Here is a 72089-nt window from a genome sequence, read left to right as displayed (position 1 = left end):
CGGCTCTTCAGACAGCTCTAATACTTCCCGCATGTCCTTAATAAGCCCATCTACGCGACCAGAAAGAGAAACAGAGCGATCATGTTGATCCTCCTCTTCGGACTCAGAAATTTCATCAACCGAATCTGTTGGTGAATCCGAAGCCTCTGATGAGCTCTGCGAGGGAGACAACGCCACCATAGTCTTGCGGCGCTTTTTACCTCGTGGCATTGGGTGTGATCTAGCTGACACCCACTGTCCCAGGAGACTAGAGAGACTATCAATGGAGCGAGTGAGCGCCTCCACCTTAACATCACTGAGCGTTGAACTTGATGTAGTAGAAGGCCTGAGTGTATCAGAGGCGTGCGACTGAACCTGAAACGGATCAGGAGACCGATCCGCACTCCCAGGCCCCTGATCCGACATGCCACCCACACCAGATGCCAGGATGTAAAACAAGGATGGCAAAAAAGTGTGAAAGCTGCACAGCCTGTTTTCAAAACTCACGCCCCCCGCCTTATTCAAACAAAAAATGAGGGCAGAAAACTTCCTACCTTTATGAAGGCAGGAAGCAAGTCAATAAAAGCAAGAAAACGGGTGCCAATACAGGGAGCTTCCTGCCTCAATGAAGGCAGGAAGCAAAAACGAAAAAGCGTGCGCAAATAAAAAATAAAAATACAAATTACTGGCCTCCGTCTCTGCTCCCCAGTCAAGGCAGCGTCTGAAATAGACAAGAAACACACAGGCAGTACACTTGCCGTAGCCGTCAAAGATACTCTTTAGACCAAAGAGCACTTACCCGGCTGAACGCCACAGGGATCCTCAGGGATGTGTGGCGCCATGGCCCTTTGCTCCCCCCTATGGCGGAGCACGCAGGGACCCTCTCTGATGTGTGGTGTGCGCCTCCGCCAGGGAGCGCCCTGTATCCCCCGGGGCCGGCAGGCATAAGTGGAAACCTCCTCAAGGGGTACACAGAGCTGCCAGGGGAGGGTCAGGGGTCTCAGCAGCGACGAGACCCCCAGAGACCTCTAGACCACGGGGGGTCCAGGACTCGCTGGATATAAAATAACAACTCTTCTGAGGAGCTGCCGAAGCAGCGACTATCCTCTGAGACCTCAGATAAAAAGACTGATGAACATGAGAGCAGGAGGAGCCTATATACTGGAGGGGCCGGTCGTCTTTTCCAATCTGAGGTGACTATCCTATGGGGCTCCGCCTACCCACGAAGTAGAGAATCTGTGTCTCCCTTCCTTCCCTTCTGCTGCTGAAAATGGTGGCGACGGGGAAAATGGCTGGGTCTTATAGGGCAAGGACATGTGACATACACTGCCAATGACACATGCCCTTGCTTGTGTGAAAAAAAGCAGTTCGCTCTGTGTGTGCGCTGCTGATAGGCTGAGAGATTGCACCTCCCCACTGTAAATGCGGTAAAGAGAAAAAAAAATGGAGATCTTCATTATTTCTGCAGAGATCCATCCCCTGCCCCCCCCCGCCCCGCTGTACACTCAAACTGCGTATTAACATTCATTTTCAGCATTACTGAGAAAAAATCCAGTTATGATTTTGGTGCACGATCAGTTATCGAACATAGCCTCGAACAGCCAATTTTTTTTCAAATCGTTCGTGTTCGCCGAACGGCTCGAACACCGCCCAAAACAGCTAGAATTTGAGATTGGCGAACAGTTCGATTCGAACACTGCTCATCTCTAGTCTGGACCACAGTTGACTCTTTGTGATAACTTTTGTAATGAATTGATCGCAGCAGTAAGGTTATGTTCACACATTATGTTTTTTTTGCGTCACAAATCTGTAGCAAAACCTGATCTCTGGAAGGAAAGAAGCTGCGTCAAAAACACAGGTTTTGCTGCAGTTTTTGATGCGTTTTTTTGTGCGTTTTTTTTTTTTTATGCAGAATTGTGTCTCTTGTTCATGCTTTATCACTTTTATGCATGTACATGAAGTTCAGTGAAAAAAAAAATCTCTTTCTGGTTTTGGCATAACAGTGAGGGAGGTGAATTGTTCAGGAATAGTTTAACTAACAAACTCAATGCACTGCCAGTGACTATGACACTATTTATTTTCACACTAAGGCCTGCCATTCAGTTGCTCAGGGTATTGTTCAATAATAATAATAATTTTTTTATTTTTTTTTATAGCGCCAACATATTCCGCAGCACTTTACAACTTTAGGGGGGACTTATACAGACGATGCAGAATAAGCATATCTCATATCGAAAGGAGTGAGGGCCCTGCTCGCAAGCTTACAGTCTATGAGGAAATGGGGGAGACACAAAAGGTAAAATGTACATATATTGTATAATACAGCCTTGATATTCTAAATAGGATAAATAATAATACATGGACTGGTGGCCAGCCAGTATGTATACAGTCCTGACCGAGGCTATTAAGTGCATGGATGGTATGATCCTGAAATTGAAGATTTTAATATAGGCCAAAACTGGGACGGACAGATAGTGTGTTGATGCGATACGCCAGTCTAAAGAAATGGGTTTTTAGGGTCCGCTTGAAACTGTGGGTATTGGGAATTAATCGAACTGTCTTGGGTAGTGCATTCCAAAGAATTGGCGCAGCACGCGAGAAATCTTGGAGACAGGAGTGGGAAGTTCGGATTATGGAGGATTTTAGTTTTAAGTCATTGGCAGAACGGAGGGCACATGTAGGGTGGTAGACTGAGACAAGGGAGGAGATGTAGGGGGGTACTGAAGCATGGAGCGCTTTGTGGGTAAGCGTGATAAGTTTAAATTGAACTCTATATTGGAGTTGCAATAGTCGAGACGAGAATGAATAAGAGCCACAGTAAGAGTTTTTGCTGCGTCAAAGGAGAGAAAAGTCCTGATTCTTGAGATGTTTTTGAGGTGTAGATGACACGAGCGAGTGATTTGATGTGAGGAGTGAAGGAAAGATCTGAAACAAAAATGACCCCAAGACAGCGGGCTTGTTGCTGGGGAGCAATGATGGAGCCACAAACGGAAATGGCAATATCGGGCACAGGTAGGTTAGTGGAGGGAGGAAATACAAGTAGCTCAGCTTTTCACAGATTCAGTTTTAGACAGAGGGAGGACATAATGTTAGACACAGCAGAAAGAAAATCACTGGTCTTTTGTAGTAATGCAGGGGTGATGTCCGGAGCAGAGGTGTATAATTGGGTGTCATCAGCATAGAGATGGTACTGAAAACCGAATCTGCTGATTGTTTTTCCAATAGGAGCGGTGTATAAGGAGAAAAGAAAGGGGCCTAGGACTGATCCTTGAGGAATCCCGACAGTAAGGGGAAGGAGAGAAGAGGAGGAGCCGGCAAAAGACACAGAGAAGGAGCGGTCAGAGAGATAGGAGGAGAACCAGGAGAGAACAGTGTCCTTGAGGCCAATAGTGTGGAGCATAGTGAGGAGGAGCTGGTGATCCACAGTGTCAAATGGTGCAGAGAGATCCAGGAGAATCAGCAGGGAGTAGTGACCATTAGATTTAGCTGTTGGTAGATCATTAGAGACTTTAGTGAGGTCAGTTTCAGTAGAATGTAAAGAGTGGAAACCAGATTGTAAAGGGTCAAGAAGAGAGTTGTCTGAGAGATTAGACGGGAATAGACCAGGCGTTCCAGGAGTTTAGACATAAAGGGAAGATTGGAAACAGGTCTGTAGTTAGCCATGCAGTTCTGGTCAAGGGATGGTTTTTTAAGTAATGGATGTATGCTGGCATGTTTAAAAGAAGAGGGAAAGATACCAGATGAGAGGGAGAGGTTGAAAATTTTAGTTAGGTGAGTAGTGACAGCTGGAGAAAGGGACTGAAGGAGATGTGAGGGAATAGGGTCACTGGTGCAGGTGGTAGGGCGAGAAGATGCAAGGAGCCTGATCACTTCATCTTCCGTGACTGGTTCGAAGTCAGAAAGTGAGCAAGATACAATGTGTGGGGAGAGCATGCATAAAGTGTGGGGAATGGGAGAAAATTTCCTGTCGGATATGGTCAATTTTTTTTTTTAAATAATTGGCCAGATCGTCAGCGCTGAGGTCGTTGATCGGGGCCTGTGCTGTTTGATTGAGGAGAGAGTGAAACGTGTCAAAGAGGCGTTTAGGATTATTGGAAAGTGAGATGATGAGGTTGCTAAAGTAGCTTTGTTTGGAGAGGTGAAGGGCAGAGTTATATGTTTTCAGCATAAATTTATAATGGAGGAAATCTTCGAGTAGATTAGATTTTCTCCACAGCCGTTCAGCGCACCTTGTTCAATTTCACACCTACCTAGGCCACAGGTATTGTTCAATCTCACACGTAGCTCAGCCAGTGTTTATAATGTACACATCACTATTTTAATTAAACACTCCTTATACAAACAACCATGTCAGTGATCAAGACAAGATGGTAAAATCACAAAAATAAATGAGTATCACATACAGCTTATTTTCGCAAAAAACGCAGCAAAACCTGATAGCTATGTTCACACATCATGTTTTTTTCAGCGTTCTTCACTACCCATTATGCTGAAAAAACGCTGAAATAAATGACATGTCCTATTTTCCAAAAAAGGCTGCAAGGCACAAAATACGCAACAACAAAAAAAAACATGATAGGTGAACAGAAAATTCTGGTTTGTCATAGACTTTGCTAGTACTGCAAAAGGCAGCTGAAAATTTTCATAAAAATCTGCAGCAAAAAACGCTGAAAAAACCACAGTGTGAATATAGCCTAAGTTGTTCCGAGTACTGATTTCTATTACACTCAATGTCTCTTCATAGTGGAAAGTTCATCACTGCTCATGTTACATTTATACAATTCAAACAGTTGGAGATCTGCTGTATACATCACATAAGAGACACTGAGAATGCTGTACAATTCACTCAGGAGTCACTGAGACTGCTGTATGCATCACATAAAAGACACCGAGACTGGTGCATATACATTACATAGGAGACAGTGGGGCTGGTGTATATACATTACATAGGAGACACTGGGACTGGTGTATATATTACATAGGAGACAGTGGGGCTGGTGCATACATCATGTAGGAGACAGTGGGGCTGGTGCATACATCATATAGGAGACAGTGGGGCTGATGCATACATTTTATAGGAGACAGTTGGGCTGATGCATACATCATATAGGAGACAGTGGGGCTGATGCATATATTTTATAGGAGGAAGTGGAGCTGGCGCATACTTCATATAGGAGACAGTGGGACTAGTGCATACATCACAAAGGAGATGCTGCGGCTGCTGACATCATCAGATAGTCAGGTCCGAGTGGCGTGGCCAGCATCAGGACATATTCCTTCACTGCATGCACAGCTGTGTTCAGTAGTGAATCCTGCATGACCCAGCATACACAGCATGGGCACGTCTCTTCAGAAGCTGTGACTCACGCGCCTTTAGTCTGCCGAACAGGAGCCGCTCCACGTCCCTCGCTCCCCTGCCTGAGTTGAGTAGCTGAACAAGCCGGCCTGTCCTGATCTTCTATGGGCTGGCAGTGCTATGGTTAGGCTCCACCCCATGAGCGCCCTGATTGGTCCACACTGGACCCTGAGTCCTAGTGAATTCTGAGCTGCTGCAGCAGAGATTGTGCTTAGAGTCAGACTGTGCCTGGCCCAGACCAATCATCATAAGGCTCATATATGTGAGTGCTGCTGGAGCCAATTTAGTTTTTCTTTTTTATGAATTGCAGCATATACTGTTACTGTGGGAGTGGGGTGGTTGTGAGGGGAATAGGGGGAGCTGATTTGGGGTAGTGGGGGTGAGGGGCACTGGGGGCCTTGTGTACTGAGATTATGTGCAATCTCATGTCATAGCTGCTGTCTGCGAGGTGGAGATAGGGAGGTAGGGGGCTTATTATATTTACAGCTTGGGTCTTATAATAAGCCCCTGCCTGATAGTATAACAAGCCCGTGTACAGTAACTATGGCATGAGCTGCACTGTGTCTAAAGGGGTTGTCCGTTCTAAATCTACAAGTCTGCCGTGACTCTATGTGGCTACAGACATGTGACTTCTTACACTGACCACACTGTGAGGTTTCCCATTGCCTGTATCGGCGAGTATGCAATTTACATGCACTTGGCCACATTCCAACTGCATGGCCTCATGCAACACAAGTGTATTGAGCGAGACTGGAAACAGTGTAGGTGGAATGTGGCCAGGCGTATGTGTAGCACCCCGAGGGTTCGGTTGCTACAGGGATATTGCACCTCAACCAGAGGTGTGATATTCCACTCCCAGGTAAGGATGGAGTGTGGACCAGGGCTCAGTTAGCTGCATACATACACACACTCACCCCATTTCCGGGGGACAGCTCGACGGTGCTCCCATTTATGCAGGCACAACTGACCATGTCCCTGGCTGGAGTGGGGAGGGGGGAGAGAACCCAGTGGTGTAGGAGCAGTAGGGGACAGTTTCTGGAGCATAGGAAGGAGCTCATTGGGTGCAGGTCACCTGAGCTCACACACAGAGAAGCAGATAAAAGGTGGGGGCCATCTTAGGATGGAGTTCAGTCAGTCAGAGCAGAAGGGAGAGAGAGCTGACAGGGAGCTGCAGCTCAGGCTGAGCTCTGCTCAGAAGGCAGGCCTAGAGAAGAGGCTGGGGCCAGAGAGGAGAAGTGAAGGAGGAGAAGGAAGGAAAGAGGAGAGACAGAGGAGCTGAAAGGCTCCAGAAACAAGAAGGCAGAAGGGACCCTAAGAACCCACGAGATATCGGGTGAAGGGTCAGGCAGAATAAGGGTACCGGATTCCCAAGTTGGTGGAGGTAAATCATCCCTCAGCCAAAGACCGGAGGTCGTGATCATCTATTGGTGCGACCCCCCGCCAAACCTGCTAGGAAGGCACCATATAGGATAGCTGGAAACGGGGCCCACGTTTGCCCGCATAGATCCGCGGCAGCTGGACAGAAATTTGGTCACTGGTGGGGCACGAGAGGCCAGAGGAAGGACAGAAGGGGGTCCTGTGCCATACTCCTGAATTGCCTGGGGGTTGACCGAGCCCCTCACCTGGTGGATGCAGCACGGCTTGGGCAGTGACATGGATAACAACTGTGAGTGAAAGACCCTGGACTGCATCACTGACTCTGTGTGATTAATGCTGCGTCTTCACCATCACCCCCAGCATCCACCTACATTGCCCTGAGGCTACACTCTTCCCGTGGGGAGTTATCCTGCCCCTGTGCTGCACACCAACACCAGCCTCAGCGGTCTGCCTTGCAGCGGCGGTTATCTCTGACCGCAATCCACGGGTGGCGTAGTCGGACATTTACAAATCTATAAATAGACTGCCACAACATTTGGTCTGACCACCCTGAGCCACGGGACCGGGTTGCCACTACTACCCCCCCATCACCGCGCAGAAGCCCGGTTCCGAGTGCCCCACGGCCCAGGGGGCGAGTCATATGCAAATCGCATACTTGAGGTCACATGACAACCCACTCCCCGCACTGGAGAGTCCTGACAGTGTGCTGTGTGCGCAATGTGAGGATTCACAAGTCTGCGGTCATATAGTCACTGCAGACTTGTAGCTTAACACTAGACAATCCCTTTAATTGTTTCATAATGAGCAGCTTATTATTTGTATAAAGTTATTAAAGGGGTTGTGTGGGCTTGGGATAAAAGTCTGCATTCACTCTATGTGACTGCAGACTGGTAAATCATGACAGAGTGCGGTGCAACTACTGTCATGAGTCCCCAGCATCACTTATGTGATTGGGAGGTCATGTGACCACACGTTTGCTATTTGCACATGTCAACTAGATATGTTTGGCTTCTCTCAATAGAAGAGAATTGAGACAAGCAGAAAGAGTGTAGTCAACATATGCAGATAGCAAACGTGGTCACATGGCCGGCCAATCACATAAGTGATGCTGGGGACTCATGGGCAATTATTACTGTAGATGTATACTGTAACTGCGCCCCTGCACTGACTGAAAACTGGCTTTAAGGCCTCTTTCACACGTCAGTATCTCCGGTACAAGTGATGACACTTTCCACACATACCGGAGACACTGACACATGTACACACATTCAAATTAATGGGTCTGTGCACGTCAGTGTGTTTCCACAGACCATGTGTCCATGTGCAAAACACACTCACATGTTCGTTCTTTGCACACTGCACGGGCCGGAAAACATCCCATACTGATAACATCCGTGTGTCATCCATGTGACACGTACCGGTGCCTGGGAATCATTGTAAAGTTAGCGCTGTTCCCAAGCGTCGGGTGCTGAACACTGCCCTCACGATGGTTCCCTGCCAGCGCTGCGATCAGCACGAGCAGAGGATAATGTTGACAGTGGTATCTAGCCCTCTCTGTGTCCAGCAAGTGTAAAAGAATAAAATAAAAAATATCCTTATACTCACCTATCCGAAGTTGTAAAAATCCAGTGTCCAACGCTGTAATCCATCTAGACAGGCGACCGCACACACCAAGGAACAGAGCAGAATAACTCGCTGAACCGAGCGAGCGGGACTCTGACCTGCCCTGAGCTCACTGAGTGACAGCGCAGGTCAGGGGTCCGCTCGCTGCAGCAAATCATTCTGTTCTGCTCCTCGGCGTATATAGTCGCCTGTCGGTCAGATGGATTACAGCGTGAGACAGGTGAGTAAAAGGATTTTTTTATTTTATTCTTATTTTAACACTTGTTGGACACAGCGGCGACACAATACAACTCTCAACATTGTCCTCTGCTGGTGCTGATTGCAGCGCAAGCACGGGACAATGATGAGTGATGCCTCCAGCACCCCATGCTTGGGAACAGCACTAACTGTACCGCTAATTCCCAAGCATCGGTACGTGTGATCCTGATGCGGCACACGGGCAGCACATGGTTGCCACACGTATTCCACACAGGTACACACTGACTCGCATATTTCCAGTACTGATTTTTCCAATACCGGTAAAACTTAAAAAGATGAGAGAGGCCTGTAATTGACATCATAGGTAGACCTCAACTATGAGAGACAAAATGAGAAAACAAATCCTGAAAATCACATTGTCTGCTTTGGAAAGATTTTTTTTTCAAATTTTGATGGAAAGTAAGTATTTGGTAAATTACAAACAAGCAAGATTTCTGGCTCTCACAGACCTGTAACTTCTTCTTTAAGAGGCTCCTCTGTCCTCCACTCATTACCTGTAGTACTGGCACCTGTTTGAAGTCACCAGAAACAAAATTGCAGCCCTGCACCAGGCTGGGAAGACTGAATCTTCAATAGGCTAGCAGCTTGGTGTGAAGAAATCAACTGTAGGAGCAATAATTAGAAAATGGAAGACATACAAGACTACTGATAAACTCCCTCGATCTGGGGCTCCACACAAGATCTCACCCCGTGGGGTCAAAATGATCTCAAGAACGGTGAGCAAAAATCCCAGAACCATACGGGAGGACCTAGAGAATGACCTGCAGAGAGCTGGGACCATTGTTACAGAGGCTACCATCAGTAACACACTACGCCGCTAGAGACTCAGATCATGCAGTGCCAGACGTGACCCCTGCTTAAGCCATTACATGTCCGGGCATGTCAGAAGTTTGCTTTGAGAGCATTTGGATGATCCAGAAGAGTACTGGTAGAATGTCATATGGTCAGAAGAAATGAAAGATGAACTGTTTGGTAGAAACACAACTCCTCGTGTTTGGAGGAGAAAGAATTCTGAGTTGCATCCAAAGAACACCATACCTACTGTGAAGCATGAGGGTGGCAACATCATGCTTTGGGGCTGTTTCTCTGCCAAGGGACCAGGACGACTGATCCGTGTACATGAAAGAATGAATGGGGCCATGTATTATGAGATTTTGAGTGCAAACCTCCTTCCATCAGCAAGGGCATTGAAGATGAAACGTGGCTGGGTCTTTCAGCATGACAATGATCCCAAGTACACCGCCAGGGCAACGAAGGAGTGGCTTCGTAAGAAGCATTTCAAGGTCTTGGAGTGGCCTAGCCAGTCTCCAGATCTAAACCCTATAGAAAACCTTTGGAGGCAGTTAAATGTCCGTGTTGCCCAGCGACTGCCCCAAAACATCACTGCTCTAGAGGAGATCTGCATGCAGGAATGGGCCAACATACAAGCAACAGTGTGTGCTAACTTTGTGAAGACTTACAGAAAACATTTGACCTCTGTCATTGCCAACAAAGGATATATAACAAAGTATTGAGATGAACTTTTGTTATTGACCAAATACTTATTTTCCAACAAAATTTGAAAAAAAAATATTTCCAAATCAGACAATGTGATTTTCAGGATTTGTTTTCTCATTTTGTCTCTCATAGTTGAGGTCTACCTATGATGTCAATTACAGGCCTCTCTCATCTTTTTAGGTGAGAGAACTTGCACAATTGGTGGCTAACAATACTTTTTTTCCCCACTGTTTCATTCACCGTGGTACGCGGAACAGGAGACCCCTGGCTGCAGCCGCAAATAGTCGTCATATAAGCGGAAGCAAGAGTCGGCTGCAGCCGGGGGAATTACGTGCTGGCTGTGCGTGGTCAGCGATATTGTCACAAGCAGTATTGACAACATGACGTAATTACAAAATTCATTAGGGGCCCCGGGGGGATACATTGGGGGTTTAATTTGTAGTAGTGCACAACCCATTTAAACACTGCTTCGCTGATTAGTCACACCCGGTCGGCCGCATACATATTCTAGAATACCCGATGCGTTAGAATCGGGCCACCATCTATTATATATATATATATATATATATATATATATATATATATATATATATATGTTCATTACATATTATCTGCTCACTTATAGAAGATGCCTGGTCAGGTACAGTAGTGGTCGGGCTACATAGGGGCGGTCGACGTGGAGTGGGGGCGCCATACCAAAACCTAGGTTGCCAACCTCCGCTGTCAGGAAGAGAATTGTGAAGGGCAAAACTCATCCCCATCTCCCCTCATTTCTGCTCTTTTTTTAAATCACTGTTTTCTGTGCAAATGTGTGCATTTCTGTCTTCATGTATTGGGGTTTTAAATTAACTAATTAATGAAATAATTTTTTAAAGTCTTTTTTTGTTATGGTTTACAAGAATAAGGGCCCCATAGGTTGATTGCTTTGGTTGTTGATTGAGGGGGCTATGTGGAGGCTCATACTGTATATAGGGGATGTCAGAATACTTAATTGTGCTCAATATTAAGTCATACAATTAACATAAAAAAATCATTATAATTAATATTGAGCAAAATTTATTTCAGCCTATTCTTTCAGCCTCCACAACAGTCACTGTTTCTCATGTGGCCGTTTGGGAAAATTAATCCCCCACCCCTACCCTATTATGTATAGTGCTGTGTTATGTATAGTGCTGTACATAAGGGAAAAATTTGCATGGTGCGCTATGCAGGTCACTATCTCTGTCATTTTCCATCTACATATGTGCACCAGAGCACCTGTGTGTTACATGACCTATCACATGATCTGTCAAAGGGGATCATGTGGTATGTTACGTGACACATTGGGTACCTGGGGGGGCCCACACCTTCTAAACTGCCTGGGGCCCTGGCTACTCTTAATCCACCCCTGCACCATCTACACCCCAGATTGGCAGCTTCCTGTGTACACTGTGCATTGTCAGCAAGTTGCCTAAGGCTGTGTGCCCACGATGCGTTTTTAATGCGTTTCCGCAGAGTTTTTGCAGCTGCGGAAACGCATTAAAAATGCATGGTAGAAGGGCAGCAATGTTCCCCAATGAAAATCCGCATGTGCTGTGCACATGCTGCGGAAATTTCCGCTGCGGATTATCATTGCGGAAAAAAACGCAGCACTACCAATTATTTTGCGGAAGTGCTGCATCTTCGTCGCCATTGACTTGCATTAGACCGCATGGATTACGCATCACTGTATATGTAGATGCGTAATGCAACCGTTCTAATGTGCGGATGGTACCCGGGTGCAGATGAGAGGAGAGTCTCCTCCACACCCAGGTACCATTAAAAAATCTGTAAAAAAAAGAATAAAATAAAAAATAAATGTATACTTACCTTCTGACGGCCCGCGCACCGCTCCTACTTGCTTCCCGGCACTTTGCAGTGAATTGAAGGACCTGCGCTGACGTCAGAGTCATGTGACGGGTCACGCGACGCTGACGTCGGCAGGTCTTTCAATTTGCCGGCAAGGGAGAACGGAGTGAGCGGGACACCGGGGGCCATCGGAGGGTAAGTATATATTTATTTTTACCACTCTCTCGGGTCACACTATATAAATCCATGCAGTTTGCATGGATTTATATAGTGTGACCTAGTTGTCACAAGCACTTTCCAAGTGATGCTAATCGCTTGGAAAGCGCTTGTCAATCCACATGCGGAAATGTCAGTGAATAACGCTCCATTTCCGCATGTCCCTGGCAGGAAAACGCATGTACAATCCGCATGTACAATCCGCATGCGTTTTTTTCTGCCAGGGAGATGCAGAAACGCTCAGGAAAAAATCCTGAGCATTTCTGCATTGTGGGCACATAGCCTATCAGTGGTGGGGATGGGATTACACAGATTAGCCTGACTGGCCTGCACCAGACCTTCTCATGCAGTGATAATCTACTGCTGAGATTTTTACCATCAGTGTGTCGTCAGTGTTTTTCACACATGAATAAATTACAAAGCTTCTCCTATCCTTTGCAATGTTTAAGGCCACGTGTACACTGAGTATTTGGTCAGTTTTTTACCTCAGTATTTGTAAGTCAAAACCAGGAGTGGAACAATCAGAGGAAAAGTATAATAGAAACACGTCACCACTTCTGCATTTATCACCCACTCCTGGTTTTGGCTTACACATACTGAGGTAAAAAACTCACAAAATATGCAACGTGTGTATGTGGCCTAATACCTATACCATAAGCAGTGGCTTACCACCAATGGCGGCAGACCATGCCACTGCTATGGGGCCCCGAAGCAGGGGGGAACGAGGAGGATAGGTGAGTATTGGGGGGGAGGGAGGTTGCGGCGGCGGAGGAGCGGGTTGCGGCGGTGGAGGAGCGGGCACAAGCAGTAGCCGGCTGCTGCAGCTACCACGTTTGCCCGCTGTTAAAGGGACATGAATACTCCCTCTTCTCCACTCCCATGGGCGTGGAGAAGAGGGAATATTCATTCTCTTTAGTAGTGGGCACGGAGGAGCATTGAGCCGTTGCTCCTGCTGTCAGAGCCCGCTCCTAAACAGAATGCATATTCGTGCTTCCCCACGCCCATAGTCCCGGCATGGAGAGGCATGAATGTGCGGGCTGCAGCAGCTCACCTCGGCATCTGAGAGCGCATGCTGCTCAGATGCTGACATGAGCTGCTCACAGATTGGATGCAGTGCTGGAGCAGAGGTGAGGAAGGAAGGTGAGTAGAAGTGTTCATTTTTTTTTGTGTGTAAAGTGATTGGGACACACATACCAGGATTGGGGGATGAGGGAGCCACACATACCAGTATTGGGGGATTAGGGAGCCACACATACCAGGATTTGGGGATTAGGGGGCCACTCATACCAGGATTGGGGGATGAGGGGGCCACGCATACCAGGATTGGGGAATGAGGAGGCCACGCATACCAGGATTGGGGAATGAGGAGGCCACACATACCAGGATTGGTGGATGAGGGGGCCATGCATACCAGGATTGGGTGATGAGGGGTGCCATATGTACCAGGATTGGGGTATGAGGGGTGCCATACATAACAGGATGGGAAAATTTACCAGTAGCTGCTGCATTTCCCACCCTAGTTAATACATTTTTCCAATTTTTTGTGGTAAAATTAGGGGCCTCGGCTTATACTCGGGCCCGCTTATTTAAAACATACGGTATTTTTAAATCAGTGAGTACGTGGTGCCCATAATACTGCAGTACTGTGGGGTGCATTATACTATATGGGGGCTGCATTTTACCCTATGGGGTGTGTAATATACTGTATGAAGGACTATGGGGAGTGCATCATATTCTATGGAGGACCATGGGAAGTTCATTATACTATATGGAGGATTATGGGGGGCGCATTATACTATATGGATGATTATGGGGGGCGCATTATACTATATAGAGGATTATGGGTGGCGTATTATACCATATGGAAGGCTATGTGGGACCATTATAATATTTTGAGGGCTTTGTGGTAAGCCATTATACTGTATGAAAGCAATTATACGGTGTGAAGGTTTGTGTGCTGTCCATCATACTGTTTGAAGGGCTATTGCGGGCCATTATACTGTATGGAGGGCTGTGTGGGGGTCACAGTTGGGGGATCATACTGTGTTAGGGTCACCATACTTTGCCTTGGGAGTTGAAGTGGGGTACGTCATTACACTGTGCATGTGGAGGCTAATGTGGAGGAATGCACCATGGGGGTATCATGCTGTGTTTGGGGGGCACTTTTATTGGCATCATACTTTATGAGGCAATGAAAGAGGAATCTAGGGCTTCAGTAGGAGGAAAATTACTATGTAAAGGTTGGAAAGTTGTGAGATCTGCTCTCCTGTGACACAGACAAATATTTTGCCCCTGAGCATAGGGGTGCCATCTGTGTGCTGTACGTGTTGTTCATGAACCCATAGACTTGTATTGACCCATTTCATCTGTGCAGGCGGAAAAGAAGAATATGTCTCCTTGAGGTTTGCTTGGACACATTGGCATGTGAATAGCACCACAGAATATGAACAAGTATGTGTTGCATCCGTGAAAAAAAAGAGGAGGACAGAACATATACATGCAACATGGACATCTGATTGAGGCCTTAAAGTGAGTGTCAGTAAAAAAATGACTGTTCAACCCAAGCACAGGCGCTCAGTGTACCATTACCGTGGCCAAACGGCTGATGCACCTTTCTACCTACTTGCTTTTCATCAGTATCTGCCGTTCTATGGCTCTTGTAAAGGAAAAGCTGACTAGGAGGAGAGATAGAAAACAAGTAGGGGGGAAGGTGCTGGAGCCATATAACCAGCTACTTACAAAAATAGAACGCTCCATAGATTATACTTGCAGGTACAATGCAAAGCAATGGTTTTATGAAACTGATGATCAGAGAACAGACACATTTTAAATTCATAGGACACCAAGCAATGTATCAGTTTCCCAGCAGAACTTTCAGTTATCACTGCTGTCTGTCTGCAACTGAAATTGAGTTATGTGGATCAACAGGAGCTGGAAAGTAGTAATTAGCTAACAGTGAATTGGATTGTGGCGTTTCTTGTGTCTAAGAAGAATCTCAGCATGTGAAGTGCCTCATATTTATCAGAGGAAGAGTGTTTTCTATGAAGCCCCGCATTACAAGACAGGGCTACAAAGATATAACTACTGATATATGTAGTCCTCGCTTGGCATCTGGATTTAGAGAATCAGAAGATATATAGTTAAGGAGAAAACATTTCATGAAATATAAATGATCCTATACATTGAATGACTGTCATTCCTAATACTCGTGAAAACAAATATTTCACAAGTGACCGGCTGCCAGGGCATATTACAATTATTTTGTGATAATCTTTGTTAAGAAATCTCTCGATAAAAGAATGGAGCATTATGGATAAGCCATTAAGTCACTTCAACAAAGGGTCCACCAGGAATATACTGCTTAAGTGTACTACATTTAAGCAATGCTCTACCTGCTGTTATGAATGATACATGAAACACTTTACTTGGTATCATGGGGTTTGTATTGATGAGCTGCCAGTATGACTTTCATTGGCTGTGCATGCACACCATCAAATCACTGTGCACTGCCATTTCTTATCTTAAGACATATTTCTAGAAGTTCTCAGGAGTTTTGGGGGGGGGGGGGGGGAATTGTAAAAATAAAAACTCAAATAGACCGTACATTTTTGAAATGGCTGTATGAAGCATTTTATTGTTTTGTATATATAAGCAACAGTTCACTTATGTGCCTGCAAATGTAGTTGAAAAAAAATAACTAAATTTTAGCAATGAAAAACAGTCATCCCATTATAGTTAATGCCATGTGATATAACTGAAATGTTAACTTTATCCTGCGAGTCATTACCATTACAGCTTAGGGTTTACTAAAAAACAAAAATGTAAATTATTTTTCCCAACTTCACAAGAGCCAGTTTTTTTTCTGTCGACAATGCTCCGTGAGAGCTTAGTTTTTAAAGAAGTTGTCTGACCATGAAATCCAAATTTTTTTTAAGCTAATCTGTGCTGCACTGTAATATACAACACCCCTATAAATTCTGTTTTCTGTTTCTGCCTTTCGGTCTTCCTGAATTTCACTTCATTCCCTGAACCCACTTTGTTTACCTGCGGCTCTACCAAATTTGACAGCTCCCTGTGCTGTATTATCTAACCTCAGTCTATAGTGATGTGTATACATATATACCACACAACACACTTCAGGGGCTGCAGAACCTCAGTCTATAGTGATGTGTGTATGGATGGATGAGGGAGGGATGGATGCACACAGCACATTATACTCACCTATGTATAAGCCTTTTCATTCCTTTTCCTCCAATCAGCAGAGTCATTCCCCTGCTGCCTGACAGGGGGGAGGGACTGCAGAAACTGGGGTGGTGTCTGTTGTGACATAACCAATTAGTCTCTGCCAAACAGGAAAACTCTAGTTGGGGTATAAGCAGCTCCTCCAGAATCAGAAGAGAGCTGCTCACATGACTAGGTGTGGTACCTTGGACACCATGCAGAATGCTGACAGAGAGTATATTACAAACTGTCAGCAGCCTAGATACACATACTGAAAGCCTGGACAACCCCTTTAAGGAATATTACTTTTTTGGGGATCTAAGGAGTAAAGTTTCTCCTTGTGGAGAGTGACATGTCTGGTATACCAATGTGAGGAGGCTTATAAGCTTTGCAATGCTCCTCTGGGAAATTGCAATATGCAAATTGTCTCTGTAGAGAGGAAGAGTACATGAACTCCAGCATTAACTATTGGAAGTGGCAATCCTAAGGGTATGTGCCCACGTAGCGTTTTACAAGCGTATATGCTGCGGAATTTCCGCAGCATAAACGCTTGGGAAACGCTTGGTAATCCGTCCCCCATGGTTCCCAATGACAAGCCGCAATGTCAATGCCCATGTTGCGAATTTTTCAAAATTCCGCAGCATGTCCATTAATTTTGCGGACATGCAGCGTAATCGCCGCCATTGACTTGCATTGAAACGCATAATATCCGTGTCAGTACATTTGTACACACGGATATTATGCATTTCTATGTGCGGATGGTACCCAAGTCTGGAGGAGAGGAGACTCTCATCCAGACCTGGGTACCATAGAAACTGTAAAAAAAAAGAATTTAAAATAAAAAATAAAGTTTATACTCACCTTCCGTTTTCCTCACGGTGTTTTCTCTGCTCCGTCCAGTGTCTTGCACTGCTCGCGCTGTTGTGAAGGACCTGCCATGACGTCACTGAGTCATGTGCCCCATCACATGGCTCAATGATGTCACCGCAGGTCCTTCACACCACAGCGAGCAGTGCAACACACCGGACGCAGCAGAGATAACACCGGGAGGACAACGGAAGGCGAGTATAAACTTTATTTTTTTATTTTTTACCATTCTTATTCTTTTTTTTTTTAAACTAACTTGGTCACACTACTATAAATCCATGCCGGTTGCATGGATTTATATAGTGTGAACAAGTTGTCAAGCACTTTTCCAAGTGATGCTAAAATCTCTTGGAAAAGTGCTTGATAACCCGCATGCAGAAATGCATGCAAAGACGCTTTACAAACGCTTCTACCTGGCGGAAAAAACGCATGTAAAATCCGCATGCGTTTTTCCTGCCAGGGAGAAGCGTAAAAAATATGCAGCATTTCTGCATCGTGGGCACATAGCCTAAAAGCCGCTATCGACCCTTTAATCCCTTTCTGACGTGAGGCATAATAATACGTCCCTCTGCCCTGGGCTTTATGGACCAGGTACGTATTATTACGTCTCAGCGATCATGCCCGCACAGAGACTGTGTGGACGTGATCGCCGCCAGGTGTCAGCCGATTCTGACAGCTTACACCCAGCACTCAGTGCCAGGAGCAGTGCAATCGCAGCATTTGGTATTGCTGCATTCGGAACGACCTGACCTATAAAACTGTCCCACTACTTAACCCCTTTAGTGAACACCGTAAAAAAAATAAAATATGCAAAAAACAATGCTTTATCATCATATCGCCGAACAAAAAGTGGAATAAAACGTGATAAAAAAACTAATGTAAATAAAAATGGTACAATCATCTCATCTATAAAATAGTTTTTATTGTGTAAAAGCGCAAAAACGTACAAAAACTATATAAATGTAGTATCGCTGTAAATGTACTAAAGAATAAAGCTGCCTTATCAATTTTACCACACGCGGAACGGCATTAAAAGAAAAAAAAAAAACAATTCCTGAATTGTTGGTTTTTGTTTATTCTGCCTCCCAAAATTGGAATAGAAAGCATTCAAAAAATGTGTCTCGTGCCCGAAAATGGTACCAATAAAAAACGTCAACTTGTACTGCAAAAAACAAGCCCTTATATGACTTTGACGGCTGAAATATGGAAAAATTACAGCTCTCAAAATATGGCGATGCAAAAAATAGTCTTTGCAGAAAAAAAAAATTTTTTTAGTGTGTACCAGCTGCCAAACATAAAAATCCGATATAAATCTGGTATTGCTGTATTCGCACCAACCCGAAGAATAATCTTCTTATACCATCTAATCACTTATCCCGCACGAGGAACAGCGTAAAAAATAAATAACACCAATTCTTCACCAGCTGCTGATTTGTTCATTCTCTCTCCCAAAGATTGCAGTATGGCTCGGCTCACATTTATCCCGCGCTCTGCGCTGAGCGCTTACACCGGGGTTTCCATGTAAATCTCTGAAATACCTGATTTAGATGGATCCCCACGGAAGATTCCCTGTAATGAGGCAGATTGAGGCACCGTGGATATCGTCTGGCCTGTGATCCCACGGTGTCCGTCTTTTCATTAGGCATGCATAAAAGTGACGTCGGCCACAGTTTTGTGAACCTCTGAAAAAAAAGGACACCGCTAAACAGAGGACAGATGGGGTCCAGAGTAAGGTCGGTTTCACACGTCCTGATATTTCCTGTCCCAGAAAACCCAGTACCGGAGATATCAGTGTCCGTGTCCACCGGTGCCGCATAAGTGTGGCAACAGTGTGCCGCATCAGGAGCACACGTACCGGCGCCTGGGAATTAGAGGAACAGTCAGTGCTGTTCCCAAGCGCCGGGTGCCGAACACTGCCCTCATCATTGTCCCCTGCCGACGCTGCGATCAGCACAAGTAAGGGACAATGTTGAGAGCAGTATTCTGCTCTTGCTGTGTCCTTGTGTAAAAATAATAATAAAATAAAAAAATCCTCATACTCACCTATCCGAAGATGTCCCCCACTGTAACCCATCTCACTGCTCACATCAAGGAGTCGGGGAGAATGACTCGCTCCAGCGGGACCTGGGGTTGCACTCAGCGAGTGGTGTCCTGTTACTCACTGAGCTCAGAGCAGCTCCAAGGCTCGCTCACTGGAGTGAGTCATTCTCCCCAGCTCCTCTGCGTGAGCGGTCAGGTGGATTAAAATGGGACATCTTTTGACAGGTGAGTATAAGGATTTTTGTATTTTATTCTAATGGGTCTGCCTGTGTATGTGTCTCTGGTACGTGTGGAAACTATCACCACACGTACCAGACACACTGACATGTGAAAGAGGCCTAACCCTGCTGCCTCATTATAGTGAATTGAACCCTCGGGGGTTTCATCTGAATTGCATCACTCAGAGATTTAAATAGAAACACCAATATCAGTGCTCAGCATAGAGCACAGGATAAATGGGAACATTTTACATAACATATTGGATTACAATGGAAGCTTTGACTTAATGCACAAAAAAAGCAAGTCCACACTCAGGTCAGTCATCCGTTAACGGAAAAATAGGGGGCTTCCACGTTACTAGTAGCACAAAGGCTCTGGAAAAGCGAAATGGCCCTTGTCCCCCAAAAGAAAGTCAGCAAATTCTGTGCTCCCAAATACAAATGCCCACCTCCCTTTTGAGCCCCACAGTGTGCCTAAACCGCAGTTAGCATCCACAAGTTTGAAATTTCTGTAACGATGAGAGCCTGCCTAATTTACGGGTGCACGTTTCCAGAAGCACAAGCTGGGCATAATGTACTGGTCACTATAATGGCAGTTTGCAATTTTCACTCAGCAACATCCACTGCTGCTTATTTCTGGAAAACACCCATGTAGTTAAAATCCTCACAACACTTGTAGATAAATTCCCGAAGGGGTATAATTTCCAAAATGGGGTCACTGGAGGGGGAGGGGAATTCCGCTCTTCTTGCACTTAGGAGCTGTGTATATGGAGTCTGCATACTATTCTAGGAAAATCTGCACGCCAGGAGGTAAATAGCGCTCCGTCCCTTCATAGTCTCGCCGTGTGACTAAGCAATACTGCACAGCCACATATAGGGTATTTCTACATTTAGCAAAAATTGTAACAAATTTTGGTGTCATTTTTACCCATTTCCCAGTGTGGAAAATGTAAAATCTGGGGGTAAAACAAAACTTTGGTGGTAAAAATGTAATTATTCTTTCTTCACCACCGAATGGTGTAAAATTCTGTGAGGCACATGCTCACTGCACCCCTAGATGAATTCATTGAGAGGTGTAGTTTGTAAAATGGGGTCTCTTGTGAAGGGGGGCAGGCGTTCTGCAGTTCTGGCATCTTAGGAGCTCTGCCAATGTGACATGGTACCGTCAAAACAGCCCAGCAAAATATGAACTCCAATATGGCGCTTTTTCCATTCTGAGTTTTGCACTGTGCCTCAAAAGTAGTTTTTGACCACATATTGGGGTATCTGCGTGCTCAGGAGAATTTGCACAACAAGTTTTAGGGTCCACTTTCTCCTGTTACCCTTGTGAAAATTTTTTTTTGGGCTAAAATAACAATTTCTGTGGAAAAAAAAGTGATTTTTTTTTTTATTTTAACAAGTCAACATTATAATTTTCTGTGAAGCACCTGGGGGGGAGGTTCAAGGTGCTCACCACACATCTACATGAATTCGTTGGAGGGTCTAGTTTCCAAAAAGGTGGCACTTGTTGGGCATTTCCACTGTTTAGGCATAACAGGGGCTCTGCAAACGCAACATGACGACAGCAGATCATTCCATCAAAGTCTGTATTCCAGTATTCCAAAATATAACTCCTTTCCTTCCAAGCCCTGACATGCACCCAAACAATAGTTTTCTCCCACATATGGGATATCAGCATACTCAGGAGAAATTGCACAACAACTTTTGGGGTCCAATTCCTGCTGTTACCCTTATGAAAATAAAAAAAATTGGGGCTAAAAGATCATTTTTGTGAAAAAAAGACGTAGTTACTTACCGGCAACGGGATTTCTCGGAACCCATGACGGCACCACGGAGAGAGGGGATCCGCCCTTCAAGGACAGGAAACCTACAGATAAAAAGGGCGGCACCTCTCTCCCGCATCAGTTGGTTTACAGAGCACCGAGATGACCGCCAGGTTAGTAACACAAATTTTTACATTTCTATTTATATATATATTATATATATATTTTTTTTTCTTTTTTTTTTAAAAAGGAGCTTGCCAGACACACCCTGTGACTAAACAAAGGCAACAAACAAATGTGCGCACCCATGTGTGAAGGGAGGGAATGACGGCACCACGGAGAGATTGCAGAGAAGTGAAGATTAGGGAGGGACCACCGCTTCCAGAACCCTTCTGCCAAAGGTAAGGTCTGAAGACTAGGTTAGATCTAGCCGGTAGTGTTTAAAGAATGTGGAAGGAGAAGACCAGGTCGCCGCTCTACATATCTGTTCGATAGAAGCCCCAGCCTTCTCCGCCCAGGAGGCTGCCACTGCCCTAGTTGAGTGAGCCTTTAGGCCCGCAGGCGCGGTTTCCCCGCTTCAGGAGTAAGCCAGGGAGATAGCGTCCCTTATCCACCTTGCCAGGGTGCTCTTGGAAGCCTTCCGTCCCTTCCGAGATCCCTGGAAGCACACAAAGAGAGACCTATCCTTCCTACACTCTCGTGTGGCCTCTAAGTATTGTATAATGCACCTCCTGACATCTAAGGTGTGAAGGGCCTCTTCCCCCTTGTTTTTTGGGTCTGAACAAAAGGAAGGGAGGGTGACCTCCTGTGACCTGTGGAAGAGGGAACCCACCTTAGGAAGGTACGCTGGGTCAGTCCTAACTGTCACCCTATCTTCTAGGATTTGCGTGAAGGGGGGCCCTGCTGATAAGGCTTGTATGTCACTAATCCGACGTGCCGATGTGAGGGCTACTAGAAGGGACGTCTTAAGGGACAGGATTTTAAGAGACGCGTCCGCAAGAGGTTCAAAGGGACACCTGGTCAGAGCCGAAAGCACAAGATTTAAGTCCCAAGGAGGAGCATTCCGGGAGCGGATGGGCCTGGACCTATGGGATGCCCTGATGAACCTGGAGACCCATCTATCCCCCGCCAGGTCACAGTTATATAGAGCTCCCAGCGCCGCCACCTGAACCTTCAGAGTGCTTGTGGCCAACCCCTGCTCCAACCCCTTTTGAAGAAACTCCAAGATAGCAGTAATGGGGGCCTCCCCCACTACTTCCGACCCCGTGAAAGAAAGAAATCTTCTCCAGGTTTTATCGTAGAGTTTGGTAGTTACGGGTTTCCTACTCTGCAGTAAGGTGGAGATTAAATTGGGGGAGAACCCTCTATCCCTCAAGAGCGCCCTCTCAAACTCCAAGCTGTCAGGTGCAGGTTTGCTACCTGTGGGTGAAGGACTGGTCCCTGGGACAGCAGATTCGGAACTTCCGGAAGGACCCAGGGGTCGGAGGTGGACATTATCCTTAGCCAGGAAAACCAAGGCCTCCTTGGCCAGAAGGGGGCGATCAGGATCATGTTTGCCTCGTCTTCCCTGATCTTCCTCAGAACTGCCGGAATGAGAGCAATCGGAGGAAAGGCATACGCTAGCTGGTGGTTCCATGGGATCGAAAAGGCATCTAGCGCTGCTGGGTTCCCCCTGGGGTCGATCGAGCTGGACGTGTCCACTTTCTTGTTTTGCCAGTTGGCGAATAGGTCTATGGAGGGGTGCCCCCAAACCCTTGTGATTTTGTCGAACACTAGCTGGTTCAGCTCCCACTCGCCCGGTCTCAGCTGGGTCCTGCTCAGGAAGTCCACCGTGACATTCTCTGCTCCTTTTATGTGGAGTGCCGATAGAGATTCTAGATTGTTCTCTGCTACCTGGAGGATGGAACTTGACACCCGTAGAAGAGAATGGGACCGGGTACCCCCCTGGTGATTCAGGTATGCTACCACTACCCTGTTGTCGGAAAACACTCTCACGTGGTGCCCTATTAGCATGTCTAGAAATTCTAAGAGGCCATACTTCACCGCTAGAAGTTCCTTCATGTTGAAGGATACCCCTTCCAAATCCTTCGACCAGACCCCCTGAGCCACTTGGTCGTTTAGATGAGCCCCCCACCCCCTGGGGATTGCATCCGTCATTAGCATTTGAGATACTGGTATTGTCCATGGGACGCCTCTGCCTAGGTTGTCCCCCTCTGTCCACCATGTCAGGGAAAGCAAAGTTTTTGATGATAAGGTCAGCCGACCTTCTAAGTGCCCTCTTAGTGACCTTTCCGCCCCCAAGATCTCCCATTGTAAGCCCCTGGTGTGTAACTGAGCCCAGCGGACCCCCCGGGATGCAGGCAGTCATGGAGCCTAGGAGGGACATTACTCCCCTCAGTGTCATATCGGGATGGTTCTTCACGTAGGACACTCGGGCCATCATGCTATGGATTTTCTCTGCCAGGAGACGGCATTCCTGACTCCTTGAATCTAACAGGATACCCAAGTACTCTTGCACTTGATCTGGTTCCAGCCTGGATTTTTTCAGATTCAGCAGCCAGCCTAAACTCGTCAAGGAACCCATGACTTTTGCTAGATGATCCTTGCAATGACTGAACGAGTTGCCTATAATAAGTAGATCGTCCAGGTACGGGACTATTAGGATGTTCCTCTCCCTCAGATGGGCCATAACCTCTGCCACCACCTTTGTGAAGACACTTGGGGCTATTGCTAACCCGAAGGGGAGTGCCGTATATTGGTAGTGCCTTATTGTGCCCCTTATCGGTATCGCTACTCTCAGGAATTTTTGGTAGTCTCTGTGTATGGTGACATGATAATATGCGTCTTTCAGATCCAGGACAGCCATAAAACAGCCTGGGAACAACAATTTCACAGATGTTTTTATTGACTCCATCTTGAACGAATGAACTTTCAGAACTCTGTTCAATTTCTTTAGATTTACAATAGTCCTGAATGTTCCATCCGGTTTCTTCCTGAGGAATAGAGGGGAGTAGAATCCATCGCCTACCTCCTGAGCTGGGACTTCCCGAAGCACTGCCTTGTCCACTAGGCCTAGAACCTCTTGTTCTAGAGCCAACTGCTCTACCCCTGAAGACCTCACGGGGGTTACTATGAAATTTGGACGGGGAGTGGAGAGGAACTGGAATCTTAGCCCCGATTTTATCAGGTCTAAAATCCAGCGCACGTTTGATATTTTTTCCCAGGCTGGGAGGAAATGGAGAAGCCTCCCCCCCACCTGGGGCTGCCTTTCATTGGGCGGGTTTCCTATTGTCACCAGGGGGCCTGTTAAGCATAAACCCCTTGGCTTTTCTCTGCTTCTTGTCCTCCCACCTGTCCTGTTCTTTGGGGGGGGGTCTCCTTCGCATGAATTTCCTACTCCGAAAAGATCTCCTAAAAGAAGTACCGGAGAGGACTGGGAAGCGTTTTTTGTTATCCCCGGCCTTTTCCAGGATATCATCCAGAGTAGACCCGAATAAGAATCCCCCCTCAGACGGGATGGAGCACAGCCTAGACTTCGTTTGGAGGTCGCCTGGCCAGCATTTGAGCCAGAGGGCCCGCCTAGCTGCGTTTGAAAAACTCCCAGCCCTAGCTGCCAGCCTGACAGTCGGCTGAGGAGTCAGCCAGAAAAGCCGCTGCCCCCTTCATCACTGGGATGGAGTCTATTATATCATCCCTTGAGGCTTTATCCTTCAACTGCGCTTCTAGTTGGTCTAGCCAGACCATCAAAGATCTGGCCGTGCATGTGGCTGCCACCACGGATTTTAACCCCCCCCCCCCACCTGCCGCCTCCCAAGCTCCTTTCAAAAAGGAGTCAGCTTTCTTATCCATAGGGTCTTTCAGCACCCCCATGTCCTCAAATGGCAGGGAAAACTTTCTAGAGGCCCTGGCTATCGTGACGTCAATTTTAGGCGCCTTCCCCCAGAAGGAGCACACAGGGTCCTCAAAGGGGTATTTTCTTTTGGGTGCCAACAACCCTTTCCTCTCTGGTTTTCTCCATTCCCTCTTAATCAGAGAATGTACTTGATCATTAAGAGGGAAGGATCTCTTTTTCTTCTGTCCTAGGCCACTAAACATTATGTCCTGGATAGACTTTTTAGGGTGAGGATCCACGAACCCCATAGTAGACCTAACTGCCTTAATCAAGGTATCGGTTCCATCTATAGGGAAACTACGACCCCCGTCCCCTGAAGACGATGAATCGGAGACTACTCCCTCCTCGTCTGAACCACTGGACTCCGGCACCGGGGATACGAGTCTAGTTTTCCCTTGTCCCCCCCCCCCCCCTTCTGCAGGGACTTAAAGGTGTCCTCCACCTGAGATTTAATCAGGGATCTGAGTTCGGTGGCAAACTTAGGGGTCTCCTCACAGATAGTTTGCTAGATGCATGAGTTGCACAGTCTTTTGCCATGCAGTGGGCAGATCCGCCGCGCAAAGTGCGCAAGCCCTGTGCTTGGACTTGCCCGTACTCTTCCTTCCCTGAGAAGAAAAGAGAGGGGGTCTCAAGTTACAAGTGAGCTTTCACGAAGATCACTTACCAACCCGTAGTAAGATGGAATACCGGATTTGAAGAGGAACCCGATCCAGTAGCTGGGTCCTTCATCGAGGCTGACGCCGCGCTGGAGTCCTTGCCACGTAGCGAAGACCTGTCAGAATGCAAGCTTCCTCCGTCACCTTGCCGTGAAGGGCCGCTGGAGGATCCTTTTATACGCTTCTTCTGAGGCGATGGTGAGTGGGGCTGCAGGGACTGCACCTCCTGGGGCTCCTGCTCGCTCATAGCTGTAGAGTGCCAGAGAATGCCAGGAAGCACTCCCCTGTGCTTCCCTGGCCATTTAAACTCTATAGGGGTCCGCCCCCCTTCTGGCCTGGCAGCTGCGCTATCAGGTGTGTGTCCCCCCCCCCCGCTAGGCCACCGCTGTGTACCATTAGGGAGGGGAGCACCCCCCCCCCCCGTGCGGTCAGTTTCCCACCGCTCCCAGAGGGTCCCGTGGCCGCGTCACTACCGGCGTGCGCGACCCGTGTCACTTCCGGCGCACGCGCCCTTCGCGTCAGAGGGGAGCGCCGGCGTGCTTCGCGAAGCCCAGGCAAGCCTCCGACCCGGGCCCCGGGGCTTCAGGCCTACTCACTAACCCGAGCCCCCGAAGCCCCGCCATACTCACCACCTGGGCCTCGACGCCATCGGGGACCGCAGCGATCCAGTTCCTTGATGTGTTGCGTCTCCCTGCAACGCTAGAGGCCCGCTGACCCCAGCGGTGGCGCTACAGGACACCGCAACAGCCGAGGCAGGGAACCCCCACTGCCTGAACCGGTCTGGCCGGGCCTGGTAAGTTCTCATTTTCTTCTTTCTTCATTCCTTTTCAGGAACTTTCATCCATAGGTCTGTCAAGGACAGGAAACCAACTGATGCGGGAGAGAGGTGCCGCCCTTTTTATCTGTAGTTTTCCTGTTCTTGAAGGGTGGATCTCCTCTCTCTGTGGTGCCGTCATGAGGAAAGAGAAAAAGTGATTTTTTTTGATGGCTCTACGTTATAATCTTTTGTGAAACACTTGGGGGTTCAAAGTGCTCACCATACATATAGATAAGTCCCCTGAGGGATTTAATTTCCAAAATGGGGTCACTCATTGGGGGGGTTCCACTATTTAGGCACATAAGTGTTCTCCAAATTCGAAATGGCGTCTGCTAATTATTCAAGCAGATTTTACATTCAAAAATTGCGCTCCTTCACTTCAGAGCCATGCTGTGCACCCAAACAGTGGTTTTCCCCCAAATATGGTATATTGGCATGCTCAGGAGAAATTGCACAACAAATCTTTGGGTCCATTTTTTACTGTTAGACTTGCGAAAATAAAAAAAATGGGTCTAAAGTAAAATTTTTGTGAAAAAAAAGTTAAATGTTCATTGTTTCCTTCCACATTCCAAAAATTCCTGTGAAGCACCTGAAGGGTTAATAAACTTCTTGAATTTGGTTTTGAGCACATTGAGGGGTGCAGTTTTTAGAATGGTGTCACGTTTGGGTATTTTCTGTCATAAAGGCACCCCAAAGTCACTTCAAATGTGATGTGGTCCCTAAATAAAATTGTTTTGTAAATTGTGTTGGAAAAATGAGAAATCGCTGGTCAACTTTTAATCCGTAGAATTTCCTATCACAAAAAAATTTTGGTTCCAAAATTGTGCTGATGTAAAGTAGACATGTGGGAAATGTTAATTTATTAACTATTTTGTGTGACATATCTCTCTGATTTAAGGGCATGAAAATTCAAGGTTTGAAAATTGTGTAAATAAAAATTTTCACCAAATTTTGGATTTTTTCACAAATAAACGCAAGTGATATCATATATGTAACCACTATCATGAAGTACAATATATGTCATGAAAAAAACAAATCTCAATCAGTGGGATGCGTTGAAGCGTTCCTGAGTTATTACCTCTTAAAGGTAACACTGGTCAGTATTGTAAAGATTGGCCTGGTCATTAACATGCAAACAGCCTTCTGGGGTAGAGGGGTTAACGAGCCTTGCTATATCATTTAGGATAAAAGCCAAACCAGAATCTCAATTTGCAAACATGGTATTTCGGGGTATTGCCCCTCTTCCGTGCAAAGTATGAGATCTGATTTGGCTAGGAGAGAGGCTTCTTAGTGGGTAGAAGAAACGTTACCCCTTAGTTCACAGTAAGAAGCCTCTCATACAGCCAAATCCGATCCTATACTTTGCACTGATGAGGGGCAAAAACCAGAAACAGCGTGTCTACAAATTGAGATTCTGGTTTGGCTTTTATTCAAAGTCATATGGCAAGGCTTGTTAAAGGGTCGATATTGACTTTTAGGATTGCTACTTCCAATAGGTGGCTCTAGAGTTCCTAGTCCTCTTGCGCTCTGAAGATGCAATTTGTATATTACTTTTTTGTATCTTTTTAGGAGGGGCCTAGAAAAAGTTTATTTTATGGCTTTGACTATGCAGGATAAATTTAATAAGAATTTTATTGTACGGGTTGTTATGGGTGCAGGGATTCCAATTATATATTTTTCTTCTAAGTATTTTCCCCAATAATACAGAATATTTTTTTCCTTCTACAATGTTGATATTTTTGGGGTTTTCCTTTTTAACCTGTTAAGGACTGAGCCACTTTGTAGGTTGATGACCGGGCCTCATTTTATAAATCTGACCAGTGTCACTTTATGAGGTAACTCTGGAATGCTTTTTTCGTTAGGAAGTTAGAAGGGTTAAAAAGTTGACCAGCGATTTCTCATTTTTCCAACACAATTTACAAAACAATTTTATTTAGGGACCACATCACATTTGAAGTGACTTTGAGGGGCCTTTATGACAGAAAATACCCAAACGTGACACCATTCTAAAAATTGCAACTCAAGGTGCTCAAAACCACATTCAAGAAGTTTATTAACCCTTCAGGTGCTTCACAGGAATTAAGGCAATGTGGAAGGAAAAAAATTAACATTTTACTTTATCCCCAATTTTTTTAATTTCACAAGGGTAACTGAAGAAAATGGACCCAAAAATTGTTGTGCAATTTCTCTTGAGTATGCAGATACCCTATATGTTGGGGAAAACTACAGTTTGGGCGCACGGCAGGGCTCGGAAGGAGCACAGTTTGACTTTTTGAACACCAAAATGGCTGGAATCAAGAGGTGATGCCATGTCGCATTTAAAGAGTCCCTGATGTTCCTAAACAGTGGAATCCCCCCACAAGTGACCTCATTTTGGAAACTAGACCCCTCCCTCTGCTTGCCTCCTAAATGTTGCGATCGCTCTAGCGCAGGAGCTCGGCCACTAGCAGGACTGAGTTCCTGCTGTGATCGGGCGAGAGATGTGGATATTTCAGTACCTCCTGCGTGATCATGCTGAAATTGGTCAGTTAAATTGACTGACCCATCAAAGTGCCCTGAATGCAGGGACCGATGACATGATAATATTGCAAGCCCACATTGTAAAAACACTTTGGTGTCATGAACACTACTAAATACCCGTGATCATAGCATTGTGATAGCTATTCAGATGAAGGCCATCTATGTAGTAAATGTGCAGGTTGTTATGGGTGCAATTATGTTTTTTTTTTTTTTTTTTATAATTCTTTCCACCCATAATATAGGGGTTTGTATAACCAGACCTGTACATCTGCCTCGTCCAAATGAAAAGCAGTGTTTTGCTACCTAATCTGAGAGCAGTATGATATAGAGTCAAATACCCTGATTTCAGCAATGTATCACTTATTAGGCTGATTGCTATAGTTTTGACAAAAGTCAATGTTTTACTAGCAGGAGATAACAACTAGAGGATTAGTGAACATGCTGTCATGCAGAACTACATATTCATGAACTCTGTACAACCACGTCCTCACTACTGATTGACAGCTTTCTGCTTATGCACAGTGTACAAAGATAGCCGTCAAATGTAGGCGAGGTTATACAGAGCTCAGCATTCAGAGAACTGCTAGATTTGCCGCAGATAAAACCATAGTTTTTATAAAACTACAGCAAATACCCCAGTAAGTGACACATCACTGCAATCAGAGGTTTTTCTTCTACATCATGCTCCTTTCAGATCTCCCAGATAAGGTAGCAAAATAATGCTGAAATTTTCTTTAAATTAACCATTAAAGTAGTATTTACGTTTGGAAGTTATGCCTATCAATAGGATAGGAAATAACCTCTTAATTACTGGGGATCCAACTGTTGTGATCCTGACCTCTGAACAATGGAATGGTGGTCAATCATGTACACTGCCGCTCCATTCATTCATAATGTGACCGCCGGATCAGCTGCTGTTCAGCATTCCCATAAGAATGAATGAAGCATCAGTACACATGATCAGGATCTGTAGGAGTATCAGCAGAAAGATTCCCCATCGATCAGGGAGTTCTTCTCTATCTTGTGGATAGGGGATAATTTCTAAACTTGAAAATACCCTGTAAATTTACACTAGAGCTGATTGTATGCAAAATAAACTCCTAGCACTGAATGCCAAGCATTTGGCTTGCGATAATACCCCAAACATGCTTTATTGACAGGGGACATTTTAATCTTAATTTCCTTTGTGCAACATCTACTATGTGATATAAATTGTAATTTTAAGTAAGCTGAAATAAAAATGAAAGTGGAACAAAAAAGAATGGGCAAAGTCTGATTAAACAGATAGATTTAATAGTTAAAGCTTTGACAAATGAGATACACAATTAACTAATGATAAAAGACTAATGATGATGCTTCTGTTTAAACTGAAGTCCACAGTATCCGCATGTGCCAGTTTTTGTTTCCTTGTCCTGTTAGGAACAAAAAGAAAGAACACATCATTACTCCTGTCTTCATTAAAGCAAGTACTACTGTGAATGAGGCTGACACAAGTTATATATCCAATGTGTAATATGTTTATACAGCAAGAACTCAACAATGTAAACTTAATGGACTTGCCCTATTAAATATTCCATCCCCTGTTAGATCATGAAAAAGACAATTTTCCATTAGAATAACTAAAAAGAAAGTCTCTTATGACCAAATATTGCTGTCCCATACTTATCATGGCGCCCCATTGTGTTTACACCTCCCGCAAAAATGCAATAAATAGAAATCAAAACAATGCATCTGAAAATAGTACCAATAAAAAGGACAGCTCACCACATACAGAACCAAACCCTTACACAGCGACATCAGCAGGGATAAAAAACAAAACCAAGTTTGCTTTGCACTATAATCGGTCATTTTGACAAAACGATGCTGTATTTTTTGACCATTTCATCACACTTAGAAGCCACAATGTAAAAACCGAAGCAATTTATAGTAAAACTGCAGGAGATGTTGGCATGTGGCACATTACTGCTACATGTATGGTCAGCCTAAGCAGGAAATCTCATTTATTTATTTTACTCACTTATATAGCCATTCATTTCCAGAGCGTTTTACATACATCATCATCATTGTCCCCAGTGATCATAATCTAAAATACTTATCAGTATGTCTTTGGAGTGTGGGAAACCCACAAAAACACAGGTAGGACATACAAACTCCTTGCAGATGTTGTCCTTGGTGGGATTTGACCCAGGTCCGCAGTGCTAGCCACTGAGCCCCCCCGTGCTGCCCACTTCATTTCCATTAACCTATTCATCACTGTGACCATCAGGTAGGTGTGAACTCACCAAGTTGATGTATACTTTGGGATGACCTAGAGCTCCCCCTCCACCATCACAGGATACTATTCTGTTTTCCCCTTCATTTACGGGTTGCTCAGCAATCAAGTTAATAGCAAACTTTTCATTTACCTGCAAAGACAATCAGTACTGTCAATAATAGAATAAACACACATCATTTTTTCTATTAACCACTGATATGAATGCATTGTCTAAATACTACTGAACACCCGGCAATGCCTGCACCCTTTTAACGTGCTCTGCTTGTAGTTCACATAATATTTCTTAGACGCAAAATATGATGATAATTAAATTGTATAATGAAAAATAACCACAATCTCATTTTTCTTTTTTATTTCATTGCATTACGCCGCAGTCCTAAGTAGTTGTGTTTGCTGAGCATAAGTCTCTGTGTCTCCTTACAGGAGGATTCTTAATAGGTGCATTAAAATGATGTACTGTTTCCATCTGCTCGTGCTGATGGATAAGACGGCTAACCGCACATAGGCTGTGTTACAGTTTAAAGTAATGTGATGTCTCAGTGACTGACAACACAAATACCTTCCAGGTTACTCTGGCAGACATCAAGGCACCGACTGTGGCAGCTGAAAGACCCCATCTACCTACTTTGTGGGACGGCCATGCGATGCCTTGACACTTCTGAATGACAAAAGGGCCATACTACTGTCACTTAATGCACGGCTCTCAAGGCATGGATGACCTTATTATTAATGCTTGGTCTCTGAAAATCAATCCTACTGGAGAAACTGCACGCATCCTTTCTAGCAGATAAATGAGCAGGGATGGAAAATAAAATATTTGCGGTGCTCGAAGAAAAGAACAAAGTGGTCAACAAATAGTATAGCACATGCTCCGCATTGTGAATCACCTTCATCTTATAAAACAGAGAGAATTCGGTTATCAGTTCCTGTCTGCTCACTTCAATTTAGGTTTTAGGCTGGTAATGGGTAACATACTTCAGACTATTACGTGAGGGCTACAGAGAGAATTAATGGCAAGTGTCATTAAAGTACTTAACACGTCTCCGCTAAACATCCTCTAGAGCAGTGGTCCCCAACCTTTTTTGCACCAGGGACCGGCTTGAAGCAAGATCATTTTTCCATGGCCCAGCAAGGAGGGGGTGGGGTGGGCGGGGCTTTGGTCATATGGGGGCGGGGTAATGGAGGGATTTGGAGTTTAGTGCATACTTATCATATAGTGTAGACCAGGTCCCCGCCAGGAGCTATGCCAGGAGCCCCACATAATGTGCTGTGCCAGGAGCCGCATCACTGAGGCCCCATCACGCCCTGCAGCAGGACAGGGCAGCTGTCCTGACAGCTGCTGTTCAGCTGCATTTACTTCATCCCAGGGGCGGACACAGACTGTAGTGGGCCCCTGTGCAAGAAATTTTTGGGGGCCCCCCCCCGCCCTTCATAAGGCAACAAAGTTATGTAAACATAACCCCCCCCATGTGCATCTCTCACCCCCTCCATGTGCAGCTCACCCCCCGTGCATCTCTCATCCCCCTCCGTGCATCTCTCATCCCCCTCCGTGCATCTCTCATTCCCCCCCGTGCATCTCTCATCCCCCCCCTCCCCCCATGTGCATCTCTCATCTCCCCCCCCCCCCATGTGCATCTCTCATCTCTCTCCCCCCCCCCCCATGTGCATCTCTCATCTCTCCCTCTCCCCCCCATGTGGATCTCTCATCTCTCCCCACTCCTAGTTAATTGTATTTAAAAAAAAAATAAAACTTGTTATACTTACCCCCATGCGATCCCTGCAGAATCCTGGCGCTCGTCCAAATCGCTGACACCAGGTTCTCCTGCCTTCCGGTCATGTGACGGTGCCGTCACATGACTGGAAGTCAGAGGAATTATGAGATGTCCTGGACCCGGCGCTTTGCATGGGGCCGGGGGCCCCATGAGGAGAGAGACGCACAAGAGGGGGCTCCTACTGGCCGGGCCCCATACTGGAGTCAGGGCAGTCATGCCCTGATGGCGGCCCTGCTGGAGGCTGGAGGGGCCCCCTCTCCCTCGGGGCCCCCGTTCAATGAACCGGCTGCACGGGCGGTAGTTCCGCCCCTGCTTCATCCTGCTTCAGGACCTGTGGTGACATCACAGTTATGTACCTTGATGTCATCACAGGTCCTCTACAGGTCTACCCTGCGGGAGTCTAGAACAGCGGGCAGCATCCACCCCACACAGTGTGCTCTGAGCCACCGCAGACCAGAGCACACTGTCAATGTTTAGTGATTGTCTGTGGCGGTGCCGCGGACGGCCTGAAAAACCCCAACGGCCCGGTCCTGGTCCGCAGACCGGCGGTTGGGGACCTCTGCTCTAGAGAACACTATGGTAAATGTAAGTTGACAGTGTCCCAATCTAATACTGGCACCACTGTGTGTTTATGCCCCAAATTTGCTTTCTACCAAAGCGTCTATTGCATCCACACTGCCTGCAATACATATTAAGAAGATCCCCCAGTTTGCTAATGAGAGGTGAAAGGTCCAGCGGGCTTCCACGATCAGTACCTGATGTCACCAGTAGTGGACAACACCTTTAATGTATGTGGATGACATCCCTTAATTTTAGAATGGCTAATCTAGTATTAGCGCCACTTATCAAATGAGCAGTACATTAGCAGGACAGTGACGTGTGCATGCGCCACTCGTGTTTAGCGGGCAAGCATGACATTTGCAAGGCTGCCTGGGTCCGTCCATATCAATCAAAGGCAGCGTGGCAATGTTAGACACATTTTGGGAGATGAACATAGCCTGCAGAGGCCTAGTGGACTACTCAGCACTCATTAGTAAGCAGCAGTAAGGTTGGTAAGAAACACATTCTGCATAAAAACAAGGTGATGCCAGTTTTAAATGGGGAAATCTCAGAAAGGGTTCCCTTTAAAAGGGCAATGCATTATTTTTTATTTTGTTTATAAAAAGAGGCAATCTGTCCCATCTCCTCTGTGACCTGCTGTTGCGACATCAGCTTCAATCACCAGGTGCTGCTGTATTCATTCTGTGGGCGGCACTGGTGAGAAAGTGAAAATCAGGGCTCTGGGCGGCACAGGCACTGTTCAGCCACTGAGAATAGGGTGGCTGGAACCTGTAGTGCCATCTAGTCTCACAAGATCGGTGTGTGTGCTGTCCAGATGTCATAATAAACTCACTGCTTTGGCCAATGGGACAACACCAAACCCTACAAATTCTGCAAGCTTACTGCCGGGAGATATAGTTTTACTAGCTCTGGTTCACATCTCGTTCAACCCATTCAGCCTTTGTAATTCTTGTTTTCATTTTGTAGTGTTCCCCAACAATTCTTCTCTCTTCTGATTTTGCACCTTGTCTTCCCTCCTGGGTCTGACCCAGCTCCCTGAAGACTCCTGCCAGCTTGCACCGGTTAGCAGATACTCTGTGACCCCATCCCAGGTGTCTCTGTGTAAGTCCAGATCTCTGTACAGCGGATTAAGTGTGAAGGAGAGGGTAACCCCCTGGTGTCTGATAAATGGAATAGCTAGCACCAACGCTATCTGTGGTAGCCATTATTAGAGCTGCCAGACAACCATGAACTGTGCCCCCATTATACAACCCCTGGCAAAAATTATGGAATCACCGGGCTCGGAGGATGTTCAGTTGTTTAATGTTGTTGAAAAAAAGCAGATCACAGACATGGCACAAAACTAAAGTCATTTCAAATGGCAACTTTAGGGCTTTAAGAAACACTAAAAGAAATCATGATTAAAAATGTGGTACTCAGTAAGGGTAATTTTTTTCAGACCAAGCAGAGGGAAAAAATTATGGAATCATGAAAAACAAACACACAAAAGAACACTCTAATACATCACTAGTATTTTGTTGCACCACCTCTGGCTTTAATAACAGCTTGCAGTCTCTGAGGCATGGACTTAATGGGGTGACAAACAGTACTCTTCATCAATCTGGCTCCAGCTTTCTCTGATTGCTTTTGCCAGATCAGCTTTGCAGGTTGGAGCCTTGTCATGGACCATTTTCTAAAACTTCCACCAGATTTTCAATTGGATTGAGATCCGGACTATTTGCAGGCCATGACAGTGACCTTATGTGTCTTCTTTCAAGGAATGTTTTCACAGTTTTTGCTCTATGGCAGGATGCATTATCATCTTGAAAAATGATGTCATCATCCCCAAACATCCTTTCAATTGATGGGATAAGAAAACTGTCCAAAATATCAATGTAAACTTGGGCATTTATTGAAGATGTAATGACAGCCATCTCCCCAGTGCCTTTACCTGACATGCAGCCCCATATCATCAATGACTGTGGAAATTTGCATGTTCTCTTCATGCAGTCATCTTTATAAATCTCATTGGAACGGCACCAAACAAAAGTTCCAGCATCATCACCTTGCCCAATGCAGATTCACGATTCATCACTGAATATGACTTTCATCCAGTCACCCACAGTCCACGATTGCTTTTCCTTAGCCCATTGTAACCTTGTTTTTTTCAGTTTAGGCATTAATGATGGCTTATGTTTAGCTTTTCTGTATGTAAATCCCATTTCATTTAGGAGGTTTCTTACAGTTCGGTCAGACATTAACTCCAGTTTCCTCCCATTCGTTCCTCATTTGTTTTGCTGTGCATTTCCTGTTTTGGAGACATATTGCTTTAAGTTTCCGGTCTTGACGCTTTGAGGTCTTCCTTGGTCTACCAGTATGTTTGCCTTTAGCAACCTTCCCATGTTGTTGGTATTTGGTCCACATTTTAGGCACAGCTGACTGAACAACCAACATCTTTTACAACATTGCGTGATGATTTACCTTCTTTTAAGAGTTTGATAATCCTCTCCTTCGTTTCAATTGACATCTCTCGTGTAGGAGACATGATTCATGTCAATCCACTTGGTGCAACAGCTCCCAAGGTGTGATCACTCCTTTTTAGATGCAGACTAACGAGCAGATCTAATTTGATGCAGGTGTTAGTTTTGGAAATGAAAATTTACAGGGCGATTCCATAATTTTTTCCTCAGAATTGAGTGATTCCATAATTTTTTCCCTCTGCTTGGTCTGAAAAAAATTACCCTTACTGAGTACCACATTTTTTATCTTTTTTTCTTTTAGTGTTTCTTAAAGCCATAAAGTTGCCATTTGAAATGACTTTAGTTTTGTGCCATGTCTGTGATCCGCTTTTTTTCAGCAACATTAAACAACTGAATGAACATCCTTCGAGCTAGGTGATTCCATAATTTTTGCCAGGGGTTGTACATACATATTCAGCTCTAGTATGCATGAAGTTAAAAACCTCCATAAAACTCATCATGGTAAAGTATACTTATTGTAGACTTCCAGGAATATAAATAAATATATAAAAAAGGCATATTGACAATGATGCCTAAGGTAGTTATTTTACGGAGGGTATGTGAAGGTGACTTAACAGAGGCACCCAAAGTCCATGCAGGCCTGAAATAATACCTTCGGTATGCATACATCGCTGTTCTAGGGCTTAATCTCCCAAAGTAGCAATGTTCCTAGGAGAGCAGCTCCATAATTTATATGAGCAAGGAGGCAGAGGGGCACAATACATCCCCTTAGAAGCCTACAGGTGTCATTACAGTTCCATACAAGACTGAGGCTGTAATTAGCAGTCAGTCCAAGAAGGAACGGCAGCTCTTCAGCTAATAGTGTAAATCGATACAAGATTTCTTTATTCATGGAATATAGAAACGCTTCAAGCCAGTGAGAAAGAGGTAAAGCGCAATATATAAAGCCCGTATAATGTCACAATAACAATGAATTATGGTAGTCCATGTGTTACACACCATACTGATACAATATTCATTGCTGTAATTAGATATCTGCATGAGGATTCATTTATATAAAATCCCATTTAAAAAAAAAAAAAAAAGTCGAGTGCACCTTCACATACAAATCATACATCGCACTGGACAACTACAATGACATTACAGCATGAATGGAAGCAGGCAACATCATGCCGGCAGAAATGAAACATTCTCTGATAATCAGGACAGACTGCCGCTGACAAATAACCACAAGCAGTCAAACTGAGCAAGCAGCAAGAAACCACAGTATATGTCCCTCCTGTTATGCACACAGATGGTGGTCATCATGTCCTTCAAAAGCACTTCACAGACGAACTCCCACAGATTCTGCTGCAGAAAGTTCTGCAACTTTCCCAATCATCTGAAACAACCATTTAACAGGAGTCAGTCACTCCCAAAATGCATATTAAACTATCTGTACAGTGATATATATATATATATATATCACTGTACAGATAGTTTAATATGCATTTTGGGAGTGACTGACTCCTGTTAAATGGTTGTTTCAGACAGACAGACACACACACACACACACACACACACGGGGCTTTGGTTCACATATGTCACGGCCAAGAGCTCAGTGCACCAATACACCCCGAATTTGCACTTTGGGAACTTTCTGATTCACAGCACTTGCTTGTCCAGAGAGCCTGATTAAAATGATACCTTGGTTGATTAAATCCGTCTTGTGGTTCTTTTATAATCTTTATTTTCATTCTTGACATATGAATACATAAGCCGAGCACCAGATAGAGCCCACTCCAAAGCACGAGCATATCATTATCTCATGAATGAAAGTAAAGATGCCCTGTAAACGTTCTTATCACGAAAGAGATCTATGGGGTAACTTTTTCTCCTTGTGGAGAGGGACATACCAGCTCTGGCATGTCAAGGCAAGGAGGCTTATTCGACAATGTAATGCTCCTCTGGGAAGTTTAATATGCAAATTGCCTCTTCAGAGAGGAAGAGGACTTGAACACTATAGCGCCACCTATTGGAAGCAGCAATCCTACAAGTCACTATCGACTCTTTAACGAGTCTTGCAATAAGACTTATGAAAAAAAACCCAAATCAGAATCTCAATTTGCAGACACGGTGCTTCGGGGTATTGCCCGAGGTTAGTGCAAAGTACGAAAACTGAGTTGGCTAGGTGAGAGGCTCTGGACTGAGGTCTAAGGGGTAACGTTTCTACTTGTTGAGAGTGACACACCGGCTCTAGCATGCCAAGGTAAGGAGGCTTATTCGCCGTGCAATGCTCCTCTGGGAAGACTTTCCTCTGCTGCCTGATACAGCACTACTAGCCTATCAGCGGCTCCTCTATGACAAGCATAGAAGATGGCATGGGATATGATAAAAAGCAAACACATGCAGACATAAAGGCAGGGAGACGGTCATACATTTATTCTTCGCGTCGGAATAGAGTAAATGTTACTGCAGTCCCATGTAAGGAATAAAGCAGAAAACGTCACGACACCACAATGCATCTGTGGCTTTACAAATGACCTTCAGATCAGCATGTGGAATATTTATGTGATACCACAAATAATGTAAAACAATAGCGTGCACATTTATGTAGCACATCTATGTAGTAGAGCGGAGTTTGTGCTATGATTTGACAATATTTCTGGTTTCACCTACGACTGCAGTACACCCTTGAAGAGAATCTGTCAGCAGGTTTTTACTATGTAATCTGAAGACAGCGTGAGTTAGGGGTTACACCTCAGATTTCAGCATACTTCTCTTATCAAGCTCTGAAGTTTTGTTTGCTTATAATGATTGTTTTAGCACCAGGAATTCATCATTGCTGGAATTAGCTGGTCCTGTGAGCCCTGGTCCGACACACCCCCTCCTTTGATAACCACTGCACTGTCTATGGACTTTGTACACAGAGCCTGGTGTGGGTGGGGTTAGCTTTCTCAGCTCTGCTTCACTTTAAATATAAAAGCTCTGGATTGTGTCAGAACTGCTGCACCCAGTAATGTAAGCGATTCATTGTTGGATTCAGCTTCTCTTTGCCTACATCAGGCTGCTCTCAGATGAGGTAGTAAAAATCTGCTGACAGATTCCCTTTAAGTCAGCCAAGTCTATTCCCTGTCACTTTACAATATGGTCTGTGGCTTTACATAAGAACAAAGCACAAATTTAATGCACACACCTCCCAATGATAACAGCATTTTTTTTCAAAAATAAAAAAACTCAAAATACACAGTAATGATACATTATGCACAACAGAGCTTTCAAGTATTTTACAGCTTGTAAAGAACTAAAAATGATCATTATTTGGTCACATTTACTGAATTCAATATCTTTTTCAATCAAAACCATCTTAACAGGCCAGTTACATGTTAACATAGGACCCCTTCTTGATATCACCTTCACAATTCTGCATCCATTGAACTTGTGAGTTTTTAGATAGTTTCTGCTTGAATTTCTTTGCAGGATGTCAGAATAGCCTCCCAGAGCTGCTATTTTGATGTGAACTGCCTCCCACCCTCATAGATATTTTGCTTGAGGATACTCCAAAGGTTCTCAATAGGGGTGAGGTCAGGGGAGGATGGTGGCCACACCATGAGCTTCTCTCCATTTATGCCCATAAACGCTAATGACTCAGATATATTTTGTGGCATGAGATGGTGCATTGACAAGCATGAAGATGATTTTAGCACGGGTCTTCTTTTTGTACTATGGAAGAAAACAGTCTCTCAGAAACTCTAGATATACTTTGCAGAGATCATTTTCATACCCTCTGGGACCCTAAAGGGCCCTACCAGCTATCTCTTTGATTCTGACCCAAAACAAAACTCTGCCACCTTCTTGCTGATGTTGCAGTCTTGTTGGGACATAGTAGCCATCCACTACTCCATCCATTTGGACCATCCAGGGTTGTATGGCAAGACTGTTTTATATTTAGTTGTCATGTATGTCTGCAAGCCTCTGGAGGATCCTACACCAAATCAAAATCGAAATTGAGGAACATTTCACTGGCGACAAAGACACGGCTTGTACATCATTTGGTCTTTTCTGCGGTAACGGACGGATGTGAAACCTGAACGATAAAGAAACAAGATAGATTCTGCTACAATGTGTAGCGCCGGCGTCCCTGCCCTCTGCTAGGCAGGGACGCTTTTCCCCTCACCCCTCTGCTCCGTGCCCGGCGTCCTCCTCCCGCTCTGCTGGCAGCGCGCGCTCCTTCCCGGCCACTGTGCTTAGGGCGCGCGCGCGCTCCCTCCCTCTTAAAGGGGCCGCGCGCGCCGTCCTAAGGAGTCCCCGGCCAATGGCCGGAGGACTTCACCATATATAAGGCACCTCCTCCAAAATGGAGGTGCCCGAGCAATGTTGTTGCACTGTTCACTACTCTGCTTCAGCCCTCAGGTCCCGTTGCCAGTTACCTGCCAGAAACCTGCCAGTTTGCTGTCTGTTTCCTGCCTGACATTCCTCCTACCTGCTTGCTAGCCTGAGGTCCGACGGTCTGCCTACCTACTCCTGTCAGTCTGTCTATGGACCAGCTTGCCCGCTCACCTGGGAGCGCACATCTGCTACCTGCCTGCTAGCCTACCTGGAGGCTCCGCCGTCACGTGCTGTGACCACCTGCCATTCCAGAGACTCCTGCCCGCTCACCTGGGAGCGCACATCTGCTACCTGCCTGCTAGCCTACCTGGAGGCTCCGCCGTCACGTGCTGTGACCACCTGCCATTCCAGAGACTCCTGCCCGCTCACCTGCTGCCTGTCTGTTGGCCTACCTGGAGGCTCCGCCGTCACGTGCTGTGACCACCTGCCATTCCAGAGACTCCTGCCCGCTCACCTGGGAGCGCTCATCTGCTGCCTGTCTGTTGGCCTACCTGGAGGCTCCGCCGTCACATGCTGTGACCACCCGTTTATCCAGAGACTCTCGCTTGCTCACCTGGGAGCACACATCTACCATCTGCCTGCTAGCCTACCTGGAGGCTCAGCCATCACAGGTCGTACCTACCCTTTACCCAGAGACTGCCCCGGTCACTTGCCGTGACCTCCTGCCCGTTCATCCAGAGACTGCCCCGGTCACTTGCCGTGACCTCCTGCCCGTTCATCCAGAGACTGCCCCGGTCACTTGCCGTGACCTCCTGCCCGTTCACCCAGAGACTGTCCCGGTCACCGGCTGTGACTGCCTGCCCGTCTTCCCTGGTCGCCACCCGCTCCCTTACAAGGACCGCCCCCTTGTATAGTAGCTCAGAGGTTCCGCCTCCCAGACCCGTTACACAATGCCTCAGAAATGTAATGCTGGAGAAGGATGTTATCAATACCAAGGATGGCAAGAAGAACAAACAAAGCAATTTTGGAATAAATCAAGCCAGACATGTCACTCGAAGCAAGAATCACCAAGCTACGACTTGCTTACTTTGGACACCTCATACGAAGAGAGCAATCACTGGAGAAGGACATTATGGTTAGAAGAATATAAGGAAGAAGGCGAAGAGGAAGACCAGCAACCTGATGGCTTGATACTATCAAGATAACCCTGGTGGATATATCTAGGCTGGCACAAGCTCAATCTTCCTATAAAAAGCGTTCATCCATCAAGTCGCCATGGCTTGAGATCAAGGCGAAGGCCGTTAAATTCATCAGATTAAGAGATTAATATTATTTGTCTGGCAGAAACCTTCCTCATTATTCCTTTATCTGCACAAACCCATCTGTGCTCTGTATAAGGCCACAAATCTCTTCTCAGTACGATGATGACGATTACATTTTTGTGAAATATCTAATGTTTTTATATCTTGTCCAAGGCATTGCACTATTTCACACTTTTTGGCAGCAGAAAGATACTTTTTCTTTCCCATGTTTGTTGAAATCTGTGATTTGCTTAATAAGGAACATCCTTCATAAGTAATTTTCCTTTAATTGGGCTCACCTAACAAACTAATTATCACAGACGTTTGAAATTGATTTCTGTGACCCAAAGAGCCCGGAGACATCTTTACGACACATAAAACCAATTTACATATTCATTTGGAACGCGGTGTACTCAACGAGAGCACATACCCTAGTAGTAGTACACATGACAATACATCTGTGCTCACCATGGGGCCAATTCACCAAAGCTTTTACACCAGAAAAGTGGTGCAAAAGGTTTGAAAAGTTAAAAAAAAAATTGTGCAATGAGGAGTTGTGCACATTTTTTGCAACTTTTAACATTTTCATGCCAGTTTGAATCAGCTCAACCTAAATGGGAGGTGGGAAGAGGGCAGGGCAGAGTATAGCCACGTCTGGCTGTTAAAGACTTCTAGAATGTGTTTTGTATGCCATAAATGCTACTCTAGTGCCTTTCTGGGGTAGCATTTCTGGCACAGAACACAGACACATACATGCGCCTCCTAATGGAGTAGAAGGCGTAGTGCGAGTGTGCGCTAAGCCGGCCTTGATTTATCGGCCCCTATGTGTTCAGTTGGGGATTTTCTGCAGTCTAATATCAAGCACATAATGTACAGAGATGTAGCAGCGCTTAATTGGCACAACACAATGACATGTTTCTTTAGTTCTCCATAGGTGATATACCACAAAAATGTAGCCCCAGAATTAAAGGTTAAGGTCAGCTCAGCTAAATCTGTGCAAACACAATGCAATCTCCATGGCCGGACCTCGCTCTACTCCTAAAGGGAATGTGTCACCAGGTTTTTGCCACCTAATCTTAGAGCAGATTATAAAAGCGACAGAAACCCCGATTCCAGGGATGTGCGACTTACTGGGCTGTTTTTTGAAACGGTGATTTTAACAAAACTACATCAGGAGATTATCACAAGAGGACTAGTAATCCTGCTGCTGCTGATGGTCTCTCTATAACCCCACCATTGATTGTGCATAGGCAGCAGAAAGCTGCCAGTGTACACAGAAGGCAGCCATTGAGTGGTGTGGGCAGGTTATACAGAGCTTAGCATTCAGAGAACTGTTAGAGCTGCAGCAGAGAAAACAGTGATACTATCAAAACTGCAGCAAAGAGCCCAGTAAGTGATAAATTGCTGGAATCAGTGGCTCAGCGCCTACATCATACTGCTCTCTGATGCAGTAGCAAAAACCTGGTGACAGATTCCCTTTAAAGAGGGCCTGTTAGTCTAATCTGACAGCATAAGCTATGTATATAGCCGTGTGGGGGGTATAGCCAGTATAAAAATTACACTTTTATTGTTTAATTACTGCCTTCATGCTGTAGAAATTGAAGTATAATCAAACATGCTAAGTAGGGTGCACGCTGTTCCCATGGTGTGATTAAGAGGCTCAGTGCACCATTCCACCCACTGTTTTGGATGCCCCTACCACTGGAAACCAATAGCACTGGCTTACCTAAACCTTTTCAGCCAACTGGAGCTATCAAAAAACCGCAAATCTGATGTTTAATTTTTTTTTCTTTACAGATTGAGTTAATTTATACTTTTACAACGTGTTTATTTTTCTAGTTAATTGTTTATATTTTTTTTTTCCATTTTTTTTTTAACTATTTTTATATTGGATATTTTAGTCCCCTTAGGGGACTTGCACCTGCAATAATCTGTTCTATATACTGCTATATAAATATTGCAGTATATAGACAAAATGTTGTTCTCCTATGAAGTCCACCCACAGGCTACGCTTTTCAGGAGTAGAAAGATGGCCACCGCTTAGATCACAAGCGCGCACCAGTAGTCACACTTAAATATGCCAGTGTATAAAATTGACAGCTGCATTTCAGTAAACAGCTTGGAGAGCAGTGTGTTCCAGCCACTGTGGTTATAGGAAGATGTCGGCTGTGTATCTCAGCCAGCATCTGCTAGGTATGATGAATGCTCAGCTCCTGAGCCCATCCACACTGATGAACTAGGAAAGGGGTTAAATACGTTTGTACATGCATTTAAAAAATCCCTGACTGTGTTTGTATCCATGAAGAATCAATTCCAGATTCGAAAACAAAATTCTTTGGACACAATAAAACAGATCTTGCATACATTTAGTCTCAGTGTCATCAGTGGTTTAGTGCCCCCAGGGTCCTCCATCCTGCTATCCTTTATCCAGCTTAGCCAGAACAGAGCAACCGGCAGCCAGGGCTGTGAGGTCGGAGTCGTGGAGTCGGAGCCCATTTTGGTGGAGTCGGTATAAAATGGACCAACTCCAACTCCTAAAATATATAAAACATTGGGTACAGTAGTTCAATGCAGTTTGTGGGGAATATTTTTTCATAAGAATTTGGGAAAGTTATGAAATGTCCTGTAAATGTCTGTCCTATTCCTGATCTAAGGGTCTAGACTTTTAGCTGAGATGAATCTGTGCTACAGTAAATTTAGCACTTAAACATGAGCCATGTATGAGGGAGTCAGAGTTTGTGTCATGGAAATTGAGGAGTCGGGAGGTTTGGCTTACCGACTCCACAGCCCTGCCGGCAGCTACCCCCAAACTAGGCCACAGAGTGTTGTGCCTCCAGCACAATCTTAGAGCCTCTATGTCTATCCTAAACCATACAAAGTGCTCTCTTTTCTCTCCTTATATATAAACCTTCAAAATATAATATGGTTTAAAATATAGTGGTAAAAATTATGGAAAAAGTATAGCTGTTGTGTGTGATACGAGTTCCTCACTCAATGAACACGATTCAGATGTGACTGTAAAGGGTTACTCCACTTCTCACACTCCCTGATCCAGTCCGAAATGAACTAAAAACTAGCTATGCGCACCTCGAAACCAGTTTACACACCCAAAACGTCTTGCTGCACCACTTGCCATTTTGTTATTACAGCGAGATGCCTGTACTGGCTAACAGACCAGTACATGCCATCATACGTAAATACCCAGCTCTCCAGCATCAAACAGGTACACCTCCACGCGGGCATTCACAGGGGTACTGGCTAACAGACCAGTACATGCCATCATACATAAATACCCAGCTCTCCAGCATCAAACAGGTACACCCCCACGCGGGCATTCACAGGGGTACTGGCTAACAGACCAGTACATGCCATCATACATAAATACCCAGCTCTCCAGCATCAAACAGGTACACCTCCACGCAGGCATTCACAGGGGTACTGGCTAACAGACCAGTACATGCCATCATACATAAATACCCAGCTCTCCAGCATCAAACAGGTACACCCCCACGCGGGCATTCACAGGGGTACTGGCTAACAGACCAGTACATGCCATCATACATAAATACCCAGCTCTCCAGCATCAAACAGGTACACCCCCACGCGGGCATTCACAGGGGTACTGGCTAACAGACCAGTACATGCCATCATACATAAATACCCAGCTCTCCAGCATCAAACAGGTACACCTCCACGCGGGCATTCACAGGGGTACTGGCTAACAGACCAGTACATGCCATCATACATAAATACCCAGCTCTCCAGCATCAAACAGGTACACCTCCACGCGGGCATTCACAGGGTAACACAACCAGGCTATACGTTCCCTCTTCAAGGTTATAGGTACGTATAGAGCAACAAGCAAAAAACTTACTATACAAAGAGGTACAGTACTTACAGAATATAAAAATGAGGAAATAAAAAGGACACACAAAAGACAAAACAGTTCAAAACAAAAAGGGATAAAATAGACTAATTGGATTTGTGAGAGACTTGTGAGCAGAGGAAGCCACTGAAATTCGGAGAGATAGGGTATGTGCCCACGATGGGTTCCAGCCTGCGGCCCCGACGCTGCTGAAAAGCCACCGGTGGATATGCAAATGAGCGGCATTTTTTTTTTAATCATCATCAGAATTCGGGTTGATATTACATTTCTGGAGTTTCCCCAGGCCTGAAAATCCTGCCACTTGAAAGTTCCCTGATCACAGATAAACCCATGGATTGTTTTGCACATGAATTACATTTTCGCCCCATTCTTATATACATGGTGTGGGCTGGATATGGCCAGTCTAAGTAAGGGGCAGTCACCTTTACCTGCCAGTTACCATCTCTTTGTTAAAAAGGAAGCACACACAGAAAATATGGCCTTCCTGTAGAATATGGACTCCAGACTAATGTGGATATTTCATTTAGGCATTTTATTCACATAACTCATGTCAATGGAAAAGCAGTTTAAACTAAATCTACATTACATCAGACACTTTCCTAAAGCAATAGAGACGGACTGCTATGAATGACTACTCCATTTAGGCTGTGAGCCCACTATGCGTTTTTTAAGCGTTTCCACAGCGGCAAAAAAGCTGCCGAAACCCTTAAAAAAAACGCATGGTAGAAGGCCTGCCATGTTCCCCAATGATAATCCACATGTGCTGTGCACATGCTGCGGAAATTTCCGCTGCGGATTATCATTGCGGAAAAAACGCAGCACTACCAATCATTTTGCGGAAGTGCTGCGTTTTCGCCGCCATTGACTTGCATTAGAACGCATGGATTACGCATCACTGTATATGTAGATGCGCATTCCATGCGTTCTAATGTGCGGATGGAACCCAGGTCTAGAGGAGAGGAGACTCTCCTCCGGACCCGGGTACCATAGAAAACTGTAAAAAAAAAAAAAAAAAAAGAATAAAATAAAAAATAAATATATACTTAACTTCTGGCAGCCCCCGATGCGCTCCTCCTCGCATGCCGGCAGTTCGCAATGGACTGAAGGACCTGCACTGACGTCATAGTCATGTGACGGGTCACGCGACGCTGACGTCGGCAGGTCCTTCAGTGTACCGCTGCCAACAAGGGAGAACGGAGGGAAGCAGGACAACGGGGGGCCATCAGAGGGTAAGTATATATTTATTTCTTGATATTCTCTCGGGCCACACTATATAAATCCATGCCGGTTGCATGGATTTATATAGTGTGACCAAGTTGACAAGCACTTTCCAAGTGATGCTAAAATCGCTTGGAAAGCGCTTGTCAACCAGCATGCGGAAATGAAAGTGAAGCACGCTTCACATCCGCATGTCCCTGGCAGGAAAACGCATGTACAATCCGCATGCGTTTTTTTCTGCCAGGGAGATGCAGAAACGCTCAGGAAAAAATCCGGAGAATTTCTGCATCATGGGCACACAGCCTTATACTAAAAACCCTGTGCACAGACTACTGATTTTAATTATCAGTTTAAACTAATAAAGCATTAGAAAAAAAGATACTGAAACAGATATATACAAAGCTAAACCTGAGCTCAAGCTTTGCACCAGGCTACGAAGTGGCATAAAGTTAGAGAAAAGTACCTAAAAATGCATCAAACGTACCATGCCATGACGGCACAGTGATAAAATTGGCACCACCTGAAACATCCCAAACACTATTAATCTGCAGATATGAGTTTACTCAGCTGAAGCACTCCTGAGCTGGCTGTCAGTCAGTGCTGGGATTTGGTTAGCAGCAAGGCTGTGGTAACTACACCCCAGTAGTAGACCCTTAAATCAGGAATAGGTCAGACATTTATAGGATATTTCATAACTTTCCCAAATTCTTAGGAAAAAAATATTCCCCACAAACTGCATTGAACTACTGTACTCAATTTATTATATATTTTAGGAGTTGGTCCATTTTATACCGGCTCCACCAAAATGGGCTCCGACTCCACAGCCCTGGTGGTGACAGCAGCCTCTCATTATGTACGGAACGGTGACTGAAGCTGCACCTCTATGACTGAAAGCCTGGGGCTGCCAGGAGGAATAAAGTTAATTTCTTCCTGGCAGCAAGGCCTTCAGTTTTGGCAGCCACATGGCTTTAGAACGCTATCAATCTGCAGATGTTGAGGAGAGCCGTAGGCTCAAATACTTAATTAACCTCAAGACATAGGAGATTGAGAGAAAAGACCCACAAAGTGTATTATTTCACCTTACGTAAGCTTGTTTAGATCAAAAGATGGCTGCCATTTCCTGTTTCATCACACCATGCTCTGTTCTGGGAGGAAGCTGCATTCTAAAGAAGGACTAACCAACCACAGAGTGACACATTGCATGGATCACGCCCCCTGATGACCTCATGGACCAACCCACCTTGACGACCTCATGGACCAACCCACCTTGATGACCTCATGGACTACGTCCCCCTTCTGACCTCATGGACTACGTCCCCCTTATGACCTCATGAACCACGTCCCCCTTATGACCTCATGGACCAACCCACCCTGATGACCTCATGGACCAACCCACCCTGATGACCTCATGGATCACACCCACCCTGATGACCCACCCTGCCCATGGACTAACCAATGAATACATCTGGTTACTCACATTCTAGGGCTAACCGAGCACCTATTTACAGTATATATAAGTCGATGTTCGGGTTGAATAAAGGAGACTTGGAGCTGTGCCATAGCTGATCAAGGCGAGCTTACATCCAACTGTGTGTGTGTGTCTGATATTATTCTTTCTTGCATGCACTTGATCATATCCTTTAGGCCAGGAGCAGGCAACCAGTGAACATACCAAAGTGTTCACCCTAACACAGGTACGCTCTATATATGCAGAGTTAATAGCATTTGCTGACGTGATAGGTTCCCTTTAACAAATCTGCTCCATTGTGTAAACATTACCCATGAAGCTTTGCACCCATGCAAAAGGGTGTTCTGTGGGGCCGAACATAAGAGGTAAGGGGTACTGTGCAGAACAGTAGTGAAGACACCCTTCTTCATCCAATATGTTGGGTATCTGACGTACATTTTATATTTCACGTTGAACACTTCTAATTAACTCTAAGGTCACGGCCCTACTATCAGTCAGTATTTTTTCCTCAGGCGTGGGAGACAAAACCATTATACCTTTTCTCTGATTGTTCCTCACCTGGTTTTGGCTCCCACTCCTGACAAAAATACTGACCGAATACTGACCATATACTGATAGTGGTGCCGTGGCCTTACAGGTTAGGGTTACTTCACATCACATGCATATAGGTAATCAAAACATCAGTCCAGGACAACCCCTTAAAAGGAAGGCAGTATAACTCTACATGCACTGATGACATAAAAACAGACATGTTGCTCAAGCCTTACCTCTTTCTGCTTTCCGACAAATCGTACTCTTCTGTAGTCACCTTCATCAAAAACCTAAACAATAAAGATTGATTTCACTGATATTACTGGATAGATTACCTAATTTACACATACACACACACACACACACACACACACAGTAACCATGAATATACTAAGGACAAATTTCTGATACACCATGCCTAGTCTTTTTTTTGCAATAGAAAGGAAAGAAACAATGAGTGAAAATGCCAAGTGTAGTGCACAGAGAGGGTAACTGAGCAAGTCTGGCATGTCATACACCAGGCTTTATCCCCAGAAAGCTGCAGTGAGCGCTTGCCCTGGTGCATCTCTGCCTGTCCATGTCGTAGAAATTAACTCTACACCCGCTATGGGCAAGCATAGATCTGCACTACAATTTACAACAGTTTCTCTCATAAAGAGATCTGGTGTGGTTCTGTGTGGATTTGTAAGTGTACAGTAGTGGTAATGTGAAGCAAGAAATGGCAAAAAGCCTCCAGGTAAATTCGCCAAAACTATAAGGAACAAATGGGTATTATGATATATATTGTACAGAGGTGGGCCTTGTCCTGAAGGAAAAAATACATACAAGCTTCTAAGCCTTGTTCACATCACATTTAGGCCTCCTTTTAGCGCACTTGCTGAGACACGCATTAAATGGATGCCTCCTTCAGACTCATGTGTTCCCTCCACCTACAGGGTCCTACCGTACATACAAATACAGTGTACAGGACCTTCCACTAAATATCAGGGAACAACCTTGTCTACACTATTGTACACTTTCCTCTTTGCTATATACTGTGTACCAGATAGAACATGCTTCTCATACCACATTACAGGAGGCAGATCATTTTGGTTGTCATTCATATATAGTGATTACTAGATATTCTAGATCAGGGCCATATATCGGTTTATACATGTCTGTGCCGTTTCTTACACATGTGCAGCATTTATTAGAGACCTATGCCAATGGAACAGTTATAAGTTCAATTTCTCAGTGTAATATTTGATGGTGGTTGCACAAGGACTCTTGTGTATTTCGGTCAATATTTTGTACCTGCGTTGGTAAGAAAACCAGGAGTGGCTCCATATCACAGAAGAGGAACAAATCTTTCCACTTTAGTTTTTCTATGTTGTTCCAAGCCTGGTTTGGGCTCATGAATACAGATATAAGATACTGACTGGACAAAGCAAGAGCTAAGGAGGCCATTATTACATTTTGAAGATTCTGCCACAATTTTCAGACTATTGCCAAAAAAACAAAACATGATGAACCCACAACTAGAAGCAGTTGCCTTAAGTAACCAAACAAGTAAAGACTACTGCACCCACAACTGAACAAAATAAAAAGTGGTCAGGTTCTCCCACAGCCCAATATATTTACAATAACTGAAGCTAGGAATTGGCAAAAGCTATAGAGCAAACCTCCATCAGCTCAGAGCTGTTCTAGATATGCTTTCCTATTACATGGAAAAGATGGAAAATGTTATGCACATATACCCCAAGAAGTGCCGTGCTCACAAGCCTCCTGCCCCCCTGAGGCGGGCACTCCTCTGACTGGCAGCTCCGGGCTGCATTGTTGTGCTGATGGCCTGAACCTCCCACGCTCCATATGCCGCTATATGAGACAACATTATCCACCTCTGCTGCATCAGAAGCACTGGGATGGTGTCAGTCTGCTATAATAGTACGGTTCTACAATCCTCGCTTTAATAAGCAGTAAACACTGCAGAAGCCCTGATACTGGTATAAAAGCTGTATGATAGAGGCTTGGGGACAGGTGAGCAGCAAGCTGACCGGGAAATGTGTGTACATAGCTCCTGGTCTACTGCACATGCCTAGGAGATGTGCTATAGGAACAATAGGGCTGTGCATTACCTGGACAACCCCTTTATAAAGTCATCTGTCCTTGTAAAATGAAAATCGCACTCAACTTCCATATCAGGTCCGCATGGCCTTATTAAAGCCTGCTATCGGGATGCTGAGCTCTCACTACCCTGGAACAATGGCAAACAGGGGGGAAAAGTGCCAGCGCAGCGGCTCAGTAGCATCTGCTGATTGGCTGCAGAGCACACATGGCATTACAATGTCGCTCAAACCCATGGAGGCCCAGCGCCAACATAACTGGCACATATGCAGGAGGCACGTGTCCTTTTGTAGTTCATAAGGGCGACTATTTCATTTACAAAGGGGATATCCAGATAGCGGACAACCCCATTAATGTAAGGGACCAGCTGACCGCAGTATAAGTGTAATCACTGCGCATGCTCAGCCACTACTCCACTACCCAGCAGTGGCTGGTCTCCTTGGCAACCAGGTAAACAATAAAGCTAAAACAATGACATAGTAGAGAACGGAGCAAGAAAGGAAAGCAGCACAATGTCCCCGGCCTGTCAGCCCTGTCCTCCCGCACACAGCAGTGTTACACCATGGCAGGGCCCTTACATTACACGGTGACCCTCAGCTCTCACACACCAGGGAAGGTTACAGAAGAAGCAATGACCTGTCCAGTGTGGGTGACCTTCTCCCCACACACTGCGCTGCCGAGCTGTCTCCCGGGACACACGGCTCCACACACGCCCTTCCCCACTATACCGCGGACACAGCTACGTCCGAGAGTCACCCAGGAGGCCGCCATGCTGAATGTCACCTCCGGCTGTGCTCGTAGTCTCCGCCTCCGGAAGTAATATGGGTATCTGCAAGTCTCTCCGAGCCGCTATGTCTTGTGAGCCAATGAGAGAAGAGAATGATCGTCACGTGTCTCATGCTCGCTGACAGGTCTGTGGGAGCGGAGATCCTGGAGTGCGCATGCCCGTGCTGGTCCGGACGCCTGAGGTCGGTATTCAGCGTTCTCACGCGGTCACCCGGTGTTGTGAGCGGAGCCCGGGACTAGTGTTTTTACTGACCAAGGGTTTACCGGGTCTAGTCACGTGGGACCGCTGCTTCATGCTTTGTGCTGTTTCTTAATCGCTGTTTATAGAAATAAACGTTGTGTCTTCCGCGTGGAACAATAAAGCTTTCTTATTTTGACTAGGGAGCACATCTATAGTAATAGTTTCTATAGACAGTGTCCCCTGTAGCCGTGTGACGGCAGCTGGTGGCCGGGCCGTGCTGGAGGAGTCGCCCGGCCTTCCTAGTGGCAGGGAAGCGGTGGAGCTGGGCGGTGTGTGGAATACACCTCCCCGTTATTAGGCTCTCCTATGGAGTGTCTGTAAGGCTGTGTGCACACGGTCAGGAGCCGCTGCGGGATAGACGCTGTGTGTTATGTAGCATCAAACCTGCAGCAGCCAGCTGTTACAGCATAGTGGATGGATTTGTAGAAATCCCATGTCCACTATGCGTCTCCGTGCACCCGCCGACATGGGTGCGTCTTTGCAGGCCGCAGCATATGAATCTCTCTTGCAGAGTCACTAGTCTCCACGAGAGAAATTAGATCAGTACAATGTATTGAATGCGGTGAATCCACATGGTTCAGTGAACACATGCGGATTCACCCGTGTTCACATAACGCAGCGTAATGTATACTGCGTCCTAAGCGCTGCCTGTCCGGATCTTGTGCACATACCCTTAAGAGGTGACCATAGCGCCCCCACTTCAGCATGACCCTTGTCCCTAGCTCCTGCACATGCTGGTGTGGCCCCTGCAGTATAGTAGTCCAGCTTGCCCTCTGCTTGGAAGATGACTGCACTGTTGTGAGGGTGGTCTGGGGGGACGTCCACCCCCATGGTTATATACTCATGGGGGCCTATTTTGGGCCTGGTAATTCAGTGCTGATAACTGCACAATGCTTAAAGGGAATCTGTCACCAGGTTTTTGCTTCCCCATCTGAGAGAAGCATAATATGGCGATAGAGACCCTGAATCCAGCAATGTGTCACTTACTGGGCTATTTAATGTTGTTTTGATAACCTTACAGTTTAGTCTGCTGCAGATCTAGCAGTTCTCTGAACCCCACCCACACCACTGATTGGCAGCATGTACATGGGCACTGTACATAGGCAGAAACCTGCCAATCAGAGGTGGGGTTATACAGTGCTTGTGAATATGGATGACTACGTGGTTTCAGATTTACTAGTCCTTTAGTGATAATCTCCTGCTAATAAAACAGTAATTTTAACAAAACTACGGCAAGCAGCCCAGTAAGTGACAAGTTGCTGGAATCAGGGACTCTGCCCCTACATCATACTGCTCTTAGATCAGGTGGCAGAAACCTGGTGACAGAGTCCCTAGAAAGTCTATCAGAGGTGACAGCGCTTTGACAGATCTTTTTTATGTTCAATCCCACTTTTGTCCTACAAATCCATTGACATTGGTGTCTGTTATTTCATGATTGTGAATGGGTAGATGTATACAGCCACTCAGATTTAAAGGGAATCTGTCAGCTAGGTTTTTGCTATGTAACCTGGGGAACAGCAGGAGTTAGAGGCTGAGACACTGATTTCAGTGATGTGTCACTATTTGGCTGTGTGCTGTTGTTTCAATGCAGTCAGTGCTTTATCAGAAGGAGATTATCACGGCCAGACTGGTGCCTACATGCCTTCCCGTTTAACCATGCCCCAGCACTGATTAGCAGCTTACTGTAAATAGGCACAGAGAAAGCTGTGGTATGGGCGAGGGCATCTCCAGCAGAGAAAACTGAGTGTTTCACAACTTCTGCAGCCAGTGAACTAAGTGATACATCTCTGGAATCAGGGTCTCTTCCTACATCATGCTGCTCTCAGATGAAGTAGCAGAAACCTGCTGACAGATTCCCTTTAACTCTTTCTCACTTGTGTTTGGAAAAACTTTGAATAATTCAAATGTAATTTTGTTTGGTTCTCAGAATAATCTGAAAGGGAATCTGTCAGGTGATTTGTTTTTATTTATTTTTGTAGGAAACTAGTAGTATCACCCTCTGCGTCGGTGATAATAAAAAATCTTGCGCATGCGGCGTTTCTTTTATTCCTATACTGTCATTTACGATCGCTGGTGCAGAGGGGTGGGTGGGATTATGGGTGGGGGTAGTGGTGCATATTTATTTGGATTTACTGTATTTTTCAGACTATAAGATGCACTTTTTTCCTCCAAAAATTTGGAGGAAAATGGGGGTGCGTCTTATTGTCTGAATGTTGGGGGGGTGTATGTATGTATGTATGTGTGTATGTATATATATATATATATATATATATATATATATATATATATATATATATATATATATATATATATGTATATGTATATGTGTAGGGGGGGAGCTGTTGCGGTGGAGGAGCGGGGCACAGGAGGCAGCAGCCACCTGCTGCAGCCTACACTGTCCCCACTGCTAAAGAAAATGAATATTCACTACTCCCCGCGCCCATAGGTGTGGGGTGCACTGAATATTCATGCTCCTTAATAGCGGCACACAGTGTATCAGCAGCGCGGCTGCCGGGCGATTGTGTGTGCCTGCTATTAAAGTGTTACAATCTGTTTCATTGGAACCATCCGCCATTTTGTTGTTGTTTTCTGGCTGTTGGTCTTTTTCCCCTGGTGTTCGTTTTGACTAAGGTCAGGTGATTGTATCACCCTTTATTAACCAGCACCTGCCTCCTAGTCCTTGCCGGACAACAGTGTTAATCCGCTAGAGTTCTGGCTAGGAGATTTGGTAGTAGTACTTTCTGTGTTTAGTTTTGTGCAGTTTTAGGATCCTCTAGTTCTGCCTGCTGAGATTCCTTTATTTCCTTTTTCATTTCTGCAGCTTCCTCTAGGTTTCTGCTAGGAGGTCACCTGTTTGTTTTTTCCCAGTCCTTAGTTCTTTCAGGGTCTCTTTCCCCTCTTCCTTTAGGTCTTCTTTTGAGTTTAGTCTAGGAAATGTCGGTGGTTCTATTCGCTAGGAATAGGTTGCCCACTCCACCGTAGGGCTTCAGTCTAGACCTAGTGCAGGGACAGCTTTTCCCTCTCCTGCCCTAGTGTGGAGTTGCAGTTTCGTAACAGTTTGTCTGGCCTAAATATATATATAAAAAAAAAATCCTCATCCGGATTCCTTCGGTATGAACAGCGTCCGGGAGCTTACTCAGCGCCTGCAAGGGTTAACTCTGGAAGTATCCAGTCTGCAACAACATGTGAGTAATTGCCCTGGAGCACACCCTGATGAACCGAAGGTAGGATTACCTGAGTTTTTTCTGGTAAACGGCAGGAATTTTTTACGTTTAAAAATGCTTGTTTACTATATTTTCGGCTTAGACCTGGGTCCTCAGGGAGTGAATTACAGCGTGTGGGGGTTATTATGTTTTTATTGCGAGGCGAACCCCAAATCTGGGCATTTTCTTTACATCCTAATAATCCTTGTTTGACATCAGTAGAAGCATTTTTTACTGCATTGGGGTTGTTATATGATGATCCTGATTGAGTCATATCAGCTGAGGCAGAGCTCAGATGGCTTAAACAGGGTTCTGGTGAGGCTGAGATGTATTACACCCTGTTCAGACGATGGTCCGCAGAGGTCAGATGGAATGACCCAGCACTCAAGAGTCAGTTTCTGGCAGGTTTGAATGAAAGAGTTAAAGATTTGCTCATTGCATATCCTGCACCTGCCACTTTGGAAACAGCTATGCAGCTAGCTATCCGTGTGGATAGAAGATTGAGAGCCAGGCAGAGTGAAGAGAAGGCTCTTTTAATGTTGGACCCCGTCTCTCAGGCTAGTTTCGCCATCAGCGGGGAACCGATGCAAGTTGGGGCGATGTCCTCCCGTTCCCAGGAGAGGGAGAGGAGGTTCTCTGAGAGGCTATGTTTGTATTATGGTAAGGCTGACCATTTTATTAAGCAATGCGAGGCTCGCATAAGGAAGGAAAAGAAAAAAAGGGTCAGCAGGAGCAACTCTCCTGTTCGTATAGCATTTTTACGTTCCGCAGGAGTGTTTTTATCTGGTAATACCATCTATCATGGTCATTCCATTGATTTTCAGGTAATGGTTGATTGTGGCACTGCCCTTAATTTGATTGATCAACGATTTCTACTCAAGTATACGTTTGTTTCTGAACCTTTGTCGTCTCCTTTCCCTGTTGTGGTGATTGATAACACCCCTTGGAGCATGGGCGCATTCCTCGGAAGGTCACCGGGTTCCCACTAATTATGAATATGGAACATAAAGAGCATATAGACTTATTTGTACTTTTTAATTTTCCAGCTCCAGTGGTCCTGGATTTACCCTGGTTAAAGGGGCACAATCCATTGTTGGACTGGTCGTCTAGTACTATAGGGTTCTGGGATCAGGGATGTTATGGTAAATGCTGTAATGTTCACATTGCTGCAGTTTTGAAGAGAGAGCTACCTGAAGCCATTCAGGATTTCTGGAGGGTATTTTCGGATGTTGAGTCGCAAGCTCTACCGCCCCATAGAGAGTATGATTGCGCTATTGAGTTCGTCCCAGGTACTACACTCCCTAAGAGTTGTTTATTTAATCTGACGATTCCCGAGAGGGAAGCTTTAAAGGAGTAAATACAGACTAGTTTAGCTGCAGGTCATATAAGACCCTCTAAGTCCCCTGTGGCTATAGGATTCTTTTTTGTTAAAAAGAAGGATGAGGCTCTTAGGCCGTGTTTGGATTTTAGGGAGATTAATAAGATCACTGTGCGCAATCCTTACCCGTTGCCACTGATTCCGGATTTGTTTAATCAACTAACGGGAGCAAAGTGGTTTTCTAAGATTGACCTTCGAGGGGCATATAATTTGTTGCTGGTCAAGGAGGGCGATGAATGGAAGACAGCTTTTAATACCCCGGAGGGTCATTTTGAGTGTCTGGTGATGCCTTTTGGCCTTACTAATGCGCCTGTGTTTTTTCAAAATTTCATTAATGACATTCTGAGGCCGTTGATCGGTAGGAGAGTTATTGTTTATTTGGATGATATTTTGATCTATTCACCCGATCTGGTGTCGCATTGGCAGAGAGTTCGCGAAGTTCTTCAGATTTTGCGTGAAAACACTCTATTTGCTAAGCTAGAGAAGCGCGAGTTTGCGGTACAGAAAATTAGTTTTTTGGGGTACTTTGTCTCCTGTGATGGGTTTGAGATGGACCCGGTGAAGGTTTAGGCAGTACTAGAGTGGCCTAGGCCGGAATGTTTAAAGTCCATTCAGAGATTTTTAGGGTTTGCTTATTACAGATAGTTCATAAAGAATTATTCTGTCATCGCTAAACCTATAACTGTTCTCACCAAGAAAAGGGTGCTAATACGGTCCAATGGTCCACTGAGGCAGTAAAGGCTTTTGAGCATCTCAAAGCGAGGTTTAGCTCTGCCCCTGTTTTGATCCAGCCAGATGAGACCAAGCTATTTCTGGTAGATGTTGATGCCTCATCAGTAGGGGTGGGGGCAGTTCTGTCCCAGGAGGGAAAGGATGGGGTGCATCCCTGTGCTTTCTTTTCTAAAAAATTCTCGGAGATGGAGCTCAACTATGATGTAGGGAACCGAGAACTGCTGGCAATTAAACTCTCGTTTGAGCATTGGCGACATTTTTTGGAGGGGGCTAGACATCTGATACGGGTTTTTACTGATCATAAAAATCTGATATATCTGGATGCTGCTAAACGTTTGAATGCCCGTCAAGCTAGGTGGTCACTGTTTTTTGCCCAGTTCCATTTTTCCGTAACATATATTCCTGAGACAAAGGATGTTAAAACGGATGCCGTGTCTCGTAGTTTTACTCCAGTAGTTAATACGGAGAAGGAGGAATGTATTGTGCAGAGGGGGGTGGTGGTAGCAGCATTGGGTTCTGAGTTGGAGAATAGCATCCTGGGGGCCCAGAATGCTGCACCAACAAACACTCCTTATGGTAAATTATTTGTGCCTAGAGCCTTGAGGAGAGCTTTGTTTGCTGAATGTCATGAGTCTTGGTTGGCGGGTCATCCAGGGATTTCGGAAACTAGAAGGTCGATTGGTCGAAGTTTCTGGTGGCCAGCAGGGCTGTGGAGTCGGTAAGCCAAACCTGCGGCTCCGACTCCTCAATTTCCCTTACACCGACTCCACGACTCCGACTCCCACATATATTGCTTATATTTAAGTGAAAAATTAATTGTAGTACAATGTGAACATCAGACATTTAATCATTTTTATGATACAATAATCAAGATATATAGATAGAACATAATATATATTTATTGGAATACAACTTTAGAACACAAAAAACTGTAATAAATTGTAAATATGTAATGCACTGTAATATCGATTATTTATATATATATCACTATGTAATAAACTATGTAAGTGGCAGAAAACCGTTTTCAACAAAAACATACTAAATAACATTTGTGCAGTCTATGAATTTGTTCTAAGAAATAGAATTGCCTCCATCAGATCCTCCTTCATAGATGACCTCAAATGTGACCTAATAATTTTAAGGCTAGAGAACAACCTCTCTACACTACACTAACTTGGGTTGGAGGCAAAGCCGTAACCACATGGGCAACATCTCTAACAATTTCCGGGTATAAAGGAATTGCCTCATGCACAGTCAGTTTTGATGAACGGTTGAATTTTTCTATTTCTTTGAGAGCAAGTGAAACATTTTGCTGAAATATGCTCAATCTGCTTGCTATAGGAGACAGAGTGAAATCTTTTTCCTTGCGGCAACGCTTTGCCTGCTCCATGTCATCCAAATACTTGTCAAAGTCAAACTCCTCATCTGATGAGGATGAAGATATGGCAGCAGTATCACTGTCAGGACCCAAGTCCTCTTGCGCCTGGCAGTCCTCCTGTAGGCCACTCATCCTAACTGCTACCTCAGTCAGAGCCTCATTCTTTTTGGTACAGGTAAGATATGGATAAACAGATATGGATGGATAGATAAAGTCATGGAGGGATGGATAGATAGATGGAGGGATGGATAGAGTGTGATAGACAGATGACAGCTACAGACAGCAAATAGTACATTGCACATATCGCACATATAGTTCACACATTGTACAGAGAACACATAATAATCACCTACAATATTAGCATTAGTTACCTTCCTGTGACAGAGATGAGCAGTAGTACTTTCACTTTCTCACTTTTTCCAGCTCTGGGCCCAGGAATCGGATCCTGTGCAGGGCAGGCACCCCTCCCCCTCCTCTCTCTGGTGAAGACTGCAGAAGACAGGACAGAGGAGGGGAGATTGCCCCCTGCAGTCTGGAGCCGGTGCAGGACGGGGGCACTGCAGCATACAAGTGAGTTTTGATAGGTGCGTGCCCCTGCTTCTACCCTGCGCTAAGACTCTAGCTAAGGCGTTTGTGAAAGAGATTGTCAGGCTCCATGGTGTTTCCACGGACATTGTTTCCAATAGAGGACCTCAGTTTGTGGCTTGCTTTTGGCGTGCTTTCTTTGACAGATAAAGGTTCATTTGTCATTCTCGTCTGGGTATCATGCGAAATCCAATGGACAGACCAAAAGGAAGAACCAAGACGTCGAGCAGTTTTTAATATGTTTTGTAGCAGATAATCAGGAGATGTGGTCGGAATATCTACCACTGGCTCAGTTTGCTCTTAATAGCCATAAGTCTTCCTCGGCTGGGTGTTCTCCTTTTTTTTGCTGTACAGGGAGGCATCCATCTTTTGGCCCATTTTCTAAAATTAGGGCGGCTTTGCCCGAGGAGGAGAGTTTCTCTGAAAATTTGGAAAGGGTTTGGACCAGGGTACGCCATAATCTTAAAGAGGCGAATAGGAGGTCCAAAAATATTTTGACAAGAAGGGAGACATTGTTTGCAGTTGGGCACATGGTCTGGCTGTCCTCTAAGAATCTGCATTTGAAGATCCCTTCTAAAAAACTGGGGCCTAAGTTTGTAGGACCCTTCAAAGTGGTTCAGGTGGTCAACTCGGCGGCGGTGAGATTAGACATTCCCTCATCCTGGAGAATTAATTCAGTTTTTCATGTATCGTAACTGAAGAAAGCGGACACGCCAAATAAGGAGTCGATGCCGACTGTACCTCCAGTTGATGAGGACGGCGAATTTGAAATTTCACGCATTTTAGATTCTAGGTGGCTCAGAAGAGGGTTGCAGTATCTCGTGTCCTGGAAAGGATTCGGGCCCGAGGATAGTTCTTGGGTGAAAGTCTTGGCCTCAAGGCTGATTAAAGCTTTTCAGAGGAGATTCCTGAATAAGGCTCGGCCGAGAGGATTTGGAGGATCCTCCTAAAAGGGGAGGTACTGTTAGAATCTGTTTCTTTGGGACCATCTGCCATTTTGTTGTGGTTTTCTGGCTGTTGGTCTTTTTCCCCTGGTGTTAGTTTTGACTAAGGTCAGATGATTGTATCACCCTTTATTACCCAGCACCTGCCTCCTAGTCCTTACCGGACAACAGTGTAAATCCGCTAGAGTTCTGGCTAGGAGATTTGGTAGTAGTACTTTCTGTGTTTTAGTTTTGTGCAGTTTTAGGATCCTCTAGTTCTGCCTGCTGAGATTCCTCTATTCCCTTTTTCGTTTCTGCAGCTTCCTCTAGTTTCCTGCTAGGAGGTCACCTGTTTGTTTTTCCCAGTCCTTAGTTCTTTCAGGGTCTCTTTCCCCTCTTCCTTTAGGTCTTCGTTTGAGTTTAGTCTAGGAGACGCCGATGGGTCTATTCGCTAGGAATAGGTTGCCCCACTCCACCGTAGGGCTTCAGTCTAGACCTAGTGCAGGTACAGCTTTTCCCTCTTCTGCCCTAGTGTGGAGTTGCAGTTTCGTAACATTAAGTTACGAAATTGCATGGGCGTGGGGAGGGGGTGAATGTTCATGCCCTTTAATAGCGGGCACACGCGATCGCCCGGCAGTAGCCGGAGCCGCACTGCGGCTACACTGTGCCGGCTATTAAGGAGCATGAAGTCACTGCTCCCCGTGCACACAGTCCCGGCGTGGAGAGCAGTGACTTCTGGCTGCTGATCTCTCCTTGTGAGCCGCACATGGCAGCGACGCCATGTGCGGCTCACATAGAGAGATCAGTGTGGGCAGACAGGACGCAGCGCTGGAGGAGAGAAAAGAGAGGTGAGTAGGAGTGTTTATTTTTTTTATGTGCAGCGTGATAGGCATTAGGGGGACTATGCATACCAGGGTAAGGATAAGGGGTGCCATGCATGCCAGGATGGGGATGGAGCGGTGCCATGCATGCCAGGATGGGGATGAAGCGGTGCCATGCATAATAGGAAGGGGGGGTATATCTACCAGGATGGGGGATATTATCAGAATTGGGGGACATTACCCCTATACCAGTGTCAGCAGCAGACCCGCTCCCCCTTAACAGTGCATCGTGACCACATTTTTTGCTTAAATTTTTTTTCTATTTTCCTCCTCTAAAACCTAGGTGCGTCTTATGGTCCGGTGCGTCTCATAGTCCGAAAAATACAGTACATACACTTAACTAGCCAGCATGCAACTGTGAATTGTCTGGAGCTTACAGCAATAAACGTTCCATATTCTGAAATGCCTGCCCAAGCCCTATTTCAGGATACTATTAGTATCCTATGAAAAAAATCACCTGGCACATTCCCTTTAATTCCTTTACACCTTGTGTATTAAGATGCTGATTTTCAGTTTGAATCCTAAAGGGTTTTTCAGGATCACAATATTGATGCCTATAGGAAAGTCCACCTGTCGGCCATTTGGGGGGCCTGCGATGCTTTTACAGGCGCTGCAGTTACTTTTATTTTCCTTTACTCTCTTTTCTATCTACCTGTAACTGTGCTAGGCTTTCGTTAAAGGGGTTGTCCACTTCAGTTTGTTAAATAAAAATTAAAATTTGCTATTCTGCTCCCCAGGTCGAATGCCACGTCTCTGCCACTACTATCGGTCTCTTTTGTTTGGTTGCAGCAATGATGTCACGTCGGCATTGCTGCAGTCAATAACTTGCCATTTAGGGCTCATTTACACGTCCGTTTTTTTTGTATGACTGCTATCCGTGTTTTTCACATATGGCACTCATACCTATGCTATTTTATGGGGCTGTACACATGTCTGATATATAAATATTTTCAGCGGCCCCCTCTGTCTGAGGAACAAAAATATGAGATATGCCCAATTTTGATCTGAGTGTCAAATTCTGACCAGAATAATCAGACCGTTTTTCTCGTATGTGGAAAATACGGACATCTGAATGTGTCCTTACATCAAGCCACTGAGCGAAGTGATTGACTGCAGTAATGTTGACTTAATGTCACGGGGCAGCATTAGAGAGACAGCGCTGGACCTAGGGAGAGAAGCTAAAGCTCGGTTTGCTCTTTTTTTTTTTAACTAGCTGAGCTTGTGGTAAGGTTTTCTGAAAGGAGACAACCCTTCTAAAGTGAGTAGGACAGCGATCAGCACTGTGGCGTACAGGTAAGAACTCATCGTGGGAGTGCAGTCAGACCTCTGCTAATATGGATGACCTAGCTTAGAAATGGATCCTGGAAAAGCCCTTTAGGTCAATACCCATCATAACCTTCCATGATTTCCATTTCAGGTCTGACTATGGCATCACTTCTACGAAGAGCTTTGTGCTCTCTGACCGTTCTGGGCAAGGGCACCGTACATTATTCTTCCATGGCCGTAGCCTTCAGCGCTTGCACTCGATACTGCAATCCAAGGAACATTCTACACTTCAGAAATCCATTCCTCCTTCCCAGTAATTACTTGCTGCCGGTGCAACAGACATCTGGGATGAAAACGAAAGGCGTCCTTAAGAAGCGCTGCAAAGACTGTTACATTGTGAAAAGACGCGGAAGGATGTATGTGTACTGCAAGAGCAATGGCAGGCACAAGCAGCGATTGCAATAGTGTCCATCTGTGACGGTACAGATCCCCTCTCTGGACTCTCGAATTTAGTACCTTCATCTTTGGAAACAATTAAAAATAAACACTTGTTAACCCTTTTGAAAGTGAAAAAGTCACTGTTATGTGCTTGGTTTCTTAACTATTTTAAGGAACTGTGTGGTTTTAATTGTGATTAAGCGATATATATCTGAAAGGTAGAACCTTGATAGCGGCCTCTATACAGGGACATTGTATATAACTAGGTCAAAGGCCGACCTGCACTACACATTTCCATCTATTAGCTGGTAGTTTGCTGCTCTGATTGCAGCATTAAGTCTCATTAAATTAAAACAAAAACATTTCCCATATCATCCAGTTAGAATTATCCTCGTATATTAGAAAAATAAAACCTTGCGCCTGAAGGGTAAGCCACATTATAGAATTGCACTTGGGGCCATTCACGGTATACTAGATGCAAGCTGCCCCATATTGCACATGTAGTGTTGCCTTCTCATTTTTTTAAGCTATTAGTTTTTTGCCCTATCCTTTTGATGCATTTTTATCAGAATCCATCATACGGGATGCAGAATAGGGTGACATTTCGAGTACGACAGCGTTTGTTCATACATGTTGGAATAATATTCCCTTTTCCAACAGACTTGGAGTTCTGCTTCCTTCTTTCAATATTTCTGATCTCCATGACTATGGCCCCGATTCATCAGGACTAGCGAGTTTCACACCAGTCATGAGTTGTCTTGTTGAAATTAGATGTTCTCGATTCATTAAAATGCGCACACCTCTTAAAAAAAATTAGGAGTGTCTGACAAGTGATGTGCTTCTATATGCACCATGCCAGTAATCTTACTCCACACCCTGACTAGAGTAAGATTTCTGGCATAAGGAATGCCACAGCTTATCATGAATTACGTTGTGGAATCACACCTCTGTTCATTTTGCCAGAGCTGGGAAAAACTAGCATGAAAACATCAAAAATTGCAAAATTTTTGAGACCTCAAAGCAATTTACTCCAAAATTCTGGCAAAATTGCTTTGCTGAATCAATGCCTTTGTCTGTGTATTTATGGAGTAGGAGCCAAACCTTTCTCTCCCAGCCTCAAATGGGTTCCTAGAAGCCAGGGCTGTGGAGTCGGTAAGCCAAACCTCCGACTCCTCAATTTCCATGACACAAACTCTTACTCCCTCATACATGGCTCATGTTTAAGTGATAAATTTACTGTAGCACAGATTCATCTCAGCTAAAAGTCTAGACCCTTAGATCAGGAATAGGACAGACATTTATAGGACATTTCATAACTTTCCCAAATTCAATGAAAAAATATTCCCCACAAACTGCATTGAACTACTGTACCCAATGTTTTATATATTTTAGGAGTTGGAGTCGGTCCATTTTATACCGACTCCGACTCCACAGCCCTGCTAGAAGCACATAAAATTTACATTTACATATATGCAGACAAATTGTCAGCCTTGTGCCTCCCAGATCTGGCACAGTCCTTAAGTGCTGGGGGAGAAGTGCTGTTGTCTTACATCCAAGTCCACTGGCTTTCAGTTTCTTAGTGTTATTGCCAAGTGTATACTGATGTAGAGGTGATGCTAAACATTGTGTTTAGTAATGTCTAAGAAACAAAATAGCGTTGTTTACCTCATTTCATTTACATGGTGCTGCAGCTCTAAAATCCCCTTATGGATTGGTGTTTATGATTAGTTTTCTCTGAGATGGTCTACAGGTGCTTCTCACAAAATTAGAATATCATCAAAAAGTTAATTTATTTCAGTTCTTCAATACAAAAAGTGAAACTCATATAGAGTCATTACAGAGTGATCTATTTCAAGTGTTTATTTCTGTTAATGTTGATGATTATGGCTTACAGCCAATGAAAACACAAAAGTCATCTCAGTAAATTAGAATAATTAACAAAAAACACCAGCAAAGGCTTCCTAAGCATTTATAAAGGTCCCTTAGTCTGTTTCAGTAGGCTAAACAATCATGGGGAAGGCTGCTGACTTGACAAATGTCCAGAAGGCAGTCATTGACACACTCCACAAGGAGGCTAAGCCACAAAAGGTCATTGCTAAGGAAGCTGGCTGTTCAGAGTGCTGTATCCAAGCATATTAATGGAAAGTTGAGTGGAAGGAAAAAGTATGTTAGAGAAAGGTGCACAAGCAACCGGGATAACCGCAGCCTTGAAACGATTAAGAAAAGGCCATTCAAAAATTTGGGAGAGATTCACAAGGAGTAGACTGCTGCTGGAGTCATTGCTTCAAGAGCCATCACACACAGACGTATCCAGGACATGGGCTACAAGTGTCACATTCCTTGTCAAGCCACTCACGACCAATAGACAATTCCAGAAGCGTCTTACCTTGGCCAAGGAGAAAAAGACCTGGACTGTTGCTCAGTAGTCCATGGTGTTGTTTTCGGATGAAAGTAAATTTTGCATTTCATTTGGAAATCAAGGTCCTAGAGTCTGGAGGAAGAGTGGAGAGGCACACAATCCAAGCTGCTTGAGGTCTAGTGTGAAGTTTCCACAATCAGTGATGGTTTGGGGAGCCATGTCATCTGCTGGTGTAGGTCCACTGTGTTTTATCAAGACCATAGTCAGCGCAGCCATCTACCAGGAAATTTTTAGAGCACTTCATGCTTCCCTCTGCCGACAAGCTTTTTGGAGATGGAAATCTCATTCTCCAGCAGGACTTGGCCCCTGTCCACACTGCCAAAAGTATCAATACCTGGTTTAAAAACAACAGTATCACTGTGCTTGATTGGCCAGCAAACTCGCATGACCTTAACCCCATTCTCTATGGGGTATTGTCAAGAGGAAGATGAGACACCAGACCCAACAATGCAGACGAGCTGAAGGCTGCTATCAAAGCAACCTGGGCTTCCTTAACACCTCTGCAGTGCCACAGGCTGATCACCTCCATGCCACGCCGCATTGATGCAGTAATTGATGCAAAAGGAGCCTCAACCAAGTATTGAGTGCATTTACTGAACATACATTTCAGTAGGCCAACATTTCGGATTTTAAAATCATTTTTCAAGCTGTTGTTGTAAAGTATTCTAATTTACTGAGATAATGACTTTTGTGTTTTCTTTGGCTGTAAGCCATAATCATCAACATTAACAGAAATAAACACTTGAAATAGACCACTCTGTTTGCAATGCCTCTATATAATATGAGTTTCACTTTTTGTATTGAAGAACTGAAATAAATTAACTTTTCAATGGTATTAATAATCTTTATTTTTATATAGCGCCAACATATTCTGCAGTACTTTACATACATTATCATCACTGTCCCCATTGAGGCTCACAATCTAAATTCCCTATCAGTATGTCTTTAGAGTGTGGGAGGAAACCCACACAAATATGAGGAGAACATGCAAACTCCTTGCAGATATTGTCCTTGGTGGGATTTGAACCCAGGACCCCAGCGCTGCAGTGCTAACCACTGAGCCACCGTGCTGCCCTATATATTCTAATTTTGTGAGAAGCACCTGTACTTCACTTTGTCAGGCAGGTCATATTTAAGTGATGTCTTGATTGAGAACAGGTGTGGCAGTAATCAGGCTTGTGTGTGGCTAAACAGTTAATTTATGTTTTATGGGAGGCGGCAATCACTTTTTCACACAGGGCCCTGTAGGTTTGGATTTCTTTTTCCCTTAATAATAAAGACCTTCATTTAAAAACTGCATTTTGTGTTTACTTGTGTTATCTTTGTCTAATAATTATATTTGTGTTTTGTTCGGAAACATTTAAGTGTGACAAACGTGCAAAATAATAAGATCAGGAAGGTGGCAAACACTTTTTCACACCACTGTAAATAACATAGGGTACTTAGCAGTGTTTCCTAACAATAAAAAAAAAACAAAGCAAAACAAAAAACTTAAAAGCCATCCCACCATCATCAATGTGTACCCAAGTCGGGATGATCCAAACTTCAAATATTAAAACCTTACTGTTTGTCAATGTGAATAAGGGCTGAGCAGGACCGGGTCTCGAATGTGGATACCCAGCAAAATGGGAAGGTATAAAAACAGTTTGTCCAGCCCAAAGAAAGGTGAGGCCACACTCTTACCTGCGCTAAGTGCAGAAACCTGAAACTTAACCGAAAAAAATTAACTGGAGTATAAGTTGTAATGCGTGCAAAATATAGGAGCATGTTTACACTGGCCATTAAACAGTTTACTTAGAATGAAGGTTTTATGAAGATTATCATTTCCAGATCTGATGTGAAAGTGACTGCTAGTTTGACTCCGCCCCCTCCTGTGATGAGCAGTACACTGTCAATGGACTTTGTACACAGAGCCTGGTGTGGGAGGGATTGGCTTTCTGAGCTCTGCTTCATTCTACATTTTAAAGCTCTGATTTTGTCAGAACTGCTGCACCCAGTAAACTAAGTGATACACTGTTGCATTTAGGATCTCTTTGCCTACATTATGATTCTCTCAGATGAGGTAGCAAAAACCTGCTGACTGATTCCCTAAGGCTATGTGCCCACGATGCAGAAATGAAGCAGAAAATTTCTGCAGCATTTCTGCATCTCCCTGGCAGAAAAAAACGCATGCAGATTGTGCATGCGGTTTTCCTGCAGAATACATGCGGATCCACATGCGGGTTCACATGCGTTTCCGCATGCAGATTGACAAGCACTTTCCAGGCGATAGCATCACTTGGAAAGTGCTTGACAACTAGGTCACACTGTATAAATCCATGCAAACAGCATGGATTTATACAGTGTGACCGTAAAAATTAAAACAAATAAAGCTATACTCACGCCTGATGGCGTGGCTGCAGCGCTGCTTCCTGGCTGGTTCCCGGCTGCCGGCATATCGCGAGACAGAGCGGTGAAGGGCCTGCGGTCACATGACTGTGACGTCACCGAAGGTCCTTCAGCGCTGCTGGCATTCAGAGAGAAGACGCCGGACAGGTGAGTATAAACTTTATTTGTTGTTTTATTCTTTTTTTACAGGTACAGTGGTACCCAGGTCTGGAGGAGAGTCTCCTCTCCTCCAGAACTGGGTACCATCCGCACATCGAGACGCATAGAAGCCGCTTGTACAAATGTACAGTCGCGGTTTCTGTGCGTCTCAATGCAAGTCAATGGCGGGAGTTCTGCTGCGCTTCCGCAAAATTAAATGACATGCTGCGGATTTCTGTACGCAGCATAAACGCTGCGGAAAAATCCGCAGCATGTGCATAGAACATGCGGAATCCCCTTGGGGACCATGGGGTGCGGATTACCTAGCGTTTTACAAGCGTTTACGCTGCGGAAATTCCGCAGCATAAACGCTTGAAAAACGCTACATGGGCACACAGCCTTAGGATTGGTCCCACCATGATGCACTGAGCGCCTGTTTCTTTTGCTACTTGGTTTCAACAGTCATTCTGTGCTGACAGAGTCCCTTTTAAGGATTTGTGTCTATTAAAGGAAATCTGCCATGTGCAAAAAATGCTATTTATCTGCAGATATAGTATAAATCTGCAGGTAAAAGGCATCAAAATACCACCTGCCCAACTTACTGAAAACACACCTACCGGAGAAATGAACTTCTATTCTCCTGTGAGTCACTCGCATTTAGTCACAAAGCGTGCACAAAGCCATTACAATCATCTCTCACTTTACGGTGAGCAGTGGCTGGTACTTTGACAGCCTGCTACACAGCGTGAATGACATCACTCCCCGACACTTTAATTGTGAAAGCGAGTGGCTCCCAGGAGGATATAAGTTCATTTTCTCCCAGTAAAGCCACGTCCCCACTATCAGTATTCGGTCTGTATTTTTTCTCAGGAGTGGGAACCAAAACCAGGTGAGGAACAATCAGAGAAAAGGTATAATAGAAACAAGTCACCAATTCTGCATTTATCACTGACCGAATACTGATAGTGGAGCCGCGGCCTCACCCTGCTTTCAGTAAGGTGGCCAGGCAGCATTTTAATGCAATTTACCTGCAGATTGACCCTCTAAGGCTTCTTTCCCATGATGAGTTTTTGGTAAGTTTTTGACGCTGCATATTTTTGAAAGAATGCAAGTAACCTATCTATTTTTCGTAATGAGTGAGGAAATGCTGCAAAAAAATCTGCAACATCAAAAACTCACCGTGGGAACATAGCCTAACTTTTTCTGCGGCTATTAATCCCTTCCCAACCTGTGACGTACAGTTACGTCATATGTCGGCTCCCTGACTTTGATGTGGGCTTTCAAGACGAGCCTGCAGCTTTCCCAGCAGATGATGGCTTAATTATTCAGCCATCATCTGCCTCTAGCAGCTGTGGATGGAGCGAAGCTCTGTCTTCATCTGTTAACCTGTTAAATGCCACTATCAATCTCTTGACAGCCGCATTTAATGGGGGGGAGGTCACGTCATTCCACTGCTATGGTTGGAAAAAATAAGCCTCAAGCTGCCTCGTATCCTGAAAATGTTACGGGTCTCGGTAAATGGCAACACTAGCTAATTTTTATTTTTATTTTTACAAATTTCTTACTTTATTTCATCACTTAAATAAAACCGTACTGACCTGGAGAATCATATTTATAGGTTAGTGTTACCATGTAGTGGTAAATAAAAATAAAAAAATGCACTAGGAATTTTTTTCTCACTTTCCAGTTCATCACATGATAAAATGAATGGTGTGTCATTCAAAAGTCCAATGCCTCTCACAAAAAACAAGCCCTCATACGGCTATGTTGACAGAAAAATCGAAAAGTTATAGCTCTTGGAAGAAGGGGAGGAAAAAACGGAATTTGGCCACAGCATAAAGGGGTTAAGAACTAAAGGAGGTAAATTGAACCATTGACTCTGAAATGAATCAGTGATAAATGGATGGAACACTGAAATACAAAGTACTGTATACACCACTTTCCAAATTATTAAGCAAATTGGATTTAAGTGACATAAAGATGTAATTTTTTGTTTTTCAAATAAACTCTTGGATGGTCTTGTGTCTCCGGGCTCTTTGGATCACTGACATCAATCTTAAATACCTGTGATAATTAGTTTGCCAGGCGAGCCCAATTAAAGTAAATTCCATATTAATCCTTTCTCGCCAGAGCCTGTTTTCACCAACCTGACCAGGCCAATTTTTTCAATTCTGACCACTGTCACTTTATGAAGTAATTACTCTGGAACGCTTCAACGGATCCCACTGATTCTGAGACTGTTTTCTCGTGACATATTGTACTTCATGATAGTGGTAAATTCAGGACAATATTTTTTGTGTTTATTTGTGAACATATCTGAAGTTGGGCGAAAATTACGCAATTTTCAAACTTTTATTTTTTTGTTAGGCAGTTAAAAGGGTAAAACATGTGTCAGCAATTTATCAAAGTGTCTTTGAGGGTCCTATGTGACAGAAAATGCCAAAAAAGTGACACCACTCCAAATCACATTCAAGATGTTTATTAACCCTTTGGGTGCTTCACAGGAATTACAGCAATGTGAAAGGAAAACATTATGAAAATTTTACTTTTCCCCACAAAAATAATCTTAGCCCCACATTTTTAATTTTCACAAGGGTAACAGGAGAAGATACAATTTTTTTGTGCAATTTCTCCTGAGTATATCGATATCCCGTATGTGGTAGGGGAAAATGACTGTTTGGGAGCACAGCAGGGCTGCGAAGGGAAGGAGTGTGAGGTAGGGGGGGTGCGTGAGGGAGGACTTTGACTTTTGGAACTCAAAATTGGCAGGAATCGAGAACGAACGCCACATTGTGTTTGGAGAGCCCCTGATGTGCTTAAACAGTGGAAACCCCCCACAAGTGACCCCATTTTGTAAACTGTACCCCTTGAGGAATTTACACACGTGGTCATAATTGTTAGTACCCTCGTTTAATGAAAGAAAAACCCACAGTGGTCACAGAAATAACTTGAATCTGACAAAAGTAATAATAAATTAAAAATCTATGAAAATGAACAAATGAAAGTCAGACATTGCTCTTCAACTCTGCTTCCACCAAATTTTTAAAAAAATTAAACTTATGAAATAGGCCTGGACAGAAATGATGGTACTCTTAACTTAATATTTTGTTGAACAACCTTTTGAGGCAATCACTGCAATCAATGTAACTGTCAATGAGACTTCTGCACCTCTCAGCTGGTATTTTGGCCCACTCCTCATGAGCAAACTGTTCCAGTTGTCTCGTGTTTGAAGGTTTCCTTTTCCATTCACCATGTTTCAGCTCTTTCCAAAGATGCTCAATAGGATTAAGGTCAGGGCTCATAGAAGGCCACTTCAGAATAGTCCAGTGTTTTCCTCTTAGCCATTCTTGGATGTTTTTAGCTGAGTGTTTTGGGTCATTATCCTGTTGGAAGACCCATGACTGCGACTGAGACCAAGCTTTCTGACACTGGGCAGCGCATTTCTCCCTAGAATCCCTTGATAGTCTTGAGATTTCATTGTACCTTGCACAGATTCAAGACACCATGTGCCAGAGCAGCAAAGCAGCCCCAGAACATAACAGAGCCTCCTCCATGTTTCACAGTAGGGACAGTGTTATTTTCTTGATATGCTTCGTTTTTCCATCTGTAAACATAGAGCTGATGTGCCTTGCGAAAAATGACAATTTTTGTCTCATCTGTCCATAGGACATTCTCCCAGAAGCTTTGTGGCCTGTCAACATGTAGTTTGGCAAATTTCAGTCTGGCTTTTTTATGATTTTTTTTCAACAATGGTGTTCTCTTTGGTCGTCTCCCATGAAGTCCACTTTGGATCAAACAACGACGGATGGTGCGATCTGACACTGATGTTCCTTGAGCTTGAAGTTCACCTTTAATCTCTTTAGAAGTTTTCCTGGGCTCTTCTGTTACCATTCTTATTATCCGTCTCTTTGATTTGTCATCAATTTTCCTCCTGCGGCCACGTCCAGGGAGGTTGGCTACAGTCCCATGGATCTTAAATTTCTGAATAATATGTGCAACTGTAGTCACAGGAGCATCAAGCTGCTTGGAGATGGTCTTCTAACCATTACTTTTAACATGCTTGTCTATAATTTTCTTTCTAATCTCCTGAGACAACTCTTTCATTTGCTTCCTCTGGTCCATGTTGAATGTGGTACACACAATGTCACCAAACAGCACACTGAGTATCTGTAGCCCTATATACAGGCCCACTGACTGATTACAAGATTGTAGACACCTGTGATGCTAATTAGTGGACACAACTTGATTTAACATGTCCCTTTTGTCACATTATTTTCAGGGGTACCATCATTTCATGAGTTTAATTTTTTTAAAAATTCTGTAG

The 72089-nt window shown here is 44.8% G+C and overlaps 1 protein-coding gene across 1 annotated transcript; it reads right to left on the bottom strand.

The window, feature by feature from the left end:
• Positions 1–30400: 30400 nt before the first annotated feature.
• On the bottom strand, positions 30401–51850 carry NDUFS6 (NADH:ubiquinone oxidoreductase subunit S6). The gene is made up of 4 exons (XM_073678494.1): positions 51646–51850; positions 49143–49196; positions 31410–31532; positions 30401–30539 (listed from the first exon to the last, which is right to left on the bottom strand). Exons 1-4 carry the CDS (start codon positions 51778–51780, stop codon positions 30471–30473), a joined length of 381 nt encoding a protein of 126 aa, XP_073534595.1. The 5' UTR covers positions 51781–51850; the 3' UTR covers positions 30401–30470.
• Positions 51851–72089: the final 20239 nt, after the last annotated feature.

Source organism: Phyllobates terribilis, unplaced genomic scaffold, assembly GCF_046119375.1.
Source record: "Phyllobates terribilis strain yellow unplaced genomic scaffold, ASM4611937v1 Scaffold_4__5_contigs__length_816908805, whole genome shotgun sequence".
NCBI classification, from domain to species: Eukaryota; Metazoa; Chordata; class Amphibia; order Anura; family Dendrobatidae; genus Phyllobates; species Phyllobates terribilis.
The sequence above is the reverse complement of the archived record's forward strand: the minus strand, read 5'-3'. Positions and strand labels throughout refer to the sequence as shown.

What these genes read in the sequence shown, in the direction of transcription:
- NDUFS6 (XM_073678494.1), bottom strand. Translation starts at nt 51,780, where the DNA reads ATGGCGGCCTCCTGGGTGACTCTCGGACGTAGCTGTGTCCGCGGTATA. An exon ending in TTGTCGGAAAGCAGAAAGAG is followed by an intron (nt 31,533 to 49,142) that starts GTAAGGCTTGAG and finishes TTGTCTTTGCAG; the next exon opens with GTAAATGAAAAGTTTGCTAT. An exon ending in CCAAAGTATACATCAACTTG is followed by an intron (nt 30,540 to 31,409) that starts GTGAGTTCACAC and finishes TGTTCCTAACAG; the next exon opens with GACAAGGAAACAAAAACTGG.